We start from the raw sequence: 69,128 nt of genomic DNA, 5'->3' as shown, positions 1-69,128 counted from the left end.
TAGATACATCACAACGAAAGTTTTATTCCATTCACTGGTCAAAAAAATTAAGTAAAGTATTGAGTTCGTTGCAACTACGATGCAACATGCTTGTATAGGGTGATCAAATAAGCGTTCTTGTTTTCATGTGTTTATTAAAAGAAAACGAGTGAATAGTTTTCGATGCTTAAACATTTATTTGAAAAGTTGATCATCAAATTTATGTGTGAAAAACAATTTCGCTCAAATGTACACCACGACTGGCTTCGCAGTAACCCATTCGGTCGACCCAATTTTTGGGCACTTTTCGACTGTCTGTGGTCCCAACTCGCCAGTGACAATTTTAACTTCGATCTTGATGTTATCAATAGTAGCTGGTTTGTTCGCATAACATTTATTTTTCACCGCTCCCCAAAGATAATAATCCAAGGGTGTCAAATCCCAGCTTCTTGGAACCCAATTCACATCACAATTTCTGCTGAATGTTCGATTTTCGAAGATGAAGCCCAAAAAATAACGATCGTGGCTGTCGCTGTATGGCAGATAGCCCCGTCCTGTTTCAACCAAATATCATCCAAGTTCTCAGCTTCAATTTTGCCAAAGAACCAATCAGCCAACATTGCTCGGTAGCGTACGCCTTCGACGGTTCGTCATTCGGCTCCTTCTTCATTCATTCATACGGCGGGCGATGATGTCACCAGACCAAAATCCGCACCGAACAGTCACTCGTTTTGGATGCATTGGCTTCTCTTGCACGACGTGTGGGTTTATGACAATGCTTGTGATAGGTCTCTACTTTTAATCGATGGTCAGTAAAACTTCGCGATTGCCAACCTGGAAAAGCATGAATTGTTGAAAAAACACACTCAGCGGACGTTCAAGCGCTGCCTCAAACGATAATCGTTACTAACTTGTCGAAAGTTTAATTAAACTTGACCATATAACATTCAACAGACACTTAACAACTCTACTGCAGCTCGGACAATGAAGCGAAGGCAACTATCGGTTCCATGATTCGAGAAACGTTTCGTGCGAGAAAATTGAAGTGGTTAGTGGTGACTATGTTTAAAAGTAAATAAATGATTTTGAAGGTTAAGATTTTTACTTCAATGTGTGTTTCACCCAATCTTATTATTTGTTTGGGTTCACCTTCTAAAAACATGTGTGCGTCGTTGTGCGTCATCATAAAGCCGTATATCTTTGATAAAATAGCAAAAGTATTACTGCATTTTTAATTATATAAAACATTTATACATTAAGTCAATTAGTTGCACCAATTTGTCACCATTAAAGAGCCATCGCATATTCCACAAACATACACGCCAAAGCAGTTTAATCGCCTGCTCACAGTGCTCGCCGGATGCAAGCCAATAACGGGGGCCACTCACTAACAATGGCAATAAACAACAAAGGCAAAAGCACATTTCAATCGAAAGCCATTCACGTAGCAGAAAAAAATATGCTTAAAACCCTATTTCAAAAACGCGAAACGCCATCGCCCGGAACGCCTTTCGCTCTCGATTGAATGTGTCCGTTAAACATAATAATTTGCTGACCCCCTGAGCTCCCCTCGAGGCCGATGCCAGTATGGTCTGGTGGCCTCCGCAAACGAGGTGCAACAAATGCACTGCGCCAGGACATTTGATTAATTGCGTGCTAATCAGCACTCATCAGCAGCACCGCTCGGTGGCGCGGTGAAAGCGCCTGTAACCCGCTCGCCGATGAGCTATGGCCGGGCCCGGGAAAAGGGATAAACAAAAAGAGTTGAGCACCAGCAACCGCCGCGCTGCTGCCCGGTACCCGGGAACCCGGAAAATCGCGTCAATTTCCATGTAAATGCCGTAATATTCAATTGAGCGAATGGCAAAGGTGGCAGCAAAAAATCTGGCTCACAAAATCCCGTTTCCTAGGGGGGAGGGGTGCACCGGGGAAACGTGTTTTTAATTTTCCTGTTTTAGTGTCTCCCGGTCACCGGTTTATTCCTCCTCGCGTCCCCGTGGACTGTCGGGCAACGGGGATTCATTTGTTGCTACGGAACGCCCGCCAGCATCCTCGTCCGGCGGCCGCACACGCGTCGAAACGGCGGGGGGGGCTAAGTGGGGTCTTTAATTGGATGTACGGGAGGCAGCCAGTGATTTATGCTACTCACCGACCGGGCCTGACATTCCACCCACTTTCGTCCGCTTTCACGGCCCCGTAGTGGTAGTAATGGCGTGACTGAGGCCAGTGGTTTCTGGTTTTTTACTGTCCCAACGTCTCTATCGACTGCACAGCATAATGCGGTGTTTGAAATGCGAGATGGAATGGGCCCGTGCCTCGCTGGCAACAAATCCGCCCGCGTTGACAGGGGCTTTGGGTTTTATGGAAAAATTCGCTTTGATAGACGTTAGAGATAGATCACACAAAGCACACACACACACTCCAAATGAGATACAATTAACATCCGCGGTGCACATTATCTGCAAACGTAACCGTGGCCGGGCTGTTTAACATGAATCCTATGAGACCGGAACCCGGGTCGATCAGCGTCGGAATGTACCGGAAATCAATTCAGGGGCCCGCCGAACCTACGCACACGGTAATTTGTTTTTGGCAACCAATATTATTAATTCGATTAAAGCACCGCGCAATCCAACGCTCGATTCATCCGTCGTCCTTCGGGATGCTGCCGGAACTGGAAGCTGGTGCCTTCCAGCCAAAATATCCTGCGCACGGCGGCATTCATTCACACGATTCGGGCCTCCGGATGCGGCGCTCGGTTACAGCAAATGGTTTGCAATGGCCGATGCATCAAAACCCCCCCGGGCTTGGATCGTCGGGAAAGTCGGGTTACGGATGATGGTTACAAAATGTCATCAACCATTGCGGTGATTGATTATATCCGGCAGCAGAGGTTTGGGCCCGAACGATCGGAAAATAAATCAAATCGCCCCTCCTCGGCTGCTCGGCTTTGGGCCGACGATAGCGAATGACCGGATGACGTCACATCCGACGGTTCGAGTGGCGCGCAAGAGGCGCTCACGTCAATCATTCTGCACCGAAAAGCCTTTTCCCAATGGATACGATGGATTTGAATCGATTTTGGCTCCGGCTCTAATCTTGGCACAGGATCGCACCCGAATCCGCACCGTACACAGCTTGTCCTCGTAATGAGCCATCAGCCCCGAGGTGACGAAGGTTCCGCTGTGTGCCGTGGCAATTTGTCCACACGTGGCGTATTTCGTCTACACAAACAACCGACACGAAAAACCACTGCTGATTGATGTTGCGTTCATCAGTTGCGGTCCTTTTGTATTTCATGGCACAAACGATCGTAGATTCGTTTAAAGTTTACAACTCTGAGCTGAGTTTGTCTGCTTCTTCGTTTGCTTCAATCGACACTCGACACTCCGTGGCGCTCCTTGCGCGTCGTCGTGCGTCAAAAATTTCTCACTTTCCCGGCGAGAACTTTTCAAACCCCCGCAAAGTTTGCCACCCAAGCACAAAAAAAGGACAAACCGAGAACCTTTCAAGCGCTTTGATGCCTTGAACTGGCCACTTCAGATTGGCTGAATTCCTTTCGAAACCGCACCCACACAGCGAAAGCGGCCCCGGCAACCCATGGTCCGTCTGGGGGCCACCACAAAGTCACCGGTTCAAGGCACATTCTTCACCGACTTCGGCACCGACCGACCGCAGCGTGCTGACATCACTTAGCTGCGATCAATTTCCCATCCTGCACTGGACTGCAGCCCACGGAAGCGGCGCGCCGCGACGGAGGTGCCGAAGTGCAACCGAACTCTCCAAGCAATCAAAGAGGACACGGAATCAACAATCAACCGACCGGTCCGTTCGTTTCGTGCGCTAGCGCCTGGTCCCTGACGCCTGATCCCGGAGCCGGAGCCACTCCGGACGGGCGCACCGGACCGCATGATGATGGGGTCATGATGGGGGGTTTATGGCGAAAATGGCAACCGAATGGCACCTGAGGGATTATCAGCTAAATTTGAGAACAACCATCTAGCCCGGCCATCCGGCCAACAAACCCGGCAAACGGTGTCCTTAGCGTTCGCTCGCCAGCCCGAGCCCAGCTCGGCGTTTCCTTGCAATACAACCCAAGCTAAGCAGGGGCCGGACCTCCGCTGCATCGTCGTCATCGTCGCCGCAGCCGTCACCACCGATGTACACGCACCCCACGCGGCTCTCGGGTCCATTTTCTTTCATTCTTTTGCCCGCTCACCCATCCCTTTCGGGCAGCATTGTGCACCGGAGGAGAAGAAAAAATGCAAACCCGGACCCCGGACCAGTTCGCAGGACTCGAAAGGAACGGAAGAGAAAATGAAAACCATGAGCGAAAGCGTCACGGCTCATCGCCAACGGTGCTTTCGTGTCATTCGTGGTTTGCCGGCTGGGAATTTGTCCGCGTTCGAAGGTTGTGAAATTTTTCATTTGCATTCTCCGTTCCCGACCAATCTCCCCCCGGCGGGACGGATTACATCGGTATTACGAGCCACGAGAGCGAGTGCGCTTCGCTCTCGGCTCATAAACTGCTTCGGCCCACCCCCCGCGGTGGGTTACAATTTTCCCTGCGTTCCGAGAACGAGAAAAGATAGTTCAATTGGCCCTCGGTGTCACCCGTCGCTGAAACCGGGCCGAAGGATCGGGTGGGGACGGGCCTTGTTAACCAATGAGCTGGCGGGAAATCTGTACTTACCGGTACGCGACCCGGAACCGGCTTCTTCGACATTGTAAGGACATGCTTTCGGTGGGACGCACCGTTATTCGCAACGCGATCCCGTCTCACGGAGCGTTATTGCTCTTGGGCTGCGTTTTAAGACGAGACGAACCGCGTCCGCTTCCGTGTTGAAAAAGTGTCATGAATAATACATTGTACGGTGCGCATCAAAGTTCAGGATGTTAACCAGTTTTGGGAATAAAACATGTTTGTCAACTGCTTAAAAAATTGTGAAAACTCTCAGTATTATTATTGGCAGCCATCTCTTAATAAATAAACCCCATTGACAAGAAACATATCTGACAAGGAAATAATGGTGTCATTTTGCAAGCCTTTCAAGCCACCTTCCGGTAGTTTGAGTTCTTCGCCAAAAAAAAGGGTGAACCCGGTCGCCGTGTCTGTCCGTCGCCTTGACCGAGCAAATGGACCATGATGGTGCGGAAACCCGACCCGACTACAAACCAATCAAATAATTCGCGTACTAGTGTTTCTGTTTTTCCCCAGCCGGCTTCTTCCCGGCACGAAAGGTCTCGACCGATACGTGCCGATACGGACCGCCCGAAGAAAACAAACCCCGCGTTCCCCGGCTATCATCGACAGCAAACGGTGTTGCAGATGTTTCTTCCGTTTATTTCCCGTTTCCCTTTATCTCCCATTCTTTTTTTCTTTTTCCTATGTTTGTGATTTAGGTTTTTCTCCAATGCCGACGGCACTTGGGGGCAAACTGACCGGCACCATGCGCCTCCATCGAACCAAGCATCCTGCCGCTGATAACAAATAATGCTGCCGGCCGCACTACCGATTGCACGACTTTGTTGCAGTCTGCATAGCTATCGATACATTTTACTCCACCGAAGGAAAAAACGAATCCCAATCCCAAAACAAGCCTTCCACAAGGAAATTGGGGAAAAGAAATTAATTTTCGCCCCAACGAACCGGCCGGCGAGTGGATGAAAGAAACTCAACCGGCGAACCGACGAACCTGGCAAGCGGATACAAAATATAGGCTCCCCAAGCAAGCCCAGCTTTAATGTTCTGCGGCCACGAAACTCGGGCGCAATTCTCGGACCGAGACCCGAGCAGCGGGCGAACAATCAACTTTGGTGCCTTCCGGGACAGGCCTTGTTTTCGAGTTTTCCCTCCCTCGCTTTTCGCCGGCCGCCGCACACCGTTCGGGAAAGCGTTCGCCCCAGGACACGTTATCCCTACCCGAAGAGCGTGGCGTGGATTTATCCGTTGCTTTCGGTTTTTGCCTTTCATTCGACCGCACCACGGGTAGTTTCACGTCCGCGCCGGCCGGGAACAATGAGTTTATGAAATAATTCCTGCTACTGTCCGTAGTTATTTTCGCTTCTTCGCGACCACCGCGCTTTCGGGAGGGGCGCTGGAACGGACCGCGGATGCGGGTGAGGGGTGTATCGTTTTGTTCGTTCGCTCGAAACAATTATTCATGTTATTCTTAGCGCTTCCCCGGGGCTGAGCCAAGGCATTTTGGTTAGCTTTGGTGCAGCCGGTTTCTTTTGTTTCGGATCTCCCAACGGGGCGGCCGATTTGCACCGCTAGTGACCGCGCCACACTGCAGCTGATTCGCCCTCTGCGTTGTGCTTCACCGTTTCTGATACTTTTTGTGGTGCTTCGCAGAGAAGAGTATTAACGTCCGAAATTCCAGCATTTCCGGAAACATCAAACGGATGGCGCTAATCGGTGCTCAGCAGTCGGCAAATTGAAGCAAAAGGAGCCATTTGTTGTGCTCTGTTATGGAATGGACGTGGAATCGGTGATCAGTGGGCAGTACTTTTAATTGTTGAATTCCTGATCTCGCTTGAAGAAGTTCTAATTTTTGTTTCGTAACGGTTTAGAACATAATTTAATAAGGCTCATTTGCTCGCAACACGCAACAATATTTCTACCAATAAGCTTCCCATCACAGCATTCATACGCAGCTCGAAACGAAACATGAAACCTCTAATCCCTGCAACGGTCTGTGGCTCACTGAATTGCGGTGGCACTCGGTCCTCGGTTGAAACTGAAACACGACACTGACCATGGCCAAGGGAAAAATCCGAAAACCGTGCCTCGGTCGCTTCACACACTGAGCTACTTATTGAGCTACAAACGATTCATTCTCTCTCTCCCTCTCTGCTGAAAACTCCGAGAGTTCGGGTAAAAAACTCAAGAGAGTGAGAGCGAGTGAAGGTAAAATTTAGTAAGAGCAACTAAAGGACTGTAAGGATGGTGAGCAATCTCTCTCTCTCTGTCTCTTCGCGTTCTTATCGTTTGAACAGCTGGAAAACGAAATGTTTTTTTTGCATCGAGTGCGATAAAATACAATTCAATTCGACTACAATATCAACAATTTGTGGCAGTCCTTTTTATCATATGAAATATATATTTTTTCAAGTAATTCAATTCTATTAACGTAGTGTGTTTACTCTTAAATGATCGAAAATCCTTCGAATAACATTGGCTAGTTTATTGGCATCAACAGAAATAGAACCAAATTCAGCCTTCTCCCAAATATGAATGCCTTTCATTTATGTTGTGTCCCAATTTATGATCCCTCAAAAGCAGCACACGTAGCACACAGCCGAATCACTAAGCGCTCGTTACAACCTCGCTCAATAGGTGTTGTTTGCATGTTTTGCTGTTGTTACCCACCAGCACCTCCATTACCGCCTACCGCCACATGGGTGCAGCGCAAACAATAAAATGCTTCCAATAAATTTACCAAACTTCCTCCTATTGCGCTAATGTTTCCCGTGAACAATCGAACGTGTGCAGCGACGACGCGATGTACTTGGTTGGTTGCGGTAGTACTTTTTATCGCATTGTTCATCCCCGGTCAGGTGCAGTAAATTGCTGCTGCTTCGGTGACCTATCGAACACCTAGCAATGGAACACAATTAGTCCATTGTCCAGATTCTCCTTCACTACGCGTTCTTAGTGTCGGCCTCAAACCAAACGCCAAAGATGTTAACCGTTGGAGAACACCAAGCCTCCCAGAGCCTGGCTTTTGCAGGCCACAACAACCGTGCCGGCTAGGTCCTGCTCTATTGTGCAACGGCCACCACCACCTGGGAAGCCTGGGCCGGGGATGGTGCAATAAATTATGTGTTTTTTGAGAATTTATGCTTTCATAAACACATGACGCACGTGCGCACATTCCCCGGGCGCCGGGTGCCGGCTCCCCGTGGTGCATTTTCCTAATTTTCGGAAAAGCTTTCGCCGGCAAAACATGGTGCCGCGAGGGGTCGATTTGTTTCGGAGGCTCCGGCCCCCAAACGCCCGCCCTGGGAGAACCGTGGAGCGAGATCTTCCACTTTCCACTTTTCCGCCGCGGCTTCGTTTTCTGCCTTTCGTTTGTCACCTATCTCAGCGGAAGCGGCTCAGCGGGTAAATAAATTTTCCAGTGCCCTCGTAGCCCGCTCTGTTCTTTGCCATGATCTCCGGTGAGGTTCTTCGGCCGCGGGGACCTCATCATCAGCTCAACAGCACAAAAGGTTTCCTAGTCGTGCTGCGCACCGAGACCGAGCCCATGGTTTGGTTCTTCGTTTTGCAAAGCGCATCATAAATGTAGTTTACATGGGCGAAAAAATCACGAAAAACAAAGGGGAGGTTAAGGACCGCCTGCGGCTGCGGCGGTTGATGTCATTAATTATTGCTGTTTCGTACAAAACTAATAAAACGTCCCCCGACTTTGATGCTTTGGTCCGTGAATTTTAAGTGAATTTATTTAATAGAGTGCTAGCGAATAAGTTGATGCAACTAGAGCGCTGTCTAGTATATTTTAAACCGCCTTGCTCGACTAGACGTGCGGTGCAACAGTGATTCGGGGCATGTTTTCAATCGATTCCATAACTCGCAGCTAGCGCAGATTATCGGAAAGATTTGACGTTGAGCTCAAAGAAATCCGCATGCAAATCATCGGCCAAGTGCTTTGCTCCATGGCTCCATTCACGAGAGCTTAGAGCTCCGTATCGGTTCGAAATAAATATCTGTATTTCTCAATCTGCACCAAAATAGCACAAATGGACCGCTAGAAACGAACGAAACGTTGATTTCGAACTACCATCCTGTTTCGCGGTGACCACCGCACCCCCGCCCTTCGATTGAAGATTCGATGAAAATCTAGGCGAACACACCAAAGAACCGGGATGCCGGGGATTCTTGCATCCGTTCCACTGCAGGGACGGCGGGAAAACGTTTCATATGCTGTGCGGCAAGATGTTTGTTAATCCGAAAGGATTTAGCAACAAGTTCCTTCCTTCTTTCCATATTTTTTTTTTTCGAAGCAAAGATCGTCGGTGTTACCAAAGCGATATTTTTCATATTGCCGTTCGTTGAAACAAAGTTTGATTTCTTTGTGTCTCAACCGTTTGCTTACTTTTTGGGTCCTTCATTCAACGGACTGGTACAAAGTTCGAAGCTGTCGAGAAACTAATCAAAAGCTACTCCAATCTTACAAAGTGTACGCCGGCTGGCAGGAGGCTCGGCCTGGGCCGCCGAATAAATTGGATGCATCGCGATGCATCATCTGCCGAATGCAGCAACCCTTAACGAGAAACCGAGAGGACTTTCGCTCGCACCCACACCGCGTTGTTCTTTTCTCACCCGGCCTGGAGAAGTTGTTCGAATCATCTTTTCGGGCGGGCACAGTTTCGCGACTTTCCGCGAACTATTCAAAAACTAACGAAACGACCAACCTACCAGGTCGAATGCAGGTTCTACCTTCAGTGGAGACAGGCTCGGCCTGCCAAAATCCAAGACCGAGCCACATCACAGAACACTTTGAACAATTGGGGCCCTTCCTGTCGAGCCGGTGTGGTGCCGCTTTCTGGTGCGCTTCCGGTCGCGCCGGCCATGGCCATGGTTCGCGGTGGTTCGGGAGCAACAATATTTTAAATTGGATTCCTGCCATCCGGACGAACGTTGATGGTTTTGTGCAGGCCGAACGTTGTGTCAACGACGATTGAGGTACGATTCTTCGGAATACGGAACGGAATAAATTGAGTTCAAGTATAACGAGCTTCCAGGCGTAATCCACTAACTTGCCGTACATGCGGCCACAAGTTAAGTCCTTTTATCGTTGTCACTGCACTATGCTTCCACCTGTAACCGGATGCAACCCTTTGATCGCTTTTGCTAGCTCTTGGCCGTTTGTTTGCTTACTGAAGTTCCCTTTCGGGTGTGCTGACTTCCGTTCGAACCCCTCTTTCGAGTGGTGTATTAAGCCTTCACTAATGATTGAATAGCGCACTAACAAAAGATTAATATATCCCCGGGTGTGCGAACTTCCAAAGTCCGCCGAACGGGCATCCTCAATCATTCGCATCCTCGAATATCCCGTTACACGTACCCACCTCAAGGGCGCCGGCGGCCTACCGAAACCGTAGCTAATTGAACGGAAAATTCATCGTTCGATCGTCATCGCGGCCCAAAGGCGGATCTCTTGCGATGCCACAGTTGCCACACGTTCGCCGTGCCAGAAATTGGTCCCGTGTGCAGGACCCGCACAATAGTGTGCCATCCCATCTATCATCCCTCACACGGCGGGCGGCATTCTGGCACCAGACTTTCGCCGTGCCCAAAACTGGACCAGCGCGAACGCTTTGACGATGTTCATTTGATTTCCACCAAACCGCCAAAGCCAAACAATATCCCGACGGAGTCCGTTGTTTCGTCCGCGCGATGCGTCCAGCCTGGCCGATGGGACCTTTTGCTGTCCCGGCCCGGCGGAACCGGCCATCCATTATGCCCTTTTTCGTAATCGATGGCACCCAGAACCACCCGGACTGGCCCGGCCAGGCCCGGCCCGGATGCCACCGGAATTCGATTTGTCGCGAGTGGCGAGTTACGTTGCCGGTCGGGAAAATCCCGTCAGTCGGGCTGGTTGCGCATGCGACCAGACACCGGCTCCCGTTCGTTCGGGTGATGATAAGAATAGCAAATCGTTATGAAGCTCCAGGTGCAATCCCCTTGCACGGTGCATCCGGTTCGGGTTGTGAGGGAAAATCGGTCAATAAATCTTCCAACCGAATTACGATGCAGCCGGCCGGAAAACCTTGGCCAGGTCTGTTGACCAGGAAGCTTCGCCTTCGCTTATCGACATCGAATCGACTAACAGTCGGGCGGGGATTTTTTTTTTTTTTTGGGGCCGCACCAATGGCTTCCCGATGCAGGTTGGACGGCGCTTTGGAACCCAACCGGGAGCGTTGGGTTAACAGACACGACACGGCCCGTTACCGGACGCGAAATGGCCACTGAAAGCCAGTTCTAATTGAGTTAATTGATCTGCTCGTTGGTTCGAACCACAAACTGAACAGTTTCGCTTCCACCAGCGGCTTTTGCATAGATTAATCATCTCCCTTCTTTGGGTTCCCTTTGGTAGTAGTTTGAAAAATCCTGCAACCATAATAAGCGCCCTGAACATCGCCATGCAGTTTGATGGGCCGAATATGAATCAGCGGACTCTAGCGAACGGATTCTACCTCCCGGAACGAGACGGATATCCTGGCCAACCAGAACGCATTTCCTCCGATGGCGCTGGCCGGAGTTTCAGTTCGACACAAAAACCCGGAGGCCAAGCCTTTAGCTTCCGGCCCGGAGCCGTAATTACAATGCCCTGCTTTCTTCTCGGGAACGGCAACACCTAGGCTGCCCTCGCCGTGTGCGGAAGTCATAAAACTGTCCCCGTCCGACGGCTACCATCGCCGGGCGTGGTGAACAGTAATTAAATTTAAAATATTGTTGCGGCCAGCCAGCCAGCCAGCGTCGGTGTGGCCGCACCGCTGCGTTCCCCCGGCAGAAGGTTGATTTAAAAGGTGAATTAAAATTCATTTTCAATCTCACTTTAACGAGGTTATCATATATTTTAATAATGTCTTGTGAAATGAGCAACCTGGGACCGTGTAATGGCTAAGACAAAACTAATGATTCCACTTGGCCACCGGGCGTGAGATAAATTCATCACTTGCCGTAGCCCAGCGTCCGTTGGATAAGTTTGCTTTTGTTGCATAACTCAATACCATTTTAACAACTTTCACAAATGTAATTAGTGTGTTTGCCAAACATTCATTTATGAGGTTTTAATGTGTCTAGCGGCAATGAGCAATAGCAGTAGAAACTATGGTCGAAGATATTAAACCAAAACTATATGTAAAGAATCAAGAACACAAATTCGAGATTCGAGTACACAACCTCAAGTGCCGACCGCAGAACGTGATGAACTCAGTTTACTCTAAAACCAAACCCGGATAGTTTATAAATTAAAAAACAAATTAACTCAATTAGTTGACGGACTGTGCTGAATGCGCCTACGGGTAGGCAATCTGCAGATCACGTTTTAACCCTCCAATCCATTCCCGGCACAGAGGAATCTTTAAATCTGCAACAAATAATTGATAGCCATTTGGCTAAAATCGATAAACTTTTAAGCTCTTTACCGATCGAAACATTGCACAAAAAACGGGCCTCCAATTAGTAAGTCACTAACCACACCCGTTCGAATCCTAGACCAAGCACAGTAATGGCGTTAAGCCGCAAGTCCGTAAAAAATCCGGCACCAAACGATGTGTGTGCGTGTGGAATGTGACGCGATTGCCGTGAAACTGATGATGGACCATTGCAAAAGGGGCAATTTAGCGTTCGGTCCGCGGCCCGAGACCTCCGACATTCAGCCTTAAATTAATTTCACGTCTCAAGCGTCGCCTGTCGCGCGATCACTCTGCCCGTCAGGCGGCCACCCAGCGTGTTGATGATGGAAATGTAGTGGAGAAAATGGTTTCCGGTCAATTTCCCGGACCAGCATTGTATGCGCTTAATTCGTGCTCTTAACTGCCCGCAGCTTCGGTCCTTTTAAATTGTTCCTTTCTGTGCCCTTCATTAAAATGCCCATCGAATGATTCGGGCAGTATTCGGAGAGCAACGGAGAGACCCGGCCGCGTATCCAAAACCGGAGCCGTAGACCTGCTCCTCCGGTCAGCATGTAATGCCTCCTGTGTAATGTGTACCAAAAATAATATTCCGCGAAATACCGTGACCACACCGTCACGTCACGAGGGTGGCGGCGCACGTTCATCTCGTCCTCACGAAACCTGCGCCAGTTTGTCATCCACCGTGTCGGAGTGACCCCCTTCGGCGGCGGCGGCGACGACGGAAGGCGGGCCGGTCTGTGGGAAAGTAAAACGCCCGAAACGCGACAACGGCAAGCCGAGGGGTAAAACATGCAACATTCATTAATCATGCAACCGCCGCTAGTTGGACCGGTTAAAACTACTGACAGATGGACGCCAAATTGACTTAGAGAGTGAGGCTTATGAAAAATTGTAATCTTGTGTGACTAATTAGTGGCGTACGGTTTGCGAGCAGCAGGGCGTTCGAGATTATCGTCCAAGAAAGGGGTTAGTTCGGTGGGATAATGGTCCACAAATTTCACCACCCCCCACACGTGGAGAAAATTCGTCACTCATTAATTCGATTCGATAATTAGCCAATAGTTAAAAGCAAAACATATTGGCATTTTAATTAGATTCTACGGCAACTCGATGCCCATCTTCTTGTGACGATCACCGAACGCCGGAACCATCAGCTCAATCATTGCGGTTGCGCCTTCTGCCGACCACAGCTGTCCGGGAGCGAGAAAGAAAAGATCAAACTCGCGTAGATCATGGCCATCGGTAATGCCAACGCAGAACATGCATTTCGTGGAAGATCGCGCTAGATCGTGCCAGAAAATGCATGTTTGTTTTGATCGACGCCACGGCATTTCGCATTTTGGTATTAAAAAAGAAAAACTATTTTCGCAACTCTTGCCTTTCATAGTAATAGTAACTTCCAATTCCTGAACGATATAATACATTCAAACGCTTCTGCTCCACAAATCCACCCGGTTATCCTCACTGTCAGCGATCGTTCACGACGTGAAAATACACAATCTGTCCGCGGCAACCGCGATCATCTTGGGCGGTGTGCAACGTCTTACTGCCACATGCGGCGCCAGTTCGAAGCACCAGGTCCACCCTCGATGGGGCATGGGGACCTCGGAAAACCCACTCACCCGACCGAAGCGAGAAAATCAAACATAAGGCCACGGATTGCCACAGATGCGAGCGTTGCTTCATTCATCACTTTTATAATTGTGCTTTCTGATTTGAAACTCGTGGCCGTGCTCGTGGCCGCACGATGAAGCCGTGCAGGGAAAGAATGTATGCACATAATTATTTACAGCGGGCGTCGCGTTTGGTAAACCGTTCCCTGTGGTGTGCAACAGCCGGGGGTTTTCCTCAAGATGATAGAATGGTTTTCAACTAACCACTTTTGCCTCGCAATCCATCAAACGTCTCAAGACGGGCGGGTGTTGGTGCTTCCCATGCATGATTGGCAAGGGCATTCAGAATTTGAAAATTAACCGAAATTTCTACACACCGGCGTGGGTCCGTTCTAGTAATGTTGTAGAAATACAAAAATTACTAGAACGGACTAGAAGTCTTTCTGCCTGGCCTGTCCTGCCCTGCAGGTGGCAGTCAGTCGGTGTCAGAACCTCGGCCCAGTGACATCAGCTAGATGACGCTACAACTTCGTTGTCGGCCGCCCAAAATTAGCCAGCCAGCTGGGGGAACCACGCTGGGTCGGAGATTCGGTGCGACAGTTTGGATCAAAGCGCTGCGAGGGCCTTTCAAAAATTATTACGATCGACAGGTGTCAGTACGTTTGAACGTGAAGCTACAACGAACTGTGTTTCATTTCTTCACCCGTTCGAAGTTTGAAGTTCGCCAAGGGGTGTGTAAGCCGTAGCCCCCGGCCACACGAGTGGCCTGTGCGATCTGACAACGTGACAGGGCTTCCGGTTGCGCCAGCCGAGCGGACGCTAGCGATCGTCGGGTCGTTTATTTTTCGTCGTCGTCGTCGTTGTGAAGAAAACCCATCTGCTACCGATGGGGTGTGCAATTGATTGAGGATAAAATTAGCATTAACACTGCATGTGAATAATAGGAAAGTGTGTGTGAGAGAGAGAGAGACACGGAGAGACAGAGAGACAGAGTTACATTGAGGCGAGGTGGTGAAAGAAGTGTGTAACTTAATTGACTGTTTGACAGACGTCGACAGACTTCGGCTCCCGGGGTTCCGATGGGGATACACCAACCGGGGGTTCCGACGAGGAACGACGACTGCGGTTGGTTCTCATCCGATGAACAGCAAGAAAGAAGAAACACACACGGAGGCAGCTCGAATTACGGTTACGGCCACAGCACGAGCACGATCGACCAAAACAAAAACAGAACCCGGTTGGCTTCTGACCGAACGCGTCAGCCCTAATCAACCCCCGGCAGCACGGTTGCACTGAGCGAGGATCCAGCAACTAGACACGCGCACCAATCACACACACACACACGTGCGGCCGAGCGTATGGGTTTCGTCAAATCATGCGCAAATCGTGTGTCATTTGTCACGCAGGAATTATGGTAGGTGGCTCGTCGCGTCGCGGATCGACAACAAGTGGTCGAACCAGACCAGTGGCCGAAGATCAAACACGGCAGGATCAGTTAGCTGCCAACAACATCTGGCACATGGTGGTGGTGATCGTGTCAGGCCAGGTGGCCGCGCTGGCCCATTTTCACTCCAGCGGCCACAATAAATAAATAAATCCGGGGCGGCAGATTTCGGAATTTCGGAACACCCTCGCGCCCCGCCATCCGGATCGGACTTCCGCAGTGCGACCGACGATGCGACGCTGCACGACCGATGTGTTGGTGATTTGGGGTTCTAAAAATAAGAAATAGTACGGCACACCCGAGAATGGGCAGAGGAAAAGAAAAAAACAAACGGTTCCGAAACCGACGACAAACGGCAGTCCGGTGCTGGCGCGCAAACTGGTGACAGAGCGCGAAGCACGGTGAAATTGGTCGTGAAAGTGAATCGATCGTGCGGTGGATTTATTTGCGTGAAACGTGAGCCAGTATCGGACCGGCCGGGTTCGAGTGTCGACCAGTTCGACCGAGTGCAGAGTGAAACCCCGTCAACCGTGGGCCGATCGGAAATGCCTTCGAACCACAGGAAGAAGGTACAGCGATCTAACTGTGTGAAAGTGAAGTTTGGTTAAAGGTGTACTGAAAACTAAACACTACTGTAACAAAAAAAAGATTTAAATTTTGTGTTTGAATTGCTATACAAATCATAACCTTATTCTGGCCGTTGGTTAATTATGGTGACAGTTTCATCTTGATTCGCCATCAATTAGTACGGCTTGCCAAGATCGGCAAATGCGGTGGAGACGCACGGTGATTCAGCCACGGTGGAGGCGCACGGTACCTCACCAAATTCCCCAGTTTTGTTTCGCTAAATTCTTTCCCTTCGCCCGGCACACGGCACAACGGCAATTTACTGCCATACCGGCTTTTATCTTCGCGGTTAATTCGTAGGTAATTGTCAACTTGTAAACACTCGCCCCTCACGGGGCCCACAATGGGCGCTCCGGCATCGGAAGGAAGCATTGTTACATTGTTTTATGCCTCACCTTGAGACACGATAGTCTCGAACCATTTAGCCGCCACCGTCCGTCCACCGAGCCGTGAAGAACACCGCGCCGCGTGCCGCAAGTCACACGTACGACGTACGGCAACAATGCCCAATGCCGACCGTAGGACCTATCCGTCAACCCGAAGATGGCGGCAAGCGAAGAAAAACACGCGCCGTGAAAGGAGCACACCGCGAAGTGCAATTATTTAGTTAATTATAAAACATACCTCAATCCCTCACGGCGCACGTCGTCGGTCATTGGTCCTCTCTGTTTGTGGCGCGCGTACGCGTGCGCTCGGCGAGGGCGCCGTGCCAATTGTTTCGCGTGCGTGATCGTCGTGCGTCTTTCGGCGAGACCATTAAGACCGCTGGCCAGCCGCTGGCGTGTTGCAAAAACCCACTATTTAGCAGCATTTTCGCGCGACACGTCGGTGCGGTTTCGTCGTGAGGATCGTTCTAAATGAGACCGCTGCCTCTTCGTCGCACTTTGTCGCGAGCCAGCTCGGTTGACAATGGTGAACATGTGTGCCGGGGCTATAATAAATGGCCTTGAATATTGTCACCTTTTTTCACTGAGGTCGATGGGGGTGGGAACGATGTGTTTTGTGATTTGCACGGATGCTGCAACAACAGGTGCACGTGTGCGGTTTACGCGGGCCAAAGTTTATTTATGCAAACGCGGCCCATTGCGATGCACCTTGCGAGACCACCGCGCGAGCTGATGGCCGCCTGCCACGGAAAAGGCGGAAAAACAATAAACATGCAAATTGCATCAAATGGCCACATTTGACAGGGAGGAAGGCATGCAGCAGGCTAACAGCAAAGAAGGGCCGGACCAATTGACAATGGTTAGGGAACGGAAATCGGATTACTCGTATCGTGATGGAGTGGGATTTCATGATGGAAAAAGTTTTCCAACTAATAAGATGGGGAAGTCCTGCCCTGCCACGGTCTGGCATGGTGCCAAAATGACGGACGGCAAGTTTTTACTTTAACTCCTTTGCAATCATCCGCAACCGAACACATCCGACATCCTGGCAACTGTTGCAGCGTTTCTTTTTATCACATTTTACCAAACTCATACCGAGCGGCAACATTAAAGCTACACGCGTGATTGAAAAAGTGAAACAACAAACACACATTTGTAACATCCTTTTTGGTGAAACACAAGCCAACCAAACGTGTTAAGAACGGGGACCACTGCCCAAAGTGGCCCCAATTAAGTATTAATTCGTGCATTAATGGATTATTTTGAAGCCCGACTACCGGGCATATAAATTAGTGAAGGAAGCTCTTAAAAATGAAACACGTTAAAAAGGGAAACGTGATTACCGGTGGTCTCGAGGGGGCGCATTTTGGTACGTTAAAGCTTCCGCCAAACGGTGCCGTTGCATTAATTGCATGCATCCGCCGAACAAACGTACCAAATGCAATAACGTAGCCTGCCAGGGTTTCGAGATGAAAAAACCAGCCCCGACGTTAATAATCAATGCTGTGCAGTGCCGGACGATGGACAACCGAGCAACATTGTCGGTGTGCTCGAGACGGGGGCCTGCTGCGCTGCCGTTGGCCGTTGCTTTACCACCGCTGGAGTGAGGCAAATTAATTAAGTCCGTAAACAGTCCGGGTGGTCCACCTCGGGTGGTTCGCGTTTTCACGAAATTCGGATTGTTAACGGATGGAAAACCGTCGAATAAATGGCAACGGGCCGCCGTTCGGAATGCAAGCAACGCGTTGCAGTAATTTGCATTTTGCACCGCTGCTGCTGCTGCGCAGCGCAGTAATGATCGCGATTGAGGCCCACATTTGTTTGCCGCATTTTGGACGGAGTCCTTTTTTCTCTCCCTCCGTTTTGACCTGAAACAAACGGGGACGAATGCTTGAAACTTACATGATTCGCACGCTGCACGTGTTGAGCATATAGCATGAGAAGGCATGAGTGTTGCGAGGACACTTTGGTATGCACTGAACGGCTGTGATCGATTGCAGTTTATTACAAAACATTATGAGCCTCCTGATTTACATTCTCAGGATGTGGACGGAACTGAAGACCTGCAAAAGCATTGTGCTTGTGATAAGATTTTGTTACAAAATTTTTCTAATTTTTTTAACTAATTTTTTCTACGATCTTTTGTGCGCTGCAGAAACACAAGAAACCAGCATCACCATGCAGTCTGCCTGTGCAACAACAGCAAAGTCTCGGCACCGAGTTAGGCGAAGAGCAGAGAAATTCCCTGAAACCGTACACCGTGAAGCGGAATGATTCAGTCGGAAGGTAGATTAGCAAACTCCAATACCTTTTACTAATACCTTGAATACGTTTTTGAAGAGGACAAAAATGCTGCACTTTAAAATAATACCTCCGTTTTGTATTAAACTTGACAATGAAGCGGCTAGAGTTATAGGATTGTCGAAAAAGTTGGTAGTCGTCGTAGAGACCTCCAAAGGAAATACAGCAACTAACAGGACAAAGCTGTGCTGGTTATTGATGATTTTTTTTCATTCCACACTGGACAAACAGCTTATCAGCTCGGCGTGCTTTAACGACTCTTCTCCCTCATTTGCACAGATACATTGTGGCCGCAAAGGATCTGAAGGCAGGTGAAACGATACTCGACACTCGCCCACTGGTTGTGGGCCCGTGTGCCGAAAGCGACCCAGTTTGCTTGGGATGCCACAGTACATTTGACCCCGGAAGTGCCGATTTTCGGTATAAATTTGCCTAAACTTTAAGTGCGACACATAATTATTCATCTACGGGACCGTCTCCTTTCCGGCAGGTGTGATAGCTGTGGCTGGCGGATATGCTCCCCAGACTGTGTATCGTCGCCCCACGGTACCCACCGATCGCTAGAGTGCATTCCATTGCGAGATAAAAACGTGAACCGCCTCCTGCAGGCTGCAACCGCTGATGAACTGAAGCTGATGTACGAAGCAGTGCTGACCTTGCGCTGTATGCTGCTCAAAACCGTTGATCCTGCCCGTTACGCGAGCATACTGGAGATGGATCCACTTAATGCCGTGCGCCAGGCCATCCCGAAACTGTGGAACCGCAACCAGAAGGCGATCGTGGGCCGCATACGCGACGACTGGGGTTTCCAGGAGTTTAGCGAACAGGAGCTTCACACCATCTGCGGTGTGATCGAGGTGAACGCGTTCGAGGTGGGCCAGGAACCGGTCAAAGCGCGTGCCCTCTTCCCGGAGGCGTACCTTCTAATGCACGATTGTACACCCAACACTGGCCACACGGACGCCCCGCAGACACACCGTCTTACGGTGCGAACGCTCGGTGAGGTGAAGGCTGGCCAGCCGCTGACCCTGGCCTATGCCTACATCTTGCAGGGAACACTGAAACGACGGCAACACCTGTGGGAGGAAAAATTTTTCTGGTGTACCTGTGCCCGGTGTAGCGATCCGACAGAGTTCGGTACCTACTGCAGCGCCGTGCGGTGCACCAAGTGTCGCCGAGGATACCTACTGCCAGGCAATCCTCTTGATCAGGGGGCGGACTGGCGGTGCACTGGCGGGTGCGCAAACACAGCTTCTTGCCAAACCATTGTACTGCTGCTCGAGAAAGCTTTCCAAAAGCTGGACAGTATAGATGGGAACGATGTCGAAGGATACGAGCATTTTCTTAGGGCGTACGGTACCGTATTGCACGAAAACCACCATCTGTTACTATCGGCCAAGCACTCTCTGTGTGAGCTGTACGGCAAAGCGGAAGGCTACCTGATTCCGAACCTCAATTCCGAACAGCTGAAGCGGAAGGAGACACTTTGCCGTGATTTGCTCGAGGTGATCGATCAGCTGGAACCGGGATTGAGTAGGCTTCGTGGAACCATTCTCTACGAGCTGCACGTACCTCTTATGATCGAAGCTGGGCAGCTGTTCCAAGGTGGTGCCATTCAGCGGCCGGAGCTTCGGCGACGCTTAAAGGAGGTTCAACGGTTATTGCAGGAGAGCGAACACATTTTGGCACTAGAACCGGAGGGTTCCCCTGAACATGGCGTAGCGGAGGCAGCAAGAGATGCAATTAAAAACATGGGTCCAATATGAACCCGATGAGCTGGAAATAAAGTATAAGATGCATTTTTAAAACCACTTCTTCCTCATTAAACAAACATCCGAATATGATTCAGTTTAAAATGGCCAAACAAAACTGTCTGGTGAATCGCGTGGATCTATAAAGGAGTTTTGATGTATTCGTCCTGTTTTGCTGACCGATGCTGTTTGATCAGGACACCACAATTGCAGTAAAATAAACAATAAATATAACGACTAACGATAAAATTGAATTTGCTTTGAATTTCGTTTTAGATCGATTTAGATTGTTTCCAAATTCAAGGTTTGTACACACAAGGATTTGCACAGCAAGCAGAATGTGTGTCAAATGTGTCTGTAGTAACCCTGACAAAACTATGAATTGTTTACATTGTCAACTTGTCACTTTTCCGGTTCTCAGCGAGACGAAAAAGCAACACAAAGCACACATTTACTGAAACTTGTGAACAGCTATTAAATAATGGCACCACCGAGAATGAAGCTTCACAAGACGACGGGAAAGTTAAAGACCATTCCTAAACCCGGCACAAATCCGCACGATCCAACGAATCCAGCACAATCCGAGTCCGATCGTCAGTTTGAAATGGAACTTTACTGGTGCATTCAACAGCTAGAATCGTCCCTCTGTCTGCCGCAAGTGCGTGAAAACAGTAAAAAAGGTAAAAACCGCACTCGCTTCAGATCATCGTTCCCATGATCCGATTTCTCAACATTTTATCCCTCAGTGGAAGACACAACCAAACTCCTTAACACGCTGAAGAGCGGCACGCAGCCGATCATTCGCAAACGACAAATTATGCGTACCACCTTCGGTGACTACCGCAGCAAAATGGTCGCTGAGGAGCAGTCGATGTCCGTCGACCCTGACTGTGTGCGGTTTGAGGAGCTGAAAGAGAAAACGCGTTATCATTATCTTAAAAAGTCTGCCATTCTCAGCGGGGAGAAAAACTTCCGGTTCAACTTTACGGCCGACGCTGGTAACGACACTGGCGGTGAACTGGTGGAACAAGAAAGTAGCGCTCCAGCGGCAGCGATCGGTGCGATTAAAATTGCCCCATCGGATAATTCTTTTCGCTTCAATTTCTCGCTCAACCATGATTAGGTGGCCAGTTTGATAGGAATTAAAACAAATTAAAATTGAAAAAAATGAAAATTATGCGATTAAAGACTTCAAGGGCCAATTAGTAATATATTTATCATTTAATCGGTTATTTTACTGCGTTTATCATTACAAGTCGGTGAAATGGTTGGCGCTACCACTCCTGCATTCACCCGTTTGCCTATCAGCTGTTGAGATGTTTACTAGAACCGAGTGGAAGGGAAAACCCCACCTGCGCTGTACTGCGAGTTTGGAACACAAATCCAAATGGCAGTAAATGTTGGTGGCGGTCGTCGGTTTAAACAAAACGGAATTCCTTTATCCCCGCTATCCGCATCGGTTCGAGTTCTAAGAATTTGTACCTTTCGTTTTGGTTTCCTTTTCTGCAAAATTATCACATTCAAAAGTCAATGGAATTTCGCCATGCCACCCCCGGGTCAATGCTATACCTTTCTTCTCTGCCTCACGCCGAGCAGCCGCTTCCGCGCGGTGCTGCTTGATGATGGCCAACCGTGCCAGGTCCGCCTTCGCCTGAGCCGTTTTGCCTTCCGCGTGCCGCTTCTGATAGGCGGCGTGGGCCCGCTGTTTCTCGATCTGCTCCTTCTCGCGGCGCGTCAACTGCGGACCGTCGTCCTCTTCCAGCTCGGTCACCTTTTTGTGTGTCTTCTTCGCCACACGGTTCGGGTTCTCGATCGGTATCACACCTTCGGCCCCTTTCGCCTTCTCGTCGCCGGACTCATCCTCATCGGAGTCCTCGCTCCCCGCTTCGTTGTCCTCGTCGTCTTCGTCATCTTCGCTCGATTCGCCCTCACGCGTCTTTCGCCACTTTTTCTCCTCTTCGTCCTTTTTGCGCTGTGCCTCTAGCTCTTCGGGGTTCGTAAAGTTACGGTTGCGACCTTTGTGATTAACGTACTTTCCTACGGGACACAAGCAAGCAGCAAGTAAAAATATCCCAACAGCGACGGGGCGTTTCGAAAGCTATCGTATGACCCCCTCGCCCCCCGCCAACCCTTGTCATCGTAGCGCCATACCTCGAGGCATGATTTCCGATCGGTCCTTCCGCTGGTCAAGATTATCTGCTGACCCTACGAATGAATATCACAGCACGCGTACGGTTAATAATAGTTTCTCGACTATCAGGCGACGAGACGATCAGCAACACGACCCGAAAGTATTTTTGCACAATCCAATCACTTTGCTGCTGGCGGATGTTTTCGCTGAGCCAAAACGTTGCAACAAAACCCGAGACAAGGGAGCTGTCAACAGAGCCCACTGACAATGTGTTGGTGGGAAACGGCAACCAACAGGTTATGGACACCGTTTTTCAAGTTTTGCGGTGCCGTACCTTGATTTTTGATGGAAAATGTTAATTAGCGAACATTTGAACACTATGAACTACGCAATTTCGTTACGGTGATTCACTTTTACCAAAGAGTGCGTCATGCGGTTTTGGCTTTTTTAAAGTCACACACCTCACATGTTGTAGCAACCTTGGTCCGAATCCGGTCCGAGAAGCGTCCTGTACGTAGCTGTCAAACATTGTTCTACATTCTTATTCAGAATTCAGAAGCGGCAGCAGCGCATTTTACTCCATTGTCTAGCTAAAGCACGTGCAAAAGTTTCATTGGCCATTTTCCATTCGCATCGCAGCCAAATGCAGATTCCGATTGTAATAACGTACTACAAGAACCCGCACAGGTTCTGGTACAAGCAGTTCGGTGGGGGACCCCAGCGGCGGGACAACCGGCAATTTCAGGCGGACTTGGACGATTACTGTGCGAACCACTACGCTGCGCTGGTAGCAAAAACTAACCCGTGCTATGAACCCGTACTCGGAGAGGTAAGTCTGTTGCCATTAGCTGCCAACATTTTTTTCTTACTCAAACGCGCCCCCCTCCCCAGATCGTAGCGGCCCTGGACCCGATCCAGGACAAATGGTTCCGGTGCCGTGTAGATGGTATCGGTAGCGACAACGGTAGCGCCGTGCCACAGATGCGGCTGTGGGCAATCGATGAAGGCATGCCGAAAGAGCTGAATGCCGAGTATTTGATGTCTCTGCCGGAGAAGTTTTCCTCAAAACATGCCACTATCGCGCGGTGTGGTGGCGTGAAGAACATTCTGCCGGCCGCACACGTAAGTAAAGTCGCCGTGATAACAACCGGTGAGGAAGGATCGAACACTTTTGGATTTCTTTACCATCCTTGGGCAGGTGTTCGATGCACATGAAGATCAACTGTGCAAGAGGACGTCCCCAAAGTGGGATAAGTATGTGGTTGGTGTCTTTAAGACATTTCTTGAAGGCGCACATCAAATATTCTTGGATAACATCGTAACTTACACGGTCGGCCGGGAGGAAGTGAGCTTTGGAGAACTGTCTGTTGTCACTCCGAAGCGATCGACCATGAGCGCGGATCGCGTTCTGCTGGAGATCGGATTGGCACTTCAGGCGGACCCAAAATCGTTTATGATATGTAAGCATCGCGCCCGGATCCAGGAATTAGATCCTTCGAGGTTAACCCTGTACATCGATTCCTTTTCAGATATGTCTGATCACCAGGGATCCGACAGTAGCTACTGTTCGTCGGAGGTCAACGAATCGATAGTACAACCGAGCGCTTCATCGAATATGATCAAAAAAGAGTCGTTGGGAAAACCAATGAATACTAGTGTGAATGAAGTGAATGAAAACGATTTTGATGAATCAGCCAGTATGATTGGGGCACTCCAACTCAAAAATAAGATACCATTCCCTCCTGCTTCCTGTGTAGTACACTATCAGGATAATAAGAAACAGAAGACCGTGCAACGTTACCGCAAAGAAACCCAATCCGTACAAGAAGTTAACAAGGCTTCTCGAAACACACAGTCAGCCGCGAAAGGTTGCACGAATGATGGACCCCCCGTGAACTTCGATCCTCCACTTCATTCCGATGACAATGTAAAGCTGAGTGAACAACAATTGAGCTTTATCAACACATTTGCGTCCGGCAATGCCAGCACGGTTGGTCAAAACGGCTTACAAATTGGTACAAGGATCGACACTGGACCGGTTCCTGAAAAAGTTACTGTCTCCGAAGGAAGGCCACCGACTAGAATAATGATGATGGCAAAAAAGAAAAAGTCGTTGCAACCCAACGATAGCAACGATAAGCCGCAGACGATCAATTCTGCAGCGACTAAACCTCAGCAAACGCAACCGAATCTAAATGTTCCACCGCCTAAAATAATGCAAACGAAGGAACCCGACTCGGCACAAAATAAGCCAAAGGGCAATCAAAAGGCTGCAGCAACACCACCAGTGCAACAAACGGTTCCAAAAACACATGACCAGCCCGTCGTCAAAGTGCCCGTCACCAAACCCAATAAACCGTTTAAGAAAGTTGTCGATGAAGAACAATGGTAAGCAACGTTCTTTAGCCCGCACACAACAGACAGGCAACTTATTCCAACAAGTTACAATTAAAAAATTACGATTAGTTCGTAGTACATTGTTTTACTGTACCACTAACGGATATGAACTACGGGCGAGAGTTTGAAATGGTCAACTGTGACCCTCCTTTTTTTGAATTATCAGTGACGACGGTAGCGGCGTGCCACAGATACGGCTGTGGGCAATCGATGAAGGAATGCCGAGTGAAGGATTTCTCTACCGGATTTCTCTTTTTTTCTTTTCGTAAACTTAGAAAGATTTTCCAATCTCCTTTGGAAAATGATGTCACGCCTCTTTCGATGCTTTACAGTATTTTTGCTCCACTTTTTAAATTGTGCGTCAGCCAGTGAATTGAACTGTGTATACATTTATGAAATTTTGGTTCGTTAATAAATTCGACCATTGAACACATTCCGGTTGTGTATTTATTAATAGTGGCTTTAAAACCTGCGATTTGTGGAAGTATCCGTCCATGTGGGCTGATTGTTGACTTGCCTCTTCTAAGCGATTTACTAACCGCGTTTTCCGTTTCCAGCATTCTGTCCCGTTTACAGTACAACCGTGTGCTGGTGCACCCTAAATCCTCCATGAAACCGATCGAAGTGATTGAAAATGCAACGTTTAGCTCAGACGTCCACCGGCAGCTAGAATCGATGCGATTCAGCACGCTGCACCGAATGCAGACTTACGCTTGGCCCAACATCATGCGCGACAATTCTTTGGTGTGTGTTAACGGGTACAGGACGGGCAAAACGTTCGCCTACATGCCGGCGGTCTGTTCGAAAGTGAAGGTAGGCCCAGGTGTAAGACTTTGCCAACGTAATTTTTAACCTGTCTTCTTCTCTGGTTTCTCTCTTCGATAAACAAATTTGCGTAGGAATTGATCGAAGAGAAGCTCTCTCCGGCCGGTGCAGGACCAGTCGGCATCATCATCTGCCATTCATCGCGCGAAGTGCAACGGGTAGCGTACTTTTGCCGCACCATGCTCAATACGGAAAAGAACCATCATTTGGACGTCCACGAGTGCTATAGTAAGCGCAATGTGGTCAAAACTGGGGTACGTTTCTTTAAACATAGGTAAACGGCGCTCCGCAGTATGCTAATGAACCTTATTTTCCGGCAGCTGTTGTTGCTGAACTCCTGTGCTTTGCTTGTAACGACGGCTCCGTGCTACCGATTGCTATACGATAGCATGACGGAAGCCTTTTCCCGCGAACGCATTCAGGTGGTAGTGATCGACGATCTGGAGGAAATACTTCAACACTCGAGCTCCGAGTTTGTGTGGTTGTGGAAAAAAACCAGAAAACCCACCCTACAGATGATTGTAACGTCTTGCCTGTGGCATCCGATACTGGGCGACTTTGTGAAGCGCTACCAAAATATGGTCGTCTGCATCGGGGCGTACATCGAGGCGGCGGTTTACGCGGGCGCCCAGTTCCGGCTGCTCTACCAGCACCACGATCAGAAGCGAGTCGAATTGATTCGATATCTTAAGCAGTACGACTACCGCAGAGAGCGGACGATCGTGATCGGTAACGATGATGGCGATCTCGATGAGATTGTAGAAGCCGCTCGGCAGAGTTCGATCAATCCCCTTGTGTGCAACGAGCACACAACGGCCAGCAAGCTGGGCGGCTTTACGTCATGGGATAGTGATCTTCCCGGGCGTATGGTTGTGCTGATCACTACTGATTCATTGTTGGGCGACTTGAAAGTGTCCAATGCGCAGCACATCATCCACTACTCGCTGCCAGAATCGTGGTCCACCTTCACACGCCGTTTCGCTACTGCGTTCGGTTACTACGATACATACCAAGAAGAAGCCGCTAACCAAGCAGCGAACACTCGCCCCACGACGCTTGTTCTACTGGATGAAAATAATAGTAAGCAGCTACCGAAGTTGGTCGAGTTTTTGGAGCTTCACAAAATACCGATCCCCACGGAGATTTCTGAGCTAGTGCAGGTAAACGAGATAACGGCAAAAAGGTATGTCCCTAATGCTTACTCGATTGGGTTGGTTCTTCCAGAAAATTCGCAGCTTACGCGAACAAGAGAAGGCAGCCGACGGAACGGCACGGTATGCACTCTGTCAGCAGGTACTGCAGTTTGGCAGGTGTCGTACAACCCGAGAATGCTCGAACCGGCACACCTTCACGATCGACGATCTTGCCGGCAAAGAGCTGCCTGCGGTCGGTTCGATGGTGAAGTTGAAAATAGTGAACATTTTCTCGCCGGCACACTACAGCGCACGGCTTGAGGCTCAACGCAATCCGACGGAGGACGACTGGCGTGTGGTAAATGATTCAAACGTCTTCCGAGGACACGAAATTGCGATGCAGTTGTACTACGCGAACGAAGATCGCCACGAAACCCACGGCGCGGTAGTGATTCACGATCTGTGTGCCGTTTTCTACGACCACAACTACTGGCGCTGTAAGATTTGCTCCTTCCAGCCAGGCGAGTAAGTAAACATTCGGTCCTTTGTTTTTGGAGCTGTAACTTAATCATCCGTTTGGATTTCCCCTTTCGCCAACAGCGGTCCATCCGCTGTGGGTTTGGTGCAGCTGCAGATGATCGATACCGGGCGCATTATCAAAAGGAAACCGTCCGTTCTGCTGCACCTACCCGGAGAGTTTCGGAAGATGCCAGGACAAGCGATCGACATACAGATTGCCGGTCTAACACCACACGACGGTGAACAAGATTGGGACAAAAATGCCACGTTAACAGTGCAGAACTGGATTAACGATTATACACACCGCGAAACGTTCCACGTTGAGGGCAGAGTGTTGTTGACGCTCAAGGGAATCATTTGGGTGGATGAACTGCGGCTGGTTCAGCAGCTCGGGTGTTTAAAGACGGCAGTAACGGAGATCAAATTTAAGGCCAGCATCATTTCCAAACAGTTCGGAGTTGGTGACGATGAACCGTTCCAGAAACTGCGCACTCTGGTCAGGTCCCTAGAGGTCCAACGCGAAAACTCGGCAGTTGACACTGATGAGCGCTCTTCATCCACCGACGACGAGGATCGGCATGTTGTGGAGGTCGCCGGGGAGCTAACGAATCGCACAATGATGCCACAGGAGCAGCACGTCCAGTGTAAACCGGCCGAGGAAGCGAAAGAAGCATTTAACGAGCCACCGTCAATCGAAGCACCGACCATTGTGGAAAGTACCAGAGAACCGGAGCATTGCGCTCGCTCTCCTAGCTCGTCGAACATTTCGAACGGTTCCTTTGAAATAATTGCTCCATCGCGACCGGTCGGAAAGCACGAGTTTTCGGCCCTCGAACAAGGCCACTGCTACAACGTGACCATCGCGAACTATTATGCACCGGACAATTTTTATCTCTACCGTTACGATCAGTAAGTACTGACATCCACGGTAGACTCCACGACCCAAGTTCACTAACTCACTGCACTTTTCCGATACGCAGTTTCTCCGACGTTCTTCAGGCGATCGACAGCTTCACGGCAAACCGAAACAATCTAACGCCACTGAGGGACCCTGCCGTCGGAGACTATTGTCTTGTGTACGTTGACGATTCGCATGATTTTAAGCGCGCACAAGTTACCAGCGTGTCGGAAGAGAGAATGTATTTGCTTGATTTCGGTTGTGAGCTACCGTGGAACAAGGAGGGCCTATTCGAGCTGCCGGCCCCTCTTTTACAGTGTGCACCATTCTGTGTAAGTAATGACCGAGCGCTGGGTGCTCTATGGGCGCTACGTAACAATTATGCTCCTTCTCACATTTCGTAGGCCATTAAGGCAAAGATGGCCCATCTTCACCCGAAGCAGAGTAAGTGCTGGACGGAAGAAACAAGCCTAGCCGTGTATGACGAAGTACTGGACAAGTACAGTTCTGCCGGGTCATTGCATGCCATCGTTGTGAGACCGATAGAAGACCTAAAATTGGACGCAACAAGCATACCAGGGCAGCACTGCTACGAAGTGCTGCTTACCGATGACAGCTCGAACGATCCGTACTTGATTATCACTGAAATTGTTGGCGAGAAAGGTTTGGCCTTTTATAACGAGGATAGCAAGGGGTTAGAGGACAGCGCCATACCCGATGGCGCAAATGATGATGATGATGATTCACCCTTGATGCAGTGTAACTTCACGCAGGAAGAAGTAAGTGCCTTGCTAAAGCACCTAATGCAAGACCCCAGTTCGAGCGAAAAAAACGCGAAAAAACAGAAGGACCCAGAATCCAGTATTTCACTTTCGTCAGCCAGCTCCACTAACAACGTGACTGCTCTTAAAACAAAGACAACCTTTTGCAACCGACTGCTGGAGCAAAAAAAAGGTCTAAAGAAATCACGATCGAGCGCCGAACCTCGGATTATCCTTCCCCGACTCCAGTGTGACTACCGGTATCCGCAAACGGTGTGGAAGCAGGACGACCACTTCGTCACCCTGCGAGTGTCCGCACCGGACGTTTCACGGTACGATCTGGACGTTGACGTGGATTCGCTTTTGCTGCAATTCATGTTGAACGACGGTGATCGCTACCTGGTGTCGGTTAACCTGTTCCAACCGGTCGATCCACAGCGAACGCATCATGAAATCCGGGGACTTACGATTGTGGTGCGGCTGGCGAAGCTCATCCCCGGTATGCGCTGGCACAAGCTGCTCAACCACTCAGCAAAGTTGCCGTGGCTTCGCAGTGCCCTGGAAGACCGTGAAGGCACCGAGTCCGCTAGCGGAGCAGAGGAAGCACGGAACCGTTGGAACAATTTGCTTCCGGTAGAGCTCGATAGTGCGGCGGATCCGGATAGCTGCTCGGAAGAAATCGATAGTAACGGAGAGGAGTTTGACAATGTGACAGGCGAGATGAGATGAGATGTTTTTTTAACGTTAACTATGACGCGAAACCAACCAAGTTTGAGCTTTTATTCCATCGACCAGAAACAATCTTCGCACGAACTTAGCGAGGATGTACCATGAACTTAACCTTGACCTTAACAAATGTAATCCAGACAAAAGCACGTTTACAAAACAGCACATACAGAAAATAGGTACTTTTTATTTTCAAAAACTTACATCGTACAAGAAACCTCTGACTTGCAGTCGGAAGTTCAGGGTGAAGTCCTATCGCTTGAAAAAGACTTTTGATTAAATAAAAATGTAATGCAAACGTAAGTGACGTTCATATGATAAATGAATGGTTTTCACCTTTCTTGTCCGAAAAAACAATCGGATGGCACCAAACGTACTGGAAGCGCTTTTGGGCAGCCAATTTGGTTCGCCACACAATACTCACATTTCCCGGTGGCTTCCTATTAGAGTAACGTAAGCCATCCCGGCTTCACTTCGCAATCTTTTGGTAGTAGCCAACACTGGCCTACGTTTGCCGGACCACACTGTGGATCAATCCATAGCGAGCAGCTTTTTGTACTGCTCCAGCAGGTTCGCTTCCTCGGCGAGCGACAGATCCAGATACACGTCCGGCGACGTTTCGATGTCCTTCGTAAAGCTCTTAAAAAGAAGGTCCAACATTTCCTTTTTCTGGCGTTTCTCCTCCGAACACTGAGAGACCGGCGTCGCCGGGACCGTCTCTCGGGGCGCAGATCGTCGCGTGCTGGAAGATGCTACCGGTTCGCTACCGGTGGGTGACGCGGCCTCTGCGTCCGCTTCGATCGCTCGAGTCAGCAGCTCACTGTAAACTCCGCCGTTCGCAACGTTGGAGATCAAAAACTCTGCCGCCCGATCATACACGTTGGCGGTCGTTTTGAGCGCAACACGGGCCGCTTCCTCGGGGAAGCCAAGTCCCACCAGCATCTGAAGCAGCTTGGTGTCCGGCACGGTGCAACGCGTAAGCTTTGCCTGCAGAGCGTCTCGATTGTTTTGCAATTCGTTCAGCGCTCCGTTGATGTCGTTGTCACTTTCTTTCAGCGCAATTGCGGCCATATCCTCGGCGTACCCCATCTCCATTAGCTGATCGACGTTTTCGAGCTTCAAACGCCAGTATTGTGCCGCATCGGCCACATTATGGCCGATTTTTTCGTACAATCGCAGCTCGCGTCGCGAGCGACGTTCGTTCGCTTCGTGCCGTTGGCGTTGCGTGTAGATGAACTCGATTGCGGCCTCGATGTTGTTCGAGCAGGCACGCAGCGCCAGCCGTGCCTCCTGCATCGTGTACCCGCACTCCATCAGGCGGCTAAGGCACGCGTCATCGATGCGCAGAGACTGAAGTTCCGTCTCGACCACGCGAAACATCGTACGCGCATCGTCCCGCCGGTTCTGGTGGTAGTACAGAATGGCCTTCAGCAGGTGGAGCCGCACGAGCAGCGTTTTCTCGCTCGACTGCTCACCCTTGATCGCGGTCACGCGCTTCATGTTTTCACCATAGCTCTGGCGAAACTTTTGCTCGCACAGCTGCAGCCTTTCGGCCGCATCCGGCAGTTGGTTGAGGTTCTGCGGCGAAAGTAAGGGAACCAGTTGCAGAGACAAATTCGGACACCACGCGAGCCACCGCGCGGGTCGGGCCTACCTTCAGACAGAGATAACACCACACAACGTCGAGATTGAGGAGTGCATAATTATCCACCCCGTTAAGTAGCTGTGAGTTGCACGAGCGGAAGTCTTGGTCCGCTTCCAGCAGCAGCAGTAGCGCTTCCTCGTAATTTTCTGCAAGCAGCGCGGCCTTGCCCTTCGCGTACAGCGTCAGCGCCATCAGGAGGGCCTTCTTTTCGCTCTTTGGTAGAAAAATTGCATTTCCTGACTGATCCTCAAGCTACACGGCGGAGCAAAACGAAACAAGGGACAAACATCATTGATCTTCAAACAGTGCTTTGGTTCTTGGGGAAGAGGCTGGGGCTGCGCCTTACGCTCATCATCTTCGCACTGTCGTTCTCGTTAATCAGCAGCTCGGCATCGGCCCGGATCTTTTGCACCCGATCGTAGGTCGAGCACTCGCGCTTCGCTTCCGCCTCACTGTGCGCCATCACCAGCGCCATAACGATCGCTCCGTTCGTCAGTTTCTGTTCCTCAAGCGTGTGTATACCGTTTACAACCTTGCCACCGCAAACCAGCTTAATTCTTGCCGGGAAAAGAAAAAGAAACAGAGTGGGTTTGTGCTCGTGCTTTCTAACCTAATTCGTGCGCCATCTTGTCGTCGATGGTGACTCACTTTTGCGCATCCACCGAAAGTCGTTGCCCAACCAGCTCGCAAAGGGTGCTGCCCAGGTCGGTCACCTTAAGCTTCAGATCGAACGATCGGTTCGCTCCGGCCTGGGTCGGGGCTCGCACCTTCACCGTGGCCAATCCCGTCTTCTGGAACTCATCTTTTGCCCGCAGTTTTTCCAGTGCGGTTTGCTGCAGCGACCGTAGCGCGATCTCACACCGATCGCTGGGAATACCGGCTTCCGGTCCAAGCGTTTCGGCCAATCGCCGCAACTCGGGTTCGTTGGCCGTACGCTCCTCCGTCAGGTACGGTGCTTCCCACAGCTTTATTTTGCGCTCGCTAAGCTGTGCACGGATCTGTATGAGGAGGCTTTCGTTTTCCAGCTCCGTAACGGACATTGTGCTCTGTGGTGTGCAATCGAAAACGCGTGAACTGACCAAGCTCAGTGCCGTGACACATACGGCACAATGAGTAAGCGAAAAAACGAAACACGAAAAGCAATAGAATAGCAAAAAAGAACAACCAACAGCAAAGACGACGAACTCCGGCCACTTCGAACTGCGATTCGTCACCGTTTCTCGGAGAGTAATGAAAACAAAAACAAAAACAAAGAACAGTCGGCTGTCACCAGAGCCGAGGTGCATATAGCATCGCGGTGGTCTCCCGGTCAAGGTTGCTTAACACACGTTGTAGCGCGTGGCGCTTTCGACTTGCATGCAAAGGTGCAATCGGAAAGAAATAAAATTCGAATCCGAGATAATAATGTTCGGTATTTCCAAAGTGTCCGCACGAGGCACGCTGCCCTTGCCACGGAACGTTGTCACTTTTTATGGAGGGTTTTTACTACGTGCCCACTTTCGGAAGCACCGCGATTCCTAGCGCACTTTGATGATGTACCGTTGTCGGTTTACTGTCGGAAAGGAACATAAATTATCGTTATTGCTCGAAACGGCTCCCCGCGGAACGAAATGCTCCTTTCCCGCTTAATCAACTACACGCGGACTCCGTGTTTTTCGCACACGACAGGAACGATGATGGAGAGCCAGCACTTTTATCGACACTGCTCACTGGCGTCCCTTATCTCGCGGTCCACCGCCGTGATCGGTTTTTATCAATTTATCCATCTAGGATTTGTGATTAGCGCGCACAAATTTAGGCAAAAACGTATCAACCGGGCCAGCCGGCTTATCGGAATGAATGGATAAAGAAGCACCTGTTTTCCGGGGCGCAACCTTCGGGGCCAGTGCGACCCGGGGTTAGTTGGTTCAAGACTATCGGCAAAGAAAGATCACTTACGGCGCGCGGCACAGGTGCTGGGCACCACAATTCACTGTGCACCGTTGTGCACCGGGTGTGCCTCTACTGCGTTGTTCGTAGTGTCTGTGTGCTTTGTAATTTGACCGTTGCACCAGTGGCAAATATTGAAGTTCGAAATATTTCCCGCTCTCTCGGTGTATCGACGAACGACTGAAACAATAGGTTGAGCTGCAGCGGGCTCTGATGTCAGTATCAGTGTTATACTACAGTGGCAGCCTTTTGCAGTGCATCCGAAACGGAAAACCTAAAAGATCTCTTTAAACGCTAGGAGAACACGTGTTTAGAAGTGTCACCGGAAGTAAACCGTCGAACAAACATGACCGTCCTAACCGCACAAACCGCGAGCAGCGGGCCGGCGACCACACTCACCCAACCGGTCGGAACGTCCGGATGGGGCATGTTTTGGTTGCTGATGTGGAAAAACTTTTTGCTACACTGGCGGTACAAGATTTCCAGCCTGGTTGAAATCTTTATCCCGCCCCTGTTCATGCTGCTGATGGTGGGACTGCGCAGTTTAACGGAAATCGAAAACGTCCCTCACGTATCTGTCTACCAGCCGCTGGATATCACGAACTTTGGCGCTATCAGGTGAGGCACGGATTAAGTCCACACTGGGCGGTTTCGCACTGGGCGAAAGGAAGCTACACAACACACCCCACACCGAGAGCCCACCACCCGACTGCATGCTGCGGACCGTTTATTGTGGTCGGGTTTATCGAAGTCGCGGCCCAACCTAGCCCGAAAACCGAGCGAGTGAGAAGAAAACGACGAGTGAGCACAGTAAAACTGTAACGTCATCGATTAAGCGGGCCACCGTACGCTGAATTAGGTTTATTCATAATCGCCCAAGGACCGTCCGGTTCGGGAAGCGGTGTGGCAAGCGCGTCGCGATGTTCTCTGATAAGAGGATAAAAAGGCTTCCTATTGTACCGCTTCGCGAACTCGGTTCCGTTCGATGGGCTCCGGATGACTCAGACCCAACGGCTGGCAAACGGTCAGCAAGTTGTATAACATTTCGTCACACCGCTGTCCGGTGTTGCAACTATCTGTTTGCTCCGCCAAGACCTCCGGCAGGTTTGGCAGACGAAAGAGACAGGTTTCGGAGTCATTTGCCGTGTAAGATAGCAATGATAAGCGGAGTACTTAAAAGTGGTGCTAAAATTAGTGTCACATTGTATCGATTACTGGACGCAAATACCGAATCTCAAACATTTGCCAACGTAATTTACAACTGTGCACTGCAGTCAGCCGAGTGGCTGTTTTATCTATCTGAGTGGTGCATTTGTCCGAACCGCTCCCTATATGAGCGCAGTATGCAGTTTTATGAGCCAGGAGCCCTCTGGGGTCAGCCCTTCAACCGTGTGCCATGTTAGGGAGACACCTCACACGCTCGGTGAAGGTTAAGGCCAACATGTGTTCGGAACTTTACCACTTTTCTTCCCTTTTTTCATGCGCGCAGGAGAAACCTGGCCATTCCGTTCCACGACACGCTCGCCTACTCACCCGATGGGCCAGCACTGCAGGACCTCATGCAGCCAATAGGGCAGTGGACGGAACTGAATGTGGTAGCGTTCCCGAACGGCACGATGCTACATAATTTTCTGCTGGCCAGCAACGCGTTTGCGGGCATCGAATTCGACATCCGGCTAAACCAGTCCGCGACGTTGCCGAACCATCTGTCCTATCGGTTGCGTTTTCCGGGCGAACAGCGCGCCCAGTTCGTCGTCGGCCACAGCTGGCAAACGGATCGCCGGTGGGGTGGCCGTGCCGATGGTGGAGCTCGGTTTTCCGAGGACAGTGACGGGGGCCCCTCGCCGGGTTACTTCCGCGAGGGATTTCTCAGTATCCAGCACTTCATCTTCAAGGCGTTCGCGGAGCGAATCAAAGTGATCGCCGAGCCCGTTCCGGATGTGTATCTGCAGCGGTTTCCGTACCCTCCGTTTCGCGAGGACAGCTTCCCGTCCAGCTTGACGACGTTCTTGCCCATCTCGGTGATGCTGGCGTTCATCTACCCGTGCATCAGCATCGTGAAGAACATACTGTTCGAGAAGGAGAAGCAGATCAAGGAAGCGATGAAGATCATGGGCCTCCGCAACTGGGTGCTCTGGAGCTCGTGGTTCGTCAAGTGTTTCGTGTTCACGCAGATCTCCGTCTGCCTGGTGGTAGTGTTTCTGAAGGTACCCTGGTACTCTACGCCGCACGTGTCGGTGCTTACGTACTCCGATTGGAGTGCCATCTGGCTGATCTTTGCAGTGTACGGCATCGCGATCATCACTTTCTCATTCATGCTCAGTACGCTGTTTTCGAAGGCGAATTCGGGTGGGGCGGTTGCGGCCATCGTTTGGTTCATGGCCTTCGCACCGTACATCATCATGGTGCAGGACTACCGCAATCTGAGCGTACCGCAAAAGCTGGGCTCTTCGTTGCTCCTCAACACGGCGATCGGGTTCGCGATGCGGCTGGTCGGTGTTTACGAGGGCGCAACGGTCGGAGTGCAGTGGTCCACACTGTTCCACGACAGCCCCTTCGACGATATCAACATCGGGCAGATGCTGCTGCTGTTGCTCGGGGACGCCGCGATCTACATGCTGATTGCGCTCTACATCGAGCAGGTGTTTCCGGGCGATTTTGGTCTCGCCCAACCGTGGTACTTCCCGATCACGAAGCGATTCTGGTGCGGCGAACGCCCGCTATCCAGCGGTACGTTGGGGGCAAATGGAGTTTTTCATAAACAGTTGACTTCTTAACTTTATTCCGATGCTTCCAGAGCACACCGAAAAGACGGCGACTGTGGACGGTGGAAACGAAAACATCGAAGCCGAGCCGAAAGGGCGCGTACCGCGCATCCAAATCCAGGCACTGCAGAAAGTGTACTCCAACAAGAAGGTGGCCGTCGAGGGGCTCACCTTTAACATGTTCGAGGGTCAAATCACGGCACTGCTGGGCCACAACGGGGCCGGAAAAACGACCACCATGTCGATGCTGACCGGCATGAAGCGGCCGACGTCGGGGACAGCGATTATCTGGGGTCACGACATCCGGACCGAAATGCGCCAAGTTCGGTCGTCGCTCGGGTACTGTCCGCAGCATAACATCCTGTTCGACGCGCTGACAGTGCGCGAACATCTCTATTTCTACGGCCGGCTGAAGGGACTGTCGTCCGTTCAGGTGCAGTACGAGATCGAGAAGTACATCCGGGCGCTCGAGCTGAACGACAAGGCGAACGTGCGATCGTCGAGCCTTTCCGGGGGCATGAAGCGAAAGCTCTGCGTCGGCATTGCCCTGTGTGCCGGCTCGAAGGTGGTGCTGTGCGATGAACCCACCTCCGGTATGGATCCGGCTGCTCGCCGTGCCCTGTGGGATCTGTTGATTGCGGAGAAGGCCCGCCGTACGATGATCCTCTCGACGCACTTTATGGACGAAGCGGACATGCTGGGCGACCGGATTGCGATCATGGCCGACGGAAAACTGAAGGCCGTGGGTTCGTCGTTTTTCCTGAAGAAAAAGTTTGGCGTCGGGTATCGGCTGATCTGCGTCAAGCAGGCGGACTGTGACGTTGAGCGGGTGACGGAGCTGCTCCGAAAGCACATTCCTTTCATTCAGGTCGAATCGAACGTCGGCTCGGAGCTGACCTACTTGCTGCAGGAAGAACATGCCCGGGGCTTCCAGAAGCTGCTCGAGGAACTCGAAGAGTGGGGCGACGAGCTCAAGATCGGGGATTTTGGCATCTCGCTCACCTCCTTAGAGGAGGTGTTCATGAAGGTCGGTTCCGACAACTCTCAGCCTCCGGCAGGTGAAGAAGCGAGCCTTCACAGTCTGCATTCCTACAGCACCGCTACCGATCTAGAGTCACGGTCATCCGTCGAGGACTACGAGCTACTCGGAGGGTTCAAGCGGTTCCGCTATCAAATCGCGGCACTGTTTCTGAAGAAGATCTACCAAACCCACCGCAACTGGTTCCTGTTGGTGGTGCAAGTTCTGATACCGGTGCTCTTCGTAGCCGTCACGATTGCGGTTGTGCGAAACTGGGGCGGATCGGACGATATGCCTCCGCTGGCGATTGGCTTGCGATTCTTTAACCCCTCGGTCACCCTCGTCCAGAGGGACCCCCATGATGAAACTGGACCAATGGAAGCAATGTAAGTGTCGTGTCTGATCTAGGCGGTGCGGAATGGTGCCGTTCTCACTCGGTTCTCTCGTGACAGAATCCTACAGAACTACTTCAACCTGTTCCACAACGTACCCGGGCTCGTAACGGGCTTCGTCGGCTGGATGGAGGATGTGTTTCTGTACTTCACCGAGCAGAACCTGGTGATCGTAAATCGACAGTTTATCGTCGGGGCCGGCATCGTGCGGGATAATCTAACGGCGTGGTTCAACAACGAGGCCCTCCATTCGCCGTCCGTATCGTTGTTGATGATGCACAACGCGCTCCTGCGTACGTACACCAATTCGTCCGATAGCAGCATCTCGCTGGCCAATTTCCCTTTACCGTACACCGACGAGACAAGGGTGGGTCTGCAAAACGGAGAAAATAATCCGCTTCCAGTGCGATAATGCTTTCCTCGGTTCTCGGTTTCCAGCTGCAACTGATGCGGACGTTCAACAACCTTGGCTTCCAGTTGGCGTACTACACCGGCTTTGCGATGTCCTTCGTGGTCGGCTTCTACGTGATCTTCTATATCCGCGAGCGAGTAACCAAAGCCAAACTGCTGCAGCTCGTCAGCGGCGTGAATCGATTGACGTACTGGCTGACCGGGTTCCTCTGGGACTATCTGACGTACGCGTTCGTCTGCATCTTTATCATCATCACGGTGGCCATTTTTCAAGAGCCGGGTTTCAGCACCGGCGGCGAGGTGTTCCGCCTGTACTCGGTATTTTTGTTCATCGGAGTTCCGGCGTTACCGCTCACCTACATCGTCACGCTGTACTACAACGTGCCACCGGCCGCCTTCATTCGGATCAGTGTTGCGTACATTGTCACCGGGACGGCCCTGTTCATCTTTGTGTATCTGCTCGGGACGGACATGTTCGAGCTGGAGGAGCTTTCCGAGGTGCTTTCGAACGTGTTTTTGATTTTTCCCCACTTTGCACTCTGTGATGCCATCGTGAACCTGAGCCACATGTCGGTCACGATTGATACGTGCCAGGCGGATCGTCCACCGGGCGTAACACCGCTACCGATCTGCGATGACACACTGTACTACTATCAGTGGGATCGTCCCGGTATCGGCCGCCATCTGCTGTACAGTCTGGTGATGACCGTTATCTACTTTGTTCTACTGTTTCTACTCGACTTCAAAGTGTTGAAGCTAATCGTGCAGAAGCTGCGCGAATGGTACCATCGGAAACGCTACCGGGCAGCGGAGGCAACGGAGATGGATTCGGACGTGAAGAAGGAGAAAGATCGGATCGCTACGATGCCGCAAGAGGAACGATACCGCACCAATCTGGTGGTGCAAGGGATGACGAAGTACTACAGCAGCTTTCTGGCCGTCAATCAAATCAGTCTGGGCATGAACAGGTGAGTCCCGGGTCCGGGAACTTATTGCGAGTCGGGCGGGTTTTTACACAGCTTCCCCTCCCCGGGATGGTTTTTCGCAGTTACGAATGCTTCGGATTGCTGGGAGCGAACGGGGCCGGCAAGACGACGACCTTCAAGATGCTGTCGGGTGATGAGACGATATCGTTCGGTGACGCCTGGATCAAGGGTCACAGTTTGAAGAGCGAACTGAAGAAGGTGCACCAGCACATCGGCTACTGTCCCCAGTTTGACGCACTGATCGAGGACCTAACGGGCCGCGAGACACTGAAGCTGTTCTCACTCTTACGGGGCGTCCCGCGAGCCAACATACCGGCCGTGAGCCTTCACCTGGCACGACAGTTCGGTTTCGACAAGCATCTGGATAAGCAGGTCAAAGCGTACAGTGGAGGCAACAAGCGTAAGCTCAGCACGGCCCTGGCTATGCTCGGGAACCCGTCGGTGGTGTACTTGGATGAACCCACCTCCGGGATGGATCCGGGCGCAAAGCGGAACCTGTGGAACGGTGTCTGCCGGATGCGTGACAGTGGCAAGACGATCGTGCTCACATCGCACAGCATGGAAGAGTGCGAAGCGCTCTGTACGCGGCTCGCCATTATGGTGAACGGCGAGTTCAAGTGTCTCGGTTCCCCGCAGCACTTGAAGAACAAGTTCTCGCAAGGATTCGTGCTAACGATCAAAGCGAAGCGCGGCGGCGGCGACGGTGCGGCAGCAAAGGGTAAGGATGGCAAGGATGCTGCCGCCAACGGCGATACCGTCGATTTGCAAAACATTAAGGATCACATCGTCACCCAGTTTCCGGACTCGACCCTCAAGTAAGCATTCCTGGGGGCGCTAAAAAGAAATAGTTTTGATTAATGATCGTTCACTGTTTTGTTTTCCCCGACCAGGGAAGAGTATCAGGATTTGTTGACGTACTACATACGCTCCAGTAACATGAAGTGGTCGCAGATCTTTGGCATCATGGAGCGTGCCAAGCAGTGGCTCAACATCGAGGACTATTCCATCGGCCAAACAAGCTTGGAGCAAGTGTTTTTAGCATTCACAAAGTATCAACGGGAGTAAGAGACAAACGTGTCTGGTAGTTTATTGAATGTACCCGCGAATCGTTTGGTACAACTGTCTTAAAGTATTACTACAGCGGCCAAGCAGCCGCTTCGGTGCACAGGATGTGATAAGTGATGAGCATAAATATGACGCACGCCCAACTCGGCTCGGCTCGCCTATTACCTACCGTCGACGTTGGTGTGTATTCCGCTATTTCGTCATCATCATTGTAAAAACGTGTGCTTGAGAAGAGTGTGTACAATAAAACATGGAACCATTTTTACCATTACTTGTTTCTTTCTTGTCTACACGGTTCTATTTCTACAACGGGGATTACTGTGTTAACACCTCTCAGGGCATTTAGGAAGGTGACAGACAGATACAGGTGTCCACTCGACAGGGAACACATTTGATTGCTCCTATCCAGTCCGCATCACTACATTTCAATTCAGATCACATTTCATTCAAATGTATCTGGGGACTGGAACACAGATTTTGTCTGAAAAATACACTTTTTACAATACCAATAATAAGGATCATAATATTGAGCTCCATGATGACCGACTAAATGTGATACTGTGGTGTGATCGTCAACGTGTTCTCCTTCCGAACCGCAAGCACCAATGAAGACAATCGATTTCGTTTGTTAAACATACACATGTACATATATATTTGGCACATACATCGCGACAAACTGCTTCACCTGTGGCCTCTCCTCTTTGTGTCTCTCAATAATCCAACACACGTCGAACCGGGGACTGAAACCGCCCCACCAAGTGGAGGGGGGAAGTTGTGCGTTATTAAAGCGGGTACTATGCAAGGGTTTTCTCATGTCCCGCTGGTCGATCGAACGGATCGATCGATGGCCGTCGATGTACTGTGTGCGCCGTTTTCGTGTGATAAACTTGAGCACAATCTCTCCTACACGTGCGGATTAAGTGGAGTAAGTAGTGACGGGTCTCTGCCCTCTGCCCGGTCATATGTATGGAGAAACCTCTGCCCTGTATCAATGGCGCAGCAAGGGGCCATTCTACACATCGAAAATAAAGGGCCAGACACCAGACACCCAGACACACTTCTGCGCGTCCTGCTCGTAGTGACTTTGAGTAAAACGGTTCGTTGCGTCGTCAAACTTGTGTGCGTACCTGCCTTACGACGTACGTGCTAAGACGGGATTAATGCTTAGGGACTAACATCTCTAACGCTAAACTCTACAACACAAAACTTCATAATACGGTAAATATCGTAGCTATGTACAATGTAGTCCGGGAATGCGGAACGAAACGGAAGGTACTGGAGGGAGCAGGGTGGCTGTGTGCTAGTGTGACCACTAGCTACGGCTAGGTACTCGCCCTACTCGCACGGAAGAGGATCTTTGTAAAGAGTTCCAACTCGTAGTCGCTTTCTAGGCAACCCGAAAACGAAAGATATCGCTCTCAAGAAGAGCTTATTCGGCGCAATTGGGGTATCGCTGGACTGGGTGGTGTGTGTGGTGTAGGGGTGTACAATACTAGAGTTTCTTGCTTCTGTTCTACACGTTCCTGCGAGAGTGCGTCCGGACCGAGAACGGGACGCCCTGGCACCCGTTGTCGTACATTTCTAGTTTGGGTATGTAGCTTGCGCTCCCTACTTGGTACATGGACATCAAATGGCAATCGTCTGATCTTTCCTCGCTTCGGACCCCTGCTGGTGGGCCCCATTGCTTCCTTGACTTCACCCACCGCAAGCCCGATCGCTTCGTGCAGGAAAATAATAAGTAGTAATAACACTAGCAGTAGTAGTAGTAGTAGCAGGTGGTAGTAAAATAATGGCAGCGAACTTTAAAAGATTAGTATTTTTCTTAGTGCGAAAATACTTCTTTTGCGTCGATTGTTTGGCTGGTTTGTTGGGGAAGTAAAGCTTAACACGAAACTAAAAGAAAACGACGTGAGTAAAAAAGTAAAGTTGACTGTCGCTCGTGTGCAGGCATGCAGGCTCTGTCACAACAGGATAAGAATGCGCAACTTTGAAACACAATATCACAGATTGTCTGGTTCCTGGATGGAATTAAGCGTGCGGTGAAACGGAAGCTAGGGTAATATCCTTAGCGGAAGCGTCAGCAGAACTTAAACCACGGTGTGAGAACCTTATTGTACAACAGACACGCACCGTTAACGCGCATTGGGGCTCGCGGAGGATGAAGTCGTCTTCTGGCCGCCGTTCTTCTGGGTGATGTTCTGACGTAGCTATATAGTTATGCCTAGAGGCGCGTGTCTCGGCGGAAGATCAGACGATTGGCGGCTGAATGGCCTAGAGTAACACTACGCAATAACTTACAACACAACAGCAGCTGGACGATAGCAGCAGGATATGATCCCAGCCAGGCCCTACCTACCCTAGGATCGTACACAGACGCGACAGAGGGTAGTGGGGGGAGGCCACCTTCATCTGGTGGCCTCGGTGAGCTTTCGCTGGTAGACATGGACACTATGTAATACTTAAAGCTGGACTCGTGTAGCCTGCTATTGGACTTTGGTTAAGGTTGCGCTGCTCCTGGATATGCACGCAGGAGTCACGCACGCACGCGCCTGCAAGGGATCATCGACATACGAAAGGATCGATCGGCTGCGCGCTGCCGGCTTATCTCTTGTGGTGGTTGAGCTGCCGAGCGTTCATGACCTTGTACACTTCCTGGGCGGAAACTTCCTTGTAGAAGTTTTCGCTAGGACTCTTCGAGTTACCCCTTGCCGAAGCGACCGGATGCGATGCTCCACCACCGGGGGCTACCGGGAGATGATTGCTGAACTGCTGCTGTTGCTGCTGCTGCTGCTGCTGCTGTTGATAGTGTTGTGGCTGTTGGAAGCTACTGGACGAACGCCATCGATTCGAGTTGCTGGAGAGATGGTCAGTTTGGCTCTCGGTGCCGGTCGCTGGTGGCGCTGAACTGTCGCGTACCAGCGGCATACGGGACCAGAAGCGCAGCAGCATCGGTTTGTTGCCCGTCTGGTCAACCTCCCAGCCGGACGGTAACCACCAGAAGGCGGGCCGTTGAGTCGTACTGTCGGCCGATTTCTTTGGGAAGATGTCCGGCAAACGGTTACCGCTCGGTGTCAAACGGTTCGTCGCCGTTCCGGGGAACCGCACTCCCGCACTCGGTGCCTGCTGATAGTTGCTAACGCTCTCGGCCCCTCGCAGCGGCTCGTCGTCGCGTGACGGGAATCTTATGCGCGTGCTCGACGAGCTGGCCGCGGCCAGCTGCTGTTCCTGTTGCTGCTGCAGGCGACGTTTTTCGGCAACGATTTCGTTGATTTTTCGCAGCTGCTCCATGTACCGGTCGTTGTTGGGTGGTGTCGTTGGGATGGGTTTTATTTCCAGCGCGAAACCCGACGCGGCACTACTGACCGGTGCTGCTGCTGGACTCGGCTCCGATACTGTCGTCGGTACCTCCGAAGTCGAAGCGGGCAGCTGATACCGGAACCGAGTTGTTCCCTCCGCTACGATCGGGGGGTGATCGTCCGGAGCCGCTTTTAATCTTTCCGCTTCGCTGCCATTGCGTGCCTTTGGTGGTTGCTCAGTCCATCGCTCAATGGCCACGGTGGTAGTTTCGGGAGTGGCGCGCGTTGTGCGATCCTGTTGAACGTAACTGGCAGCCATCAGCTGCGCCGGAACCTGCGATCCACCCACAAAACCGAGATCCCAGTTAAAACGGATCGGTGTTATGATCTGTACCGTCGGCTTCGTAGGCAGTGCGCGGTTGTCGGAGCTCTTCGTCGTGCTTGCCTCCTGACCCATCACGATCGTCGGTTCGTCACTCGATTCCGTCTCCGAGGTGGGCAGCGTGTCCAGGTCGATCATGTCGGATACGTCCGTCGTCGAAAGATCCACCGGAACCGTCGAGCTGTTATTGTTCTCCAACAGCAGCGACTCCTCGGCCAACTCCAGCTTTAGTGCCTCCTCCGGGTCGTCCGCGTCCGCGAACTGGGGGAGTGCTACAGGACTACTACTAGCTTCGGTGCTGCTGGCCACATTCTGCGTCGTGCTGGATGCGTCCTCCCTGTCGATCGGGTAGGTTTCCTCCTGATCGAAGGTCGTCGTCGTCACCGGAACAGTGCTGCCTAGGATCGTGCTAGTGGCCACAGTAGCATCGGTAGCAACCGTTTCGCCAACGCGATCAGTTGGCGTACCACCGGGTTCAGTATCCAGCTCAGTGGTTGTAGCAGACTGCGTTGTGCTGCTACTGCCACCACCGTCACCGGTTGCCACCGGAGTATCCGTAGTAGTGGACGATACAAAAATACTCTGCACCACCGTGCGATTGTGCCCGTCCAGCTCGATCTGACCAGCGAGTGTTCCGTTCGGTAGACTTTCGAACGCCAGAAAGGAGATGTCACTTTCGGCCCCGGTTTGATCGGAACCAGTGCTGCTTCCGCTGCTACTGCTAAAGGTTGTTCCTGCCGATCCAGCGTTGGTGGCGGCAGTTGTCGCAAGAAAGGGCTTGTCCGAGGCCACACCGCCGTCCACCGAGACGGTCGTTATCTTGGCCTTGTCCTGTTCGACGGTCGCAATGTCGACCATCGCACTGTCGTAGAAGCTCGGTCCCAGGTTGTCCTGGTACGTCAACTTGGGTCCATGGGACACTCCGGCCGGCACCGGCTGTTCCGGTGACAGATCAATGCTCAGTGGCAAATTAACCTGATACGGTCCAGTCGCATCGTAATCGTAGTCGTAATCGTCCTCGCCGCCCGCACCACCCGGACCGCCAGTGTCCTGGCCGTGTTGGGCGAACAGACTCTGCAGCTTCGTGACGAGAATGTCGGCCGTGTTGATGCTCACCACCTGGATGCACTTGCCGTTGTAGTCCACCTTAAAGTCCGGCGGACAGGCGGACGTGTTGTAGCTGTTCAGGAACGGGGTGATAAAAATCGATTTCGGCGTAATCTTCTTCGTTTTGCCCCCGATCGGGACGGCGCCGCGGCTGCTGTCCTCCGACAGCCAGGCCGCCTCCCAGGTCAGATGGTCCGGGTTGTTGTCGAGCGGTTTGGAGGTGATGGGCAACCCATTGATGGCCGTTTGGGGCACCAGCAGCGGCAGTAGCAGCAGCAGTAGTCCCACCGGGTAGCAGTGCCAACACGGCACTCCGAAACGGTGCAATGATGCGACGAACGGCGCCCCATCCGGTCCCATTTTGTGTTTCATCGTCGTCGTACGGCTGGTAGTTGTGAGCTTCACTGTTGACTTTAGTTTCCCAGCGGTCCGGTGACCGCTAGTGCATGATTCGCCCTGGCAATCTGCGGAAAAAGAGAAAAGGAAAACGAACACGAACGCTGTAGTAAATGGCGCTACGGAGTGTAGTAACCGTGGTGGGATGCAGGGGCGCCGGATGTTAGGATTTATTTTGTGTCTGCCATTTTTAACGTCCCACTGCTCGGGCTCTATTGGGACCTGGCCGAGCGTGAACACTCTAGGGCTCTGGATGACCAGTTTCGCCGTTTCATCTTTCGAGAGAACTCACCGCCGATTGTTCCCCGTAAATGGAGTTCAATATCACGGTTTGCCATTATTTTATAACGATCTACGAGTGTTTGATGGCCTTCCGTTCTCGGTTCGGGCTTTATTTGAATTTTGGAACCTTTTGAAAACTGGCATTCGGAAGAATAATTAGAGTTAGAAATCAGATTAGCTTGCTTTCCAGTTACGCGCCGTAGACCGGAAAAATGCGCTTACGAGATGTGTTCAAAAAGTATCGCGACATTTGAATTTCCGCGGGCTTCTACGTATATGCGATTTTAGGATATACGTAGGATATTTGGCCCACTGTGACTTTTTCTTGTTCCGAAAACATGAAAAAGTCACAGTGGGCCAAGAGGGACATGAAAGGACGACGCTACGCTACGGTTTAAGAGATAAAGACGGCATCGACGATGAGCCAAAAAAGCTGTCAAAAATTGACTGTTTACTTAAAATGGTCGAAAGAAAATCGGATCTACGTAGCCCACGGAAATTTAAATGTCTCGATACTTTTTTAACACACCTCGTACATCATAACCTATCGCACACGCCAAGCATCTTTATAGCGACCACAGCAGAGCGTTATGGGTTCGTAAAACCAACCCAACCGTAACAATGTCACCGAATGACTCGATCCGAAGCTTGCCGTTTTCAATCGACCGCACAGTTCATCGCTCAGCGCGGATTATCGCGTTTTCGATGTTTCTCCGATTTCCAATCCCAACTCGGTTAAAAAAATACGCCGTCGATGTGACGGGCTTTTGTAAAAGTTCATCAAACCACGGCACACCGGAAACGCACCGAGCATAAAGTTGGACCCATGGCAATGGTGCCTCCGGAACGCTCCGGAACGCTCCGGATCCGGATCGGGAGAGCTGCTTGAAGTGCAGCGCAGCGACCGCACACCGCTGTTGGTTTGCAGCATGAATAGTAATGGCGGCTTGCGCTTTGGGGAGAGAGCGCTTGAGGATCCGCCCAGCGAGGTGCGCGTCTTTTCGGGTGATCGATTTCTAAAATCATAAGCCGGACGTTGACCCGTGCGACAGGCCATACTAAAATCAGATCGAGTAAAAACCACCGAAACTTAAACAAGTTTAATTAAATCAGCAGCTGATGGGGAAATCATTCGCAAACCCGGGGGGCGTAACGGTTTCGAGCGGTTCCGAGTGGGAAAGCAAACAAATTGTAACGAAGCCACACACACGCATCGCATCGCATCTAATCATCGATCGCAGCGAACGATCAGCGCCATAAACCGCCCGCGGAGTCGCAGCGAAAGTGTTCTTTGGCCGGGCGACCGGCGAAGGAAGTCACCCCTTTCGATCTTGGCCTTCGCCTGGGCTCTACGGCCAGAGCACGAGAGAGATTGGAGAGAGGAAAAGCTGCCTGACCGGCTGCTTGGGCCGGCTGAGACCTGCTCGGCGACACCAGCTCGTCCAGCTGTCGTGTGGGCCACACCACCGACCAGAAAAGGTTCCATGACCGCCGCCGCCTTGGATGAGATTTTTCTGGGTCAGAAAGTGTAAGTTTCCGCCTCCGGGGGGGGCCACTCTCATCACATCCTGTGCCTGTGCCCGCGTGGCAGCGTTCGATTTCGTTTGCTCGGAAGATCGGTCGATGGTCGATTCCGACACATCTCGCAGGCGCGACCACACTTCTGACCGGTCGCCGGGCGTCCTGACGACTGGAGATTGATGAAACGAGAAGTCGCGGAAGGAACACGCCACTGGCCTCGCTGATTTCAGAGCCGGGCCCGATTTCGGACAGGTTTTGCAATAAATCATCTTCACTTTCGTGCGGCGCAAAAAGTTTCGCTTTCTTCACTTTCCTCCCAGGGTCGGACAGGGGGATAGATCCGTTCTGGAGAAAGTGGTCAGTGGCAGCATCGCGGCGACGCGAGAGCGGTGTGTTTCGGTGGGCCTCAAACGTTGAGGCCGCACCATTTAGCACATCGCAGATTGCAAACCGAGGCCGGCCGGCTAAAAGCAGCGATTAAAATCGCGGCGCAAAAAGCGGTTCCGAATTAATTAAGATGAAGAAGGCCCGATTTATTGGCCCACACGGCGGCAGGCAGGCAAGTGAAGTGGCTTGAGAGATAAATTGTGTGGAGGACCGACGAAAACTAGAAGAAAAAAAAACCCAGGAAAAACACTCGACGAGACCAGATGGTTGCGACCGCAGCGATTAAACGCAGCGGTTTGCGCCTCGCGCAAAACACATTTACGACTCCGGACGGGGACCTGAGAGAGCATTTGCGCGGATCCCAAGGAATTGCGTTTTGCAGCATTGATCTTGAAACGTCGCGGCTCAAGTGTGGTGTGCTGAAAATGGGTAACGTTGGCTAAGAGACCGATCGACCGACAGCAAACCGACAGTCGATGCCAAAAGCGGTGCCGCGGGGGTCCGCGGGCCGGCGGAGACATTATGCGAAATCGTAATTTCCAGGGTCGCCATATTTCAGCGCGTTGAAAGTGACCCCAAAAAGGTGATTTTATAGGATCGGCGATCCCCAATCGACCGATCGATCTGTGGGCCGGTCGAGCACCGATTTTTATCGTTGCCTTTTCGGGCCTTTTTTGGAGCCATGTTGTGCGCAAGAATCGTTGTAAGAACCAATTTCCAGACGAAATTACACGGCTTCGGAGGAAATGCGCGTGTGACGCACAAGCCGCATCTCGTTCACGGCTCAATAGTGTTTGCCCAGTCTAATGATGTTTGAGGACGCTGGAGCCTGGCCTGCACTAAACACGATCTCTCGTGTGCCAGGGACAACGATCCATCCAGATAAGAGTGCCGTCCCAGTCGGTGTCGAGGATGACTGCCGCCGCCGCCGCCGCCGCCGCCGCCGAGTGGCCCCCAATCGGCGGTGGGTGGGCAAACATCATTTGCATTCGGTGACCCGAAGGACACCGACCGGCCCAACACCAGCGGAGGGTCTATGCATCGGTGCCGGTGTTGCGGTGGAGTTAATAACTTTGAATTTATTTAGTCGAACCCCGCATGCACCGTCATTCGGTAATTGATTTGTTGCTGTGGCGCGTTTCGAATCGTATGAAACTGCGAAGCGAAGTCTGCGAAAACTTCAAACGCAGATCGGCACATCTGGTTTCAGTTTATCGATTTGATCCGAACATGTGGCCGAAAGTGCGGCTATGATCGCTCTTCTCAACACAGGCACTTGAGTTGATGGCCACGCCGTGTGCTCTGGAGAGCATCCGCAAATCTTGGTCAGCCAGCGGCGCGAGTCTAGTTGATACAGTGAAATAAATCCCGATCGAGGCCACACACACTAGAATATTGGCGCAGTTCCAAACCAACCGGTAGACCTGTGGAAGTCTCCATCTGTCGGGTCTACCCTTCTACGATTACGATCTTCGGTCTTAGGACAAGGTCCCAAGGCACCCGCTGTGCTTGGGGGCCCAAGGTCCCTTCGACCTACAGCAGGGCAGGTTGAATTAATTATTACCGAAAAAGTAGGTAAATGATCGTGCACGACAGGGATTCCCTCCTGTGGCCAACACGTGGCCGACGGTAGAAAGTGGCTACGGCGATGCGGTGAAATCACTTTCTAATGGTAAGCCAATTAATCATTTAAAAAGTAAATCGGATGAAAGCGGATAGGGTTTAAATTCTAGGCTCTAGACTAACCGGTGCCAATGGATACGTTTGCCGGCGAGACATTCAAAAGGAATGTCCATTTTTTGAATGGAAAGAATGCGATAGGAGGCGAACGCCGATTCGAAGAAACAATTCGTAGCTTGGCGAAATTTCACGAATCCATTCACCCGACTCGACATTCTGCACATTAATGAAACGACGTCGTCGGTGGGCCGGATCGTAACGGACCGATCGAGAGTGGCAAGCTCAGACGTGCATGTTTTGGATGCGGTTTTTGTTTTCTGTTCGGATCACGCGACATGCAATTTAAATCATTTAATCGCGTGACAACCACCATTTTGCGATGCTGGCGTACGCGTACCGCATTCGTAAGCCCGGCGAAAGAAGGTTGTATAATTTTCCCTTGCTCGCCCGCGTTTTATCCCACACGGAGTGACACCACCGTCATCACGCAACCGAAAACTGAAATCCCGCTGTCATCAGCATGCGCTCGAAACCTTTTGCCTCGAAAAACAGAGAGGATAATAATTCCGTTCCTTCGAAACGCCGCTTAATCTGGCGTCGAAAATCATATATCGTCCCGGCCGGCCGCCGCCGTACTCTCACTCTCATAATCTTCGATCTTCATCTACAAATATGCGAAAACGTTTATCTGCCCCCTCGGGAGAGAAACCCCACTTCGAAGCAGTGGGTTTAAGTTTTTATTTATCTTCCATCTCCCGCCGGATAAAGTAAGAAAGTGACAGCGGCTCAACTCTGACAACGACTCTGACCTCCGGGGCAGTTATTCGACCCACAAAAAAGAACCCCACAAACCTACGCCAGGAAAGAGAAAGTTTACGAGAGGCTTGACCTTGGTTGTTGGCGGGAAAAAATTGATCACAAAAATGCCAAAAATGGCCACTTTAAACAGCATCATCATCATGAACATTGTAGAACTTTTCACACGCGGTGGCAGCAAACCTGTTTCAATGCTTCAAACTCGACGATGAACCCCGGTTTTTCGATCGGTCAACGATTGGATACATAAATCACGGCACGTGCGCCCCTTGCACCGCATCTACGTGACTATTTCGTCATCCAAACACTTACGGGCCAATCCAACTCCAGGACTTTGAGTAAGTAATCGGGCCGAACTAATCGAGCCCGCGGGCGATCATAAAATCACCAGAACGTGATAAACGTGCCCAGAGATCGTTAGCACACACACACGCACGAAGGGGTTCTAATATCATACTAGCCGATACTGTCGTTTACTTACGTCGAAAGATTTGCAAACGATGCCAAGAGCGCCCCGCCGATATGCTAGTGGGCCCCGGGGGATCGATTCTATCGTTTCGTTCCGGGAGAGAAAAAGTTTTCTAATTTTATTTCACAACACTCGAGTTCTATCGCAGAGGTTTCTTGAACACCGACGATCGATCCACGGTTGCTGTTGTTTACGGTTTCAACTCACACCGGCAACTGTTGGCCGCGACGGTGCGTTTGGTTCTATTTATCCTTTGCCAGACACACCAGGACACCAGGACACCGGGCGTCGTCGCCCACCTAGATACCCCTTTGGCGCGTGCACACACACACAAACACACACACAAACACACACACACACTCACCGGGCATAGGTTGGAAAGGCGATCCAAAGAGACAGCAGGTCCGGTAGGTGTATTCGTTACGAAGTGCAAAAAATAACACAATTTCTTGAAACTATCCCAAGAAGCAACGCCCAAAACTTTCTACTTTTCCAAAAGGACGACACGTTTGAATTCCGTTGCGTCATGGTGGGCCTTCGTGTGGTTATTACCTTTCCCGGACCCGGGGCACGTGAAGAACCATAATCATTAGAAAGCAATATTGAGCTGCGATTCCCTTTTTCGGTACCGTTCTAAACAATTGTGTGCACTGCTGTGGCCCAAAAGAGAGGGCTTGCACACTACCGGACACAACCGGCTGAACGAGAGGGTGTTGCACAAAACTCCTTTGGAAATGTGCAATCCCGAAGAAGGGTTCGCAGGAAATGCACCCGAAAGCGACCCCGGCGTCTTTTGAAGAAGAATCCTTTCGAAGGCGATGCTTATAATTGGATAAATGGCTCCCGGTGAGGCCAGGGGTCCCGGGGTGTGCACGAAAAGGAAAGGGGCCGTAAAAAGGGACACTCGACCACAAGGCATGAAGGCAGGTCCCGCAACGGGGACCTGCGGTGGTCGGTACACGCAACGGATGGTGCAGAAATTAGAAAGTCACGTTTCGCCCTTCTCTCAAGAACATGATGCGAAGTCCTTTTTGTTTTGTTAACAATGTTGCAAAGTTTCGGGACCTTCCGTAAAAGGTTTTCAAAAATCGCATCCTTGCGCGCTGACTCATTATTAGGTCGGTCTGTCGGGGTTTGGACTTCGGCAGCCGACTTTCTCCAAAACTGTGTCCTTTGGCACCGAAATTGCACTTCATTGTCCCAAAAAAGGACACGAGGGAATATTTTGGTAGAGGATTAAACGTTGGCTGCGCTTATCATAACAGTGCCGGTGGCTAAGTGTTGTGTTCGCCTACCTTGGAAGGCACCTTTAATTTGAAAGATAAACACAGGCTAAGCTTCTGACCACTGACCACATTCTACAGGGGTTCAAAAAAAATCCCCTGTGCTGTTAGAGCGGAATAAGGACACTCCGGCATGAAAGTATTTAAAAAAATGGTGACTTATCGTAGACCTGGCTGAGCTGAAATGCTCAGCTGCGACTCAGCTCTTTGTCTCCCTGGCCTGGCGACAAGCCGGATCTGATCCCTTCTGCGCGCCTTCACTCACACAGTGCCAACTGCTACTAATTGACCATCAATCAAATCAGCTTCACCATCAAACACTTGCAGCCTAGAGGAGCTCGTCCCCGTGAGTAGGTGAATTTTGCAAACGGCGTCGCGGTGACTTAGTGCCAACTCATGAAGCCCTCACCACAACAGGCGGTCCCCTCGACGCCACTGGCAGTGTGCGACAAATTCTAGCAACCTGTAAATCAATTAACCACAACAAGAGGCTCAAGCAATCGTTGGCACCGTTAACCTTGGCGGTTTTTTGTGCTCATGCCACTCTATCACTGCGCGCTCGACACTTTTTATGACTCAATAGCAGCTAACGCGGTGGCATCCATTTTGTGTGCGCACTGTTTAACGCGCTGTCTAATGCTTTTTATGTCCTCCCCAATTTTAGTATCGCTCACAACAGCTTGTAGGTTATGCGGCGCAAAACTAGGACCACAACAGGCTACTTAACCGGGTGGGAACTTACAGTCTTACAGAAACCGCCGTTAACGATGTCAAACGGATATCATAGCCACGGGTATAGTAGCTCCAGAGCTACTTTTGCAACTCCCGGCCCGTTAGTGCCGCATAGATGACCGCATTTGAACTTTGCAGCAACATACCAACCAAAAGTTCGACCACCTTTGTCATGATGTCCAAGAAAGTTCTCAGTTATGCCCGGAAAAGACCTAATAACGGTGGGGGCGCAACAGGGGAGCAAGAAAGAACGAGAGCTAATGAGTCTTATCGGAACGGTGAACTCGGAACAAAGTAGTCATCAAACTAACAGGATCTTACAGCAGCAAAAACCGGCGCGGTCACCCCGGCACCGAGCCAAGTTGACTTACGGCTGGTCAACGATCGCGGAAACCGCACCGGTGTGGTGGCTGAGGATTAAGACCCCTGAACGGCACTTGGTGCCGCGGTAGGCTGGAGCGGTACCCCCGCTCAAGTGGTCTCTAGAGAGCGCCGAGCTTATCGTGCATGTCGATACGAAGTGACAGAGACCTCGGAACCTCCCCACGGCGGTGAACCAACATTTGTGTTGATGGTATTACGACCGGCATCAGCGCGCGTGGAATCTTCAGAAGACCGAACGAATGGGGGGGATTGACTCCTCCCATGGGGGTCGTCTCGGCCATCAGCGCTGTGCCGCCCAAAACGCAACCACTAATTATGTGACAGTGATTATCGGCGCCCTCCCCAGTGTCGTGTTTTTGAGTGTTTTTTTATGTTCATTAATTCATACAAAAATACAAACATTTCCACTCGCCCGCCAGAAAGACGATGGAAAATTCCTCACCGAGCGGGAAAGTGCATTTCTTCGGCCGCGTCACGTGGAATGTAAGCTGCGCAGTGTTTAGCGCTACCGAGCACGGACCTTTTCGCGTAAATATTGCTTCTCCCGGCTGACGCTAAAGTATGCGAGGCCAACGCCTCGGTGGAGTTTCACGCCCCGCGAACCAAGGATCTTCCATCGACCGACCGACCGGTCGGCCGGCCGGTGAATGGTGGATATTTACGATGCGTGGATCGTCCAGAAAGAAAACGCGCATCATCGGGGCGGGCAGAGTTCGGCGGATTAAAGATCCGACCGAGATTGGAATTATTCTTATAGAGTTAAGACTGCGCCCCCTACCTCAGATGAGTCAGAAGTGTGGAATTTTTATTCTACAGCAACACGCGATCGCCAGCAGAATCCGGATCACCGTCCGGCCAGAAGAAGTGGGTCAGAAGGTTACTGGGCGCGCCTGTGGCCTGGCTATCTTCTGACTACCTCTTGAGTGTCTCTCGGTATTTATGAGCGTGGGCATTTGGCGTGTGGACGATTGCCTAAAAAGTGCCTTCCATTGGCATACGGTGCCACCGAGAGGTTTTATTATCTTGCGTAAGTTTTACGACGGGCAACCGGGCAAGGCCAAGAACATAAAAAGTTGCTCATAACACGATGCTTTGCTTAATAATTTCCGAGCAACTTCCCGCATGGTTTGATGATCGTAAATAATCGACGATGTAAGACGAGGTTGTTTAATTTATGCTTTGCCGAATTTTAATACGCCATGGCTGTAAATTGAAATGCTAATTTTGATGGTTTTACAACACTTCATGCGTTCGTGAATTAGAACGGACGATCACGAAGCAACACTTAGCAAACCACCTCAAACAACGCATCAAATTTATTCAACTATTCTTTTGGACAGGGCCGGGCCTATCTATTCTCTATCTACTAATGTAACTTATGAACCATGCATCATGTAGGATATCGGTTTACTATTCGCTTCGTTGTGATACAATAAGTGTTACTAAGTAGTTGCCTGAGTCACGTTAGGCAAAAGAAAGCGCGTTCCGCCAGAACAAACGCACGCGCCACCGGACCGGGTGACCGGATAAAAAAGCGGGCCACTGGCATCGCGATCCGATTGACCGCATTACCTGAACGGACTACTCAAACGGGTGCTGCCCACTATATTGGCGAAGATGTCGTAAGACGAGGTCGGTCGCGTGTTCTGCTTTTACCAGAACCAATCCAGCCGGGCCCGGTTTGGCGCACCACCTGAGCACCCACAACCGGCTTGCTAAAAATCGCTAATCACGTAACATCCACCCCGGCTGACGACGAAGGTCTCCGGCCTCCGACATAAACCCGTCCCGGTCTCCGCGGTGTGCCCCGTTTTATTTATGTGTGCCATTTCCATTCCATTCCACGATTCCATTCGACGTGCGACACGCTCCTACTTCTAAAGTACTCCGCATTTTAGTTGATTATTTTGCGCTCCCGCCATAATCGCTTCTGTTGGGCGCTGCTTCTTCGCGATCCGGACGGCACGGACCTGGGGCGTGGATTTAATAAATTTGCAAAAATATGCCGTAAAAGTGGCACTTCACCAAAAAGGGCCCACGAGGCGGTCGAGTGTCCACCTGAACCAACGTTGACAACGACGGTCAGCAGCACACCCAGGGATTGGGACCCAGAAACGTCGAAAAAAACAAACAAAGGACGTCATAACTGGGCGAAAGGATGTTCGTGGCAAAGTGCTGCCGCAAGCCGCAAAGGAAGGGTTTGGTGTGGTGGTTTTGCTACAACATTTATGTTAATCGCACGCAAAAGCACCCCCCTCTCACTCTCTTTCTCTTTTTCTCTTTCTCTCTCTCGCTCTTAGTGCCTAGAGGCCAGAGCAGGCAGTGTTAGTCTCTGCGTACAAATTTAAGGTGAAAATGAGCTCCAGCTCCAGCAAGCGTCCGCAACAGGACGAACACACAAGCAGTAATAATGTATTCGCGCTGCCGGCTCGGCTCTGTTTGTGTTGGGCCTTGGGCACGGTCTGTTTTGATTTGGTAAGGCGCAAAATTGCCCCACCAATCGCTGCGAGGCCGCCGCAAAGGCTAAAGGAGCGCGATATGAGGCTGTGCTTTATGCGGAATAATCGTGCGGTTTCGATTTTATGTTCATCGGGCGAGTATCGGGCACGTAAAACGGTCGCCGACGGTGCATGCGAAGTGAACGAGGATAAACGAAATTTATAGATTTACCCCGGGCCCCGGGGAACGAGTCACGGGGATGCTTATTCTAAAGCAGGAATAAAGTTGAGCAGCGCATGAAGCATAAACAGCCGCATTTGGTTCCGACGGTGGCAATTGTTGACGTTGCGTCTGGAAGCATTAGTTAGAGAACTAATATTTTGATTAATTCCATTCCAGCAGAGCTTATCGGGGAGCTTTTGATTTTAATTTTAATATCACCACCCGAGTGGCAACTTTCTGCCACCATCGTGACCACCATTGTTGCTGTTTAAAGCGTGACTCGAAGCACAGACCCTCCCCACCTCGCAATGAACCCATTGAGCGCCGCCCGGTATTGCATGTCGTTAAAGAATATTACTTTTCGCCAACCGATGCACCGCATACGCATCCGATGCACGCCCCAGCGCCCCACGCCGTTTCATTGCGTATTCAGTCGTGATGATGTTTTGCGATGGCCACCGGCCGAGTGTCGGCCCCATCGACGGCCCACGGGGGGTCACAGTCGGCGTTAGGTCACCCATCGACCGGACCGGACTACGTGTGTAGTCGTTGCAGTTCACTCGAAAAACGCACGCACGGACCCACGGCCGTACGACCCCCTGTTGTGTTGGGGTTTTCCGATAAATTCCACCGTAGCCTTGCCCGCGGGCTGGGAGTTTGCATAAAGATATTAATACGCAAAAGGATGCATCACACAATACGGCCGGAATATGCCAGTGCCTGTAGTCAAAAGCTAGAGGACAGAGGATTTTATTGGTGGATCATCATCATCATCATCATCGTCGGGCCTTCAGCAGACACGGCCAGTCACGTCGTGGACGCATAGTAAACATCACAGACTATCATCACCGTCCCTCCCTCTTCGAGGGGAGCGTTCGCGTAACAGAAAAGCGTGGCGTTGATAACGACATGATTTGATTGAGCATATTAAGCGTATTAGGCCCGCCGTCCAGCGTCGCAGCACGAATGCGAAACAATTTACAATGATTTTTGGCGTAAGCTGAGCCTGAGCTGTCGGAGCGGAGAACATTCTACAGCGCGAATGGCGAGCCGGATCATTTTACCAGAGAGTGGTTTCGAGTTGCCATTTGATTGCGCCGCTCGGGACTGGGCTTATCACGGATTATGTTTACAGCTGCTCGGCTCGGACTGTTGCGACAACCAGTAAAATCCTGCTAAGGTCACTTCAGACTGGATTGCCATACGCGGAGTGTAAAAGACAAAACGGAAACATGTTTAGTGAGCGCGCGCCACGCCTGGTGACGCAGGTTTGCGGTTGAATTTGGTAGCGCTATTGAAAATCGAAACGTTCCAATTTAGTTGAGGGATTCCTCCCGACAAGCGTCTAATTATCACCTCCATAAAACTTAATTGCATGTTGGCAAACGAGTTGGCTGAAAAATCGTCCACAACATGGCCAACATGTTTTCAATTAAATACAATCAACGGCATTGTTCCGGTCGTGCGCAACCCTGAGAGGAAGAAGAAAAAAAAATCATAAACATGCTATTACGATCCGCCGCGGTATTGGGCGGACTCTAATCGTCGTTGGTCGCCCATAAAACTGCATCGCCCGGTCTTGGTGCCAACCCGTGACACGGCCATTTAGTTCATCGGCCGCCAATAAACTTCCCCACGACACATGAACCGATCGTTTTCGCTGGCTCGCTCCCTGCCGCTATTCTATAGATGAACAATAGAAATGAATAAAATTAGTACATAACACCCGGCGGTCGTTATGCTGCTGCTGCTGCTGCTACTCTGCTGCTTCCGTCCGTTTCGATCGGGTGCCCACGGAAGTTTTATAGCTCTCTTCTGCCCCGAGACACGTGCTCCAACCAATCAAGCAGCGTGCGCGCCCTCTAATGCTACGTCGTGCTATGCTCTGCTATGCTGCTGGCCCCGGCCGCGGACTGAGAACCCGCGTTTCAGCCATGCCCCAACGCTGGGACGAAAAACAAAACGATTTTGCCATTGCATAATCAACACACTGATTTACATTCTCGAGCGATGGAGGAGCGCATTAAATGTTGCTCTCTAACGGGGGCCACTAAATAGAGCACACACTCGTCTTCAAAGGGGCTAATGGACTGCAGATGGTTGCTAGAAAAATGTGCGCAAGCGATTCCGCTGTGTCCCCGCGACCGGGTTTTCCGATTCCCGCCGGGGAGCACACAACAAATCATCAAACCTTTCGAAGCGATCGAAAAGTCTGCGTCCCGAAGAAGCCCCGGACTCGAAGAGTGGACTCACCGCGGCGCAAATAAGTGTTTTATTGATTTAGATTGCGCGGGCCGGGACAGGCCAAAATTTACGACAGCACATACGCGTCTCGTGCCGTTGTTGTTGTTGTTATTGTGGATGTTGCGGTCAAAGTGAGGATCACTTTAAATTTTTCTTTGCGATTTCATCACCGCCGTTCCGCCGTTGGCTGCAACGAAAGTCACTTCAAAGATGTTATGACTGGCGACCGACCAAATCCCGTTTCTTTCGGGCCGTTGTGCCGCAGACACCGCGTGACGCGCGTGACTGAATCCATTTCCGATTTCCGAAGGGCTTTTACTACATGGCACTGTTTTGCGCCAAGCGGCCTTCGAGAGCGAAATTAGCAATCAATGCCTCCGCTTCGCGACCGAAACATAAACCAAACATTGTAGCGCGCAATCATAAGGGCGACAAAAAACAAACACGGACACCAAAGTGGCCGAGCCGTAACCAAAAACCGCATCGATTTGCCGCGTGTGTGTAAGATTGGCGCTAATGATCTGCTAAGAGAAATCACGCGGTTACGGCTTTTCACAACCCGGTGCGAGCCAATGCAAAGAGAATGGAAAGAACAGGACTACTAGCGTGTCGAGCGCAAAGGGCAAAAGAACCGGCGTGATGCAACCCGGAATCCCGGGGGTATCGGTCTGCAGAGAGCCACGTGCTTCACGGCGATTGGTGCTGCAGACCGCTTCGTGGGGTGCATCTTAAATAGCAACCCAAAGTAAGATCCTCAAACAGACTGAGGGCACAGCAGCGTCTCAGTCTTTGGGGGGCAGCCCAGAAGAGCTAATAAACACCTGGTAAAGTGTATAAAGTTGTTAATCCATTCCAAAGTTATGTCATCGTTGACATCTCGCGTTTCTGTATTTTAAAAATCTACTGTAAAGTATCGGGAATCGATCAAGTTTTACATAATCAAGATGTTTTGTGTAAACACAAAAACATAATTTGAATGAATTTTTACATAACCATAGGAAAGTGTTATGGTTTTATGGTTAAGCAGTACTCCTGACACCATCAATCGCTGCGGACCAGAAATTGTGAGCAAGCCAGACGCGATTGGAGTACCTTAAGCTCGAACCCAAAGACTCCATATCTAACAAAGATCAGGTCTGAGTGGCTCATTCCGTCTACAAAACTCATCAGACTGTATTCATATTCATCTTTCCCCAGAATTATGAGTTATTATGCAACAAGACCCTATCTACGCTACACCAAGTCAGACTCGGCGTCACGAGGCTTCTCCCGAAAGATTCCTATCAGTCTCGTCTCTATACCATTACACTCATTTCCTTTTAATTGATTTAATACCGCGCTGAACGGGGTCTGTTCCGAAACTAACTTTTCTCTTTCGCGACGGTGCGATAAACTCGGTAATCGTAAGTCGTGCCATTAATTAAGCATTAATTCTTTGAAAATTATTTTCCCACTTCCAGAAGCATACTAATGAAGAAGATGATGATGGTGGTGGCACTCCGAGCGCCAATCAAGATTCTGCCGGGCCGGGCCGGGCCGGGAAGGTGTAGCCGGGATGCACCGGGGGTGCAGCAACTGTAGAAAATTCTTAATGAAGTCATGGAAAACGGAACGAAAGAATCGTCCGTTGCCGAAGCTGGAAACGTTTAATTGGCCAGGAGTGAAGGCCAACCAATCCCTCTCCAGATTTTTCCACTCCGCGGTCGCAGAACGGTAATGATGCCATTTTCTTGGAGCCAGCAAGCTCCACACAGCTTTAGATGCCTTTCGAAGCTAGCTCCGATTTCCCGAGGTAGCGCGTCCCAAAACTCAAACCGCAGGACAGATATGTGGCAACCTTTGCGAGGCAACCGCGGGTCGAAAGGGACTTTCCATTTTTGGGTTCCGAGATAAGGTTAGGAAATGTGAAACCCGAGATAAGCACCATCCAAAAGCCACAGTCGTCGACCACCTATTGCGAGTGAGCGAGCGAGAGACCCGACCGGACAATGGAATGTTTCGACCGCAAACAAGGCCACAGACGCAGTGCACCGCACGGCGGCACACACGTCCGTGTCCGGAGTTATGTTTATGTTGTCTTTGTCCAATTCGCAACGCAACCACCGAGTAGTAGTGACACGGGCGATGGTAACGACCGGATCGCCGTGTTAGAGAGCCGCGATGACGTTGGTTCCGAGGGTCGTCGCTGCGTGCTGCTCTCTTGGGCTTTTTGGGCTCACCAGAGGGCTCTGTGGGCGCCCATTTTGGGGCTGTGGCGTGCCGTCCCACTCTGGCTTGCTGATGCTCGTTGAACTTGCCATTGAAAACGCACGTTCAAGCGCAAGGCTACGACCGCTAGGTCCGGTCTAGGTTTATGCGTCTTCCTCAAATCTGAGACACCGCGGTCACGATGATGACGATACGTGCGCCGCTTCGTCGCCGGTGTTGTGGTCGCGATGCGGAGCCTTCGAAACACCAGCGCGGTGACCTTTAGTAACGGAGAATTGAGAATGACTCTTCCGTACGTGATATTTAGCGAAAGAAATCATACACCGGTCTGCGCGCGCTCTGGGCTGGTTTAAAGGCGCCAGAAAGTTAAATAAAATTTAGTTGTAACATCGTAAGTCGCGATCGTGTGTAGGATCGCCATTAGGAATCTTAGAGTGGCCCAAAGCTCATGTTGGAGCTTCGCGGAGAACCTTCAAAAAGCTCCAGTTGGCATCACAATATGTGATTTGTTTCGTCAATTATGTTGCGGTTGGCAGCCTGGATTAACGACCAAACGCTTGGTATCGCTCAGCCTTGGACGGACCCGTGTAGCAGGACACCACAAAAAGGGTATCAACAAAAAGCGATCTTTGAACTCGAAGTTTGATTAATCTAGTCAGTCACGCTTACAATCCCCGTCCGTAACCGTCGATCATTAAATGTACAACACGAATCGACGACCTAGCGATGGTGAAATGGAAGCGTGTACCTTTTTCGCACTGCACCAGGATCGACCGACGCGGGACACGATCATAATTCCCGAGAGTCCGAGTCCGAACGCGAACCACTTTGGGGCCGCCGTTCATCAACTTCACTCCTGATCAAGTGCCGTGGATGAAAATCGGACAGATAATGAAAATTTTGATTCCAATCTGCATGATCGTCATCGGGGCGCATTATAATCGTTGCCCATCATCATCATGCCCGTCCACAGGAGGCCGCACAAGTAAATGATTCCCCCATAATGACGGACGACTTGGCCCGCTTTTTTTTGCTTGGTAAGCTTAAACCTCATAACGACGAACACGACGAGCGTCCCTTCGATTCTGACGAGTGAAGTTAATCGACGTCATTTTGAGGGGCTTTGAAAGAAAAATAACATCAACCTCCCGGGGCGGTTCCGCGGGGAGGGAGTCAACGGGGATCGTTCAAGTGCTTCTCTCCTCTCTTCGACTTTCTTTCGTTCTTTCCCCGTTTGCTGGTGTCGTGGTCCCAGGAGGCAGCCCAGAATGAAAGCCTAAGAACGGGGACTCGTTGGCGACTCGGGAACGAATTACATAATGATAGGAATTTTCTCGCCTCTCGCCCGGGCAAACGGATTCGTCGAGGACAACACATCACACATGGGTGGCGGCGTCGTCGTGTTGAAGATGTTTCACCCGAAACATGACGGTGACGACGGTGGTCCACCGAAGCTCCGGCGATCCTCGCTCGCAAGAGAAATGTTAAAATAATAAGTACAACATTACGCACGCCGAAAGCGCCCGAAAGTAAATCTTCTCGGGTGATGGACGAAGAGTGGCAGAAAAAATACATGTTGAGCTGAGAAAGATGTGTTCGCTGAAAGGGTCCCAGACTCCCAGTGGGGCCCAAGGCACAGGCTGGTCAGGTGAGTGCGCCCTGCTGCTGCTGGACAGTTTCTCAACCGCACCGTAAGAACCCGGCACGAATTTAAATAAAAAATGGCAAACTAAAGGCAAACCAGATTACCCGATTAACGGCGAAAACACGAGGCAGACCGACGCGGCGTATGATAAATGGGAAGCATAATGTAACACAGCGGCGGTGGCGCGGAAACACGGTGTGCCCCGTCGTTTGGTTGTGGTTTGTACCGCGGACTCTCGTTCTTTTTTTCGTTTTAAGCGTCACGTTACTACCCGTCCTTCCCACAGCGGCAAGTCGTTACGAAGGTACGCGGGATCTGGGAATACCACAAACAACCGGCCACCAGCTGGAAACCCCCAAAACGGCCGGCCGGCAACCCGAGCTGCTGTCCTACCGAACGGGAACATGACTGACAACATATCGCACACCCGCCCCCCCGCCGGGTCGAGAAAAATGGGTCCACGCCATGTTTTTGAGGTTTTCACGTCGTGTCGGTGATATGTTGAAAAATATCAAAACATCATCGCGTAATGTTGTGCTGTGCCCGCGTATCGGTCCGCCTTGCGTTTCACCAGTTGTCGCAATACGACGTGCCGCCAGGGAGGCTCCGGGGAGCGAAAGGGAGAGTGACATTGAACTGAAAAGTAAACGACTTCATTACGAGGAAACAACTTGTCCAATATCGGTGTCAGTCCGCTTGACGGGAGTCATGTTTATGCGAGAGACCCAATTACAAACAAACAACCGAATCTCGGCTGCCAAAGGATTTCCCTCGCTTTAAAAGGGGTTTGAATGTCACAAATTGTTTTAACAAAACAGTGAAATTAGTTTAATTAGGAGCAGTACTGTACAATAATAATGTGCGGAACTGTTTAAGCTCATTCGATATTTGTGAACTGCGTTTTATTATTTGCTTACCTCTCAATTTACTGCCACCAGTTGGTCTGCAAAAAGAAAACAAAACATTAATTAACGGAGCTGTAAAAAGTTACATTTCACCTCTGCCGACACTGGCATCTGAAAACAATCAGCGAAATCATGGGACAAACGAGCAGCGCGCGCATATAATTATCCTACTTGGGCACCAAGCAAGCAACTTTCTACACTTCAAATGTCGCCGGGCGTTGAGTACTGCCACCCACTAATAAAACCCCGAGGGCAAAGCCACCACACCACTTCGTGGCTTCGTGGCGGGAAAAATAATCACCACCCGATCGTGCACGAAATTGTTTCACCAAATTTTCGCACCAATTGTGTCGTCGGCGCACGGCGCCCTTTATTCGGCGTGGGAATTCTCACGCGGCCCATCCCGGCCCAAGCATTCGACATCCTTTCGCTACGTGGCCCGGAGCCACCCGAGACTTTGTTTGATTAATTTATCGGTCCACGATGCTGGCTGACGAGCAATTTCGTGGACCGTGGGCACCATAAGGTCGCGCGGTGAGCATAAATCAGTGGCCACAAAAAAAAACAGGGCCTCGCGGATGAAACAATGTTTCGAACGAAGGTGGTTTGCAAATGAAAACTAGAAAACCACAACCTCTTCACCGGCCGGTACATCCTGCTCCGGTTCGAGATGATCGTTTCCTTCTCCGCAGAGGATGATTGAATTGGTTTATTAAATTCACCACCACGGCGGCTCGGGGTGCGTGTCGGGCGTTGGGGATGATGGGTGTTCCAGGAAGCAGGACTGCCCTTTACGGGACAATCTCTTCTGGGACAAAGCAAAATAAAGCAATAAAACGCGAACGTCGGACAGTTCCCAATCAAATCGCGCGACACACGCGGCGAATGAGGATTAAAAGGTATGCTACGAAACGAGGCAGATCCATCATAACTCTGGCCAGCGGGAGGTGGCCACTACTAGCGCAGAAGGCCTGCACGCGGGAATTCACTTGTCATAACACGTCACGCACTTACTCACGCCGTCAACCGCCGGCCCAGTGTGTCCGGTGTCCGGTGTCTTTGTTGGGCGGGGACAGGACAAGAATGAACGGCATTAATATTAACTTTTATTGCACATTGCAGCGCCTTTATAAGGATGTGGGACGCGCCGCCGTGCGAAAGACACCTTACACAGGTCAGTCGCGCAACGCACGCACTCCGTACGCAAGCCACCGGAGCCAGTTCCGGATACGGTGCCATCGGTGGTCCGGTCCGGTGGTAATTAACGCAATTGGCTGCACGGCGCACGTCGACAGTTCCGTGCGATGATGCGACTGAGAAGGGCAAGTTCCTGCTTCGCGGACCAGCGGATGTCCTTCGCAGGGATCCGTGTGTGTCTCAAAGTTGAAAGGTCAGCCGATTGTGCCGATTGCATTGTGTTGCCGTACGCGAAAGAATCGCATCCCGCCGCTGGATGCTGGGGTGCAGTTGGATATTTATGATGCCAATCTTGCGTGGTGGTGCACATTCTCGCTGCAGGATGCTGTTAATGCTGACTGATGGAGTGTTTAATGGCTGGGCTTACGCGTGTTTTAAGACGTACTCTCTCTCGCGCGATCTGTGCCTATCATTGTTGTGGATCCGTCGGAGGATCACCGTCGGGGGCCATCGCATTCATTTATCGGTGTATCTCTCGTCCGTTTATCAACTTTGTTGTTTGCGTCGATGCAGCAAACGAAATAAAAATAAGCAATTTAATAATCAAATCAAATAAAGCAACTTTGCGCGATTGTTTCCTTAAGGAAGCGTCGCTTCAAATTGTAAAAAAAAACGATTTTTTATTGACCCCCCTGAGGAATGTGAAGACGCTCGCTTGTGGTTGGATCGCAGCCAAACAAGCTTCAGAGTAAACAGAGCGGAAAATCAATGTTTGTTCCGTTTGCAGTCTCCCGGTTACTTTTGGCAACTGAACGGGGTTTGGAAAAACCGAATTGCACAGCATGTAAGATACGATTCCAAAATTGTTCACAGCCCCTTAATAACGATAATTAATTGTGCTTGCTTGTTATTCCAACTACGATAATGCAGTGATGCTTTTCACAAAAGCGCACTCCTAGCAAAAATGGGGATCCCTCTTCGTGCGAAAATAGTGCGACTGTGATGGTGGATGATTTTCACCCCGCTACGATGGCGAATATTTTCACTTGACACTTCACTTAACCTTTTTCGGCCATTGGTTCCGGTGGGGCGGACCGGGTTGCCGTTCCCAGAAGTGTTGATTGACAAGATCAACGACCCGCGACGATGATCGTCCAAAAACGGACGGCTGTTCTCGGCTAAACACGCGCAGGAAGTTGAGATGGCGGCGATCCCATCCATTAAAAGCGACCGCACGATCGAAGAAACTGGACAGAAGGTGGTGGTGGGCCCTAGGGTCTCTTCTGGTGGTCTGGACGTGTCGGCCCGTTTCATCCCACTTTCAAAGCGGGCAATTATTATGGTGGGCCGATTGAGTTTATTTTGCACCGAGTGAAGGAAATATCGAAAGTCTTTTGTGGGAAACGAAAAAAAAAATCATCAACTGCTTTGGCTTTGGAATGTGACCCAGAATCGAGACATTTGTGTAGCATTTTTTGTGGGATTCTCAGTCGCAGTTGTTTCTGATCTCCAGACTCCTACCGGTACCGGTGTTGTCCAGTAATTGTACGTCATTTATCAACTCTCCCGAGAAGACCTTTCATCAGTCCCAAGCCAGGACAATTTATGGCTCCAGAGGAGACCTTGCGTCTAGGACAGAGAGTTCTATTGCAAGCTTCACATCGTGTTGGCTTCCCGAGCCCGATCGTATATCATCATCGTCATCACCATTCGAGGAGATCAGTGCGCCGTTCAATTACTGTCATCAGTTGATGTGCTGATAGCCTTCACCGTGGGTCCTGCCGACAAACGCGTCTTGGTGGCTGCATATTTTACCGACCTCTGACCTTCAGTCTATGCGCACCACGAGCGAGCTCCTACGTCGCTCAGCTGTTGCGCTAGAGACAATATGGAACTTAACCTTGTCCTTTCGGGAACATGGAACAAAACCCGACCTCGTTTCGTTTGCTCGCTCCATAAATCAACCTCTCGTCGGCGAAGCAAGGATTTCGCTGTCCATCCTTCATCACATGACGTGTCAAATCGACTCGAAAGTGTCACATTAAGTCACCTGGCTGTTCGTCAACGGAGACACGATTTATGTACAACGCCATAATGTTGCTTTTCCGGTTCTCCGGTTACAGCGAACGAGAGTCCCTGGACAGAGAGAAGCGGATTAAACCTTCCGGTTTCTCAATTTCGAAACGATAGTTATTGCGTAACGGCCATTTAACGAACTTTGTACCGGCCCAGCTCAAGGGCACGAAAATGTATTTATGAATGAAATCCTTCCGCTTGCAAAATGTACCGCACCGGGCCAGCGGCCAACCAACCGATGGCAAAGCGCTGCCAAGAAGCGCTCGGACCTCGGACCAACCTAAACATGTTCATTCATAAGCCGAACGGTGAGCCGATTGAGAAACGGTGGCAGGATGACAGCATCCTCTGAACCTGTTACAGGCGATTCGGAGACGCGTCTAACCGGCACCGACTGACGCTGGGTGGTACTCGTGAGTTTGGCAATTGACTGTTTGGCTGTAGATGCCCGGCCGGTCAACCTCCGGTCAGGCATGCGACGTTGGTGTTCCTCGTCGCGGTTCCCCAATTTATGGTTGCGGGATGATGATGTTGTAAAATGCCATCCCATTTCCCGGGATGAGTCGGGAATATGCGGGGTGCGGTTAAATTAGATTTTAAAACTTCTCGCGCCTCAACCGAGAAGGTGAAAATGGGTCCATCTTGCGGATGACTTGAATAAATACAGCGTTTTCCACCGACGACGACAACGACCGCTCGGTCGGATGTGTTCATCGGGGTTTTTGGCTCTGATCCACTTTGATCTGCTGCACTAGGCCGCCGGGCCCCTGATCTGGCCCGTCCTGTCACGGTGGAGGAAGATTTATTTCGCAATCAAACGGCGGATGTTTGGTTTTGGGCAGCTCGCGGGGATCGTGCCTTGGGATCGACCCAGAAAACCGTGCCGATCTTGATATGTATATTTTTACACCTTTTCCGTTTATTTGTGCGAGAAAATCAGGTGCGCTGATCGGCGATGATCGAGTGGAAAAGGCTAACCAGCGCGGAAAGGTGTTTATTTGAATGAATGAAAATCGCTTAACAGTAAAACAGACCTCACACTGCCAATTGACGCGTTGCATCTGGCTCCTAAATTTGGCACGCGCATTCACGGTGAGAAAATCCGATCGTTTGACATTTGGCAGGCCGCTCACGCCTATAACCCAAGCGCATCACGTGAGGCGTTACGCAAAGGGACGAATGTAAGTGAAGGTCGACCGCGGTCGATCGATAAAAGTCAAGGTAAAAGGTGAAAAGTGTTAACGTCTCAAACGCCATAACTCCCTCTTCGCCTCAGCCTCTTCGGTAGCCATTAGACTGCCGTGGTGAAGCAGCAGAATTCGCCCCTGATAGAGATCGAACACCCGAACAGGGCGTGCAGGTCAATGTGGCGCAAAGGATGCTGTTGCCCTGGTCCACAGTGCGAGCGAAAGGTTTCTCGGCACGATGGCGTGAAGGACGCCAGATTCTACTCACCATAACAGCAGCAGCAGCAAAAAAAAAACACGGTCGGAAACGGTTCCGTGTGGTGAGTTTGAAGGAGAAAAAAACAACAAAGTCCCGGGCACAACCGACGATCCAGGGAGTCTGCCCGGCAGAACGGAATGCAGCTGCAGTCGCGCCGTGTGCAAAAACCCGACGACCTGACGCGTTGCGTTGCATTTCATTAAATCTTCGGATTACACCGTCACAACATCGTCCACCGATGCCAACAGCATACACGCATTTTAATGGTAATGCATTGATTATCGACGGCTTTACAAGTGCAAAGTGGGGAAACTGGCTCCGGCCGGGTCCGGGTCCCGGGTCCCGGGTCGGGTTGCAGGGCCAGCACAGGGCCAGAGCGACGCTCGGGTGGCTTTAACATCTGGTGTTTCAAGAGCGCATAATCCTTCGGCCAGACAGCACGGACACGATGGGGCAAGGCCGGGCGACGGCAAATGAATTGAACTCGATTGCAATGGGAGTCACTTCTCGGATTGTTGATTTCGAAATGGAAAATATCGCCCCAAAAGAGCGGCATTAAAAATGTACGATACCGTTTTCCACAACTCCAGGCACGTGAACAAAGACTCCAATTTTCAGTCTGTTGCACATCGGCGTAAATGAATAATTGCTTCAAAACAAACCGAGAATGCCGAGAACCGAACGCACAGGAGACGACAGATCGGCAGATAATAATGGTAGTGCACTGTGTGCCCGATAGCCGGCATCATCATCAGTCACCGGGTTCGATAAAGCATAATTTATCTTGTTTGCATGCTTGTTGTCGAGCAGCTCAACCCCCCCGCCCGCAGACCAATGTCCTCCGGCTCGAGTGCGGCCCGTCCCGTGTCAAGAAACCCTACCGGCACTGTCGTTAAGTTAACGTCCCGTAAAGGGTACTACGGGACACGCTCTGTTCTGGGGCCCGATACCGACGACCAGAGGTTTGGTCGACCAGAGCAGCAGCAGCATCGCCAGCATTAGCTCCATCGAAAGACCATCGACGACAGGAACTGTGTTCACCCTCGGGGCACGCGGCAAGGTACCGGGTAGGGTATTGAGGAATAGTACGGATATTTAATTACAATTCAATTTATGGCAATCCTTCGATGTTCCGGTGGACGACGACGACGACGACGAGCAGTATTTGCGTTCCTGGCACCGCCGGGACCTCGATAGAGTTGATGCGATTTTTAATTGTTGAGCCGAACTGCATCAGGGGTCAGGGGTGTGATAATGTGTCCGGTGAGCCCGACAACCGACCAGGCGGTGTCCTCCGGTGTAACATGTCCATTAAATTTAAAACAGTCAAAGTCCGGACTACGTTTTCCGACCCTCAAATGGGAGGGGAGCGATGGAAATCAGGTTGGCTGGGTGGGAGATGATGCTCGAGTCGAGTGGAAATCCTGGTACGTCCTACAGGCTTCCGGCCACAGGCTCCGGGCACACGCAAGTTTGTGTCGGGCTGTTTTGCAAAGTTATACCCAAAGAAAAACGACTCACGATGGGAATGTGGTTATTCAAAAAGGATGTTGTTAATTTGATGCATAAAATATTCTTCACCGCAGAGTCGGCTCTCTAGAGCTCTGTGGCCATAATCAGCCGAGCAGCCGATCTCATCTTTTCGCTCAAAACGCTGGCCGGGCCTGGCCGGGCTGTTTAGCCGCGTGAGAAGGTAACCAGCCATACCCACCCATCAGCCCGGCCCGGGCAGATAATTAAAAGACGGTCGGGGCTTTAATTAAAATTTTAAATTGATGATGAACAATTTCATAATTTTTCATCATCACCGCCGGCCCGCCGGCCACCGGTGATGTGTGCGCCTCGCCGATGTTTGCACATTGTTGCCATAATGTCCGTGGGGCGCTCAAACGTTAGCGCCGCACTGGGCGTTAAGTTAGCGTCAAATCCTGGCCATTGGCACGTCGTCATCGTCGTCGTCGTCCTGCGGAGTCGCGGCATGTGTTGGCGTTCCCACCAGGCGCCGGACGGTAGCGAGGATATGCAAATCAATTCAACACAAACGCAAACTTGTTCTGCAATCAGGACGAGTAGAATAAAATTCGCGTTTTTGTCGCACGACGCTTCGCGTAACGAAGCGAGGTTCGTGTTACAGAGCGATGCGCCTAGTGGAGGGAATTCATTTAAGCTGTGTGCAAGTTAAACGATAATATTTAATGAATAAATTTTGCCAAACTGCCTCA

The 69,128-nt window shown here is 50.9% G+C and overlaps 7 protein-coding genes across 7 annotated transcripts; 4 read left to right on the top strand and 3 right to left on the bottom strand.

Moving 5' to 3' along the window:
- The first annotated feature begins 15,549 nt into the window (after window positions 1-15,549).
- On the top strand, window positions 15,550-20,289 carry LOC128278255 (SET domain-containing protein SmydA-8). Its single transcript, XM_053016938.1, has 4 exons — window positions 15,550-15,752; window positions 18,352-18,482; window positions 18,777-18,917; window positions 18,988-20,289. The coding sequence occupies exons 1-4, from the start codon at window positions 15,729-15,731 to the stop codon at window positions 20,261-20,263; spliced, it is 1,572 nt and encodes a 523-aa protein (XP_052872898.1). The 5' UTR covers window positions 15,550-15,728; the 3' UTR covers window positions 20,264-20,289.
- Window positions 20,290-20,680: 391 nt separating this feature from the next.
- Window positions 20,681-21,474, top strand: LOC128277683 (UPF0488 protein CG14286). Its single transcript, XM_053016178.1, has 2 exons — window positions 20,681-20,928; window positions 20,995-21,474. The coding sequence occupies exons 1-2, from the start codon at window positions 20,730-20,732 to the stop codon at window positions 21,369-21,371; spliced, it is 576 nt and encodes a 191-aa protein (XP_052872138.1). The 5' UTR covers window positions 20,681-20,729; the 3' UTR covers window positions 21,372-21,474.
- LOC128277684 (28 kDa heat- and acid-stable phosphoprotein) lies at window positions 21,431-22,607 on the bottom strand. Its single transcript, XM_053016179.1, has 3 exons — window positions 22,400-22,607; window positions 21,818-22,285; window positions 21,431-21,751 (listed from the first exon to the last, which is right to left on the bottom strand). Exons 1-3 carry the CDS (start codon window positions 22,407-22,409, stop codon window positions 21,717-21,719), a joined length of 513 nt encoding a protein of 170 aa, XP_052872139.1. The 5' UTR covers window positions 22,410-22,607; the 3' UTR covers window positions 21,431-21,716.
- Window positions 22,608-23,022: 415 nt separating this feature from the next.
- LOC128278761 (uncharacterized) lies at window positions 23,023-29,837 on the top strand. The gene is made up of 13 exons (XM_053017489.1): window positions 23,023-23,208; window positions 23,271-23,501; window positions 23,578-23,839; window positions 23,909-24,076; window positions 24,137-24,767; window positions 25,334-25,589; window positions 25,676-25,855; window positions 25,922-26,761; window positions 26,826-27,259; window positions 27,335-28,162; window positions 28,234-28,483; window positions 28,556-28,930; window positions 29,069-29,837. Exons 1-13 carry the CDS (start codon window positions 23,023-23,025, stop codon window positions 29,639-29,641), a joined length of 5,214 nt encoding a protein of 1,737 aa, XP_052873449.1. The 3' UTR covers window positions 29,642-29,837.
- Window positions 29,838-30,063: 226 nt separating this feature from the next.
- On the bottom strand, window positions 30,064-32,472 carry LOC128278094 (NEDD8 ultimate buster 1). The gene is made up of 4 exons (XM_053016751.1): window positions 31,932-32,472; window positions 31,630-31,840; window positions 31,293-31,535; window positions 30,064-31,216 (listed from the first exon to the last, which is right to left on the bottom strand). Exons 1-4 carry the CDS (start codon window positions 32,321-32,323, stop codon window positions 30,170-30,172), a joined length of 1,893 nt encoding a protein of 630 aa, XP_052872711.1. The 5' UTR covers window positions 32,324-32,472; the 3' UTR covers window positions 30,064-30,169.
- A 1,086-nt stretch (window positions 32,473-33,558) lies between these two features.
- On the top strand, window positions 33,559-39,849 carry LOC128278166 (phospholipid-transporting ATPase ABCA1-like). The gene is made up of 7 exons (XM_053016834.1): window positions 33,559-33,830; window positions 34,702-35,942; window positions 36,010-37,381; window positions 37,448-37,754; window positions 37,826-38,766; window positions 38,847-39,599; window positions 39,675-39,849. The coding sequence occupies exons 1-7, from the start codon at window positions 33,559-33,561 to the stop codon at window positions 39,847-39,849; spliced, it is 5,061 nt and encodes a 1,686-aa protein (XP_052872794.1).
- Window positions 39,850-41,235: 1,386 nt separating this feature from the next.
- On the bottom strand, window positions 41,236-48,200 carry LOC128278759 (uncharacterized). The gene is made up of 3 exons (XM_053017488.1): window positions 48,092-48,200; window positions 43,309-45,098; window positions 41,236-43,275 (listed from the first exon to the last, which is right to left on the bottom strand). The coding sequence occupies exons 1-3, from the start codon at window positions 48,198-48,200 to the stop codon at window positions 42,451-42,453; spliced, it is 2,724 nt and encodes a 907-aa protein (XP_052873448.1). The 3' UTR covers window positions 41,236-42,450.
- Between the last annotated feature and the right edge of the window lie 20,928 nt (window positions 48,201-69,128).

Source organism: Anopheles cruzii, chromosome 2 (genome assembly GCF_943734635.1).
Source record: "Anopheles cruzii chromosome 2, idAnoCruzAS_RS32_06, whole genome shotgun sequence".
In the NCBI taxonomy this organism is placed as follows: domain Eukaryota; kingdom Metazoa; phylum Arthropoda; class Insecta; order Diptera; family Culicidae; genus Anopheles; species Anopheles cruzii.
This window is presented reverse-complemented; position numbering and strand designations above follow the sequence as displayed.

Excerpts from the sequence above, each read along its gene's own strand:
- LOC128278255 (XM_053016938.1), top strand. The coding sequence starts at position 15,729 with ATGCCTTCGAACCACAGGAAGAAG. Across the intron at positions 15,753-18,351 it reads CTTCGAACCACAGGAAGAAG|AAACACAAGAAACCAGCATC; the intron begins GTACAGCGATCT and ends TGTGCGCTGCAG. Across the intron at positions 18,918-18,987 it reads CCCGGAAGTGCCGATTTTCG|GTGTGATAGCTGTGGCTGGC; the intron begins GTATAAATTTGC and ends CCTTTCCGGCAG.
- LOC128278759 (XM_053017488.1), bottom strand. The coding sequence starts at position 48,200 with ATGTTTGCCCACCCACCGCCGATTGGGGGCCACTCGGCGGCGGCGGCG. Across the intron at positions 45,099-48,091 it reads CACTCTTATCTGGATGGATC|ATTGCCAGGGCGAATCATGC; the intron begins GTTGTCCCTGGC and ends CTTTTTCCGCAG. Across the intron at positions 43,276-43,308 it reads CGGACGATCACCCCCCGATC|CTGCCCGCTTCGACTTCGGA; the intron begins GTAGCGGAGGGA and ends TTCCGGTATCAG.
- LOC128278761 (XM_053017489.1), top strand. The coding sequence starts at position 23,023 with ATGCAGATTCCGATTGTAATAACGTACTACAAGAACCCGCACAGGTTC. Across the intron at positions 23,209-23,270 it reads ATGAACCCGTACTCGGAGAG|ATCGTAGCGGCCCTGGACCC; the intron begins GTAAGTCTGTTG and ends CCCCCTCCCCAG. Across the intron at positions 25,590-25,675 it reads CGGTCTGTTCGAAAGTGAAG|GAATTGATCGAAGAGAAGCT; the intron begins GTAGGCCCAGGT and ends AAATTTGCGTAG.
- LOC128278094 (XM_053016751.1), bottom strand. The coding sequence starts at position 32,323 with ATGTCCGTTACGGAGCTGGAAAACGAAAGCCTCCTCATACAGATCCGT. Across the intron at positions 31,536-31,629 it reads ACAGTGCGAAGATGATGAGC|CTTGAGGATCAGTCAGGAAA; the intron begins GTAAGGCGCAGC and ends TCCGCCGTGTAG. Across the intron at positions 31,217-31,292 it reads GGTGTTATCTCTGTCTGAAG|AACCTCAACCAACTGCCGGA; the intron begins GTAGGCCCGACC and ends CTTTCGCCGCAG.
- LOC128278166 (XM_053016834.1), top strand. The coding sequence starts at position 33,559 with ATGACCGTCCTAACCGCACAAACCGCGAGCAGCGGGCCGGCGACCACA. Across the intron at positions 33,831-34,701 it reads ACGAACTTTGGCGCTATCAG|GAGAAACCTGGCCATTCCGT; the intron begins GTGAGGCACGGA and ends TCATGCGCGCAG. Across the intron at positions 37,755-37,825 it reads CGTACACCGACGAGACAAGG|CTGCAACTGATGCGGACGTT; the intron begins GTGGGTCTGCAA and ends CTCGGTTTCCAG.
- LOC128277683 (XM_053016178.1), top strand. The coding sequence starts at position 20,730 with ATGGCACCACCGAGAATGAAGCTTCACAAGACGACGGGAAAGTTAAAG. Across the intron at positions 20,929-20,994 it reads GCGTGAAAACAGTAAAAAAG|TGGAAGACACAACCAAACTC; the intron begins GTAAAAACCGCA and ends TTTATCCCTCAG.
- LOC128277684 (XM_053016179.1), bottom strand. Across the intron at positions 21,752-21,817 it reads GCGTGAGGCAGAGAAGAAAG|AAAAGGAAACCAAAACGAAA; the intron begins GTATAGCATTGA and ends ATAATTTTGCAG.